At 45.3% G+C, this 72,089-nt stretch overlaps 3 protein-coding genes across 3 annotated transcripts; 1 reads left to right on the forward strand and 2 right to left on the reverse strand.

The window, feature by feature from the left end:
* Window positions 1-22,932: 22,932 nt before the first annotated feature.
* Window positions 22,933-23,901, reverse strand: LOC117885385 (olfactory receptor 11A1-like). Its single transcript, XM_034786697.1, has one exon. It carries the CDS (start codon window positions 23,899-23,901, stop codon window positions 22,933-22,935), a length of 969 nt encoding a protein of 322 aa, XP_034642588.1.
* Window positions 23,902-44,433: 20,532 nt separating this feature from the next.
* On the reverse strand, window positions 44,434-45,204 carry LOC117885386 (olfactory receptor 6-like). The gene has a single exon (XM_034786698.1). It carries the CDS (start codon window positions 45,202-45,204, stop codon window positions 44,434-44,436), a length of 771 nt encoding a protein of 256 aa, XP_034642589.1.
* A 21,252-nt stretch (window positions 45,205-66,456) lies between these two features.
* LOC117885387 (olfactory receptor 6B1-like) lies at window positions 66,457-67,419 on the forward strand. The gene has a single exon (XM_034786699.1). It carries the CDS (start codon window positions 66,457-66,459, stop codon window positions 67,417-67,419), a length of 963 nt encoding a protein of 320 aa, XP_034642590.1.
* Window positions 67,420-72,089: the final 4,670 nt, after the last annotated feature.

Here is a 72,089-nt window from a genome sequence, read left to right on the forward strand (position 1 = left end):
TCTAGTTAAACCCATGGCGAACACAGATCAGGTAAACCAAATGTCCATCACAGAATTCATCCTCCTGGGATTTGGGAATCTTCCTGAACTGCAAACCCACTTTTTCCTGTGGTTTCTAGTGATCTACATTGTGACCATGGCTGGGAACATCCTCATCATTATGCTAGTTGTCACTGATCGACACCTTCACACCCGTATGTACTTCTTCCTGGCGACCTTGTTCTTCTTGGAGACCTGTTACAGCTCCACCATCCTGCCCAGGATGCTGGCCAGTATCCTGACAGGGGACAGAACCATTTCTCACCATGGTTGTATTGTACAGTTTTATTTCTTTGCTTCTCTGGTGGGTTCAGAGTGTTGTCTCTTGTCGATGATGTCTTATGATCGGTATTTAGTGATATGCAAACCGTTGCATTATGCAGGCCATATGAGTGGAAGGTTCTGCTTCTACCTAATGGCAGGGTCTTGGATTCATGGCTTTGTAGCAATTGCTATAATCGTATCCCTAATGTCACAATTAAAATTCGGTGATGAAACTCTCCTGTAGTGACAGCCACTTGATGGAACTTATGATGTTCATATTCTCATCCTTATTTACTCTGCCCCCATTTGTATTAACCCTGGCATCCTATACTTGTATCATCATCACCATTCTGAGAATCCCTTTCAGCACTGGGAGACAAAAAGCTTTTTCCACCTGCTCCTCTCACCTCATGGTGGTTACAATTTTCTATGGGACCCTGATCATTGTGTACCTGTTACCAAGAACCATTACCATAAGAGCCCTGAACAAATTGTTCTCTGTCTTCTACACTGTCCTAACTCCTATTGCCAATCCCTTCATATACAGCCTGAGAAGCAAAGAGGTCAAGGGGGCCCTGAGAAGAGCTATCAGGAAAATGCTTGTATGACAGAGGGCAACCACCTGCAGTCTTGTGGAAAAACTTTATTGAATTAAGAGTAACTTCATTGTATAAAAATGCAATTGTTTACGTGTTGTTGTGGGATTGTATGTGACTTCTTTAGGAGACTTGGTTCATGTAAATCTTGGGAAATGTTAGGAACTTCAAACAGTGTGAAGTTTAAAAATTAAGCCATTTTCCCTATGCAAAAGGAGTTGCTTGAAGATTCGCCTGGTAAGGGGACTTGTTGTCTGGCTGATTACTTATTCACAATCTCTTAAAAGGACTGGATAAAGGATTCACAGATTCATGAGGGTTCTTGTTCTGAGCAAAAGGTGTTATGAACCTGAAACCAAAGGAAAACCTGATTGGATTTGGAATGACTAATCACCTCCCAGAACCCTTGATGTAGGTAAGGTGGACTCTGATAAGCTGGTTAGGATGTGTGTAGGTCCTTTTATTGGTTTAATATGTTTTTTCTGCAATGCTTTCACCTTAAAAACAAATGAGCTTGCTTCAAAAGATTTGTGTGGTAAGTTAACTGTGGTAATTCCACTGTGCCCCATCTCAGAAGAGAAAGCAAAACAGGCCTGCATAGGCAGACTGTCTTGTGCTGGGGATATCACAGTGTAGGCAGGCAGCCAGGTGTGACACTCTGCACCCCATATTCACCATAGTGATATGCTTATGAAATAATTATGATGCATCTTGTAAAAAATATGTCATGTGAGGTGTCAATGGAAAGGTTATGGGTTGCTGAATATGATTATCCTATTTGTAGGTGTGTATCGTCTTTGTATCTGAAGTTATGAATATTGACTATGTACCTGTATTTCAAATGTTCTTGCTCCTGTGCTAACACCCACAAGGTACTTTACATCCAGTCTAGCTAGCACATTGTGAATGGCCTATTCAAGTTGAATGGCCCACAACAAAACCAATGGGCCATGGGAAAATCTTAGCCTCACCTGATAAGCTTTCCTGTGGACACTTCAGCCAAAATATGGGTAATGGCTGCCATGACTCATTGAAGCATGCGAGGGCATGTGACTAAATCATGAAATATTGGACTCCATTTTGGTGCCTGTACTTTTGGAGAAACGGTGCTGGGGGCTTTGTTTGGGATAATGAAGTTCCCCACCACATGGAAGAAGCTATAAAAGTGGAAAGTGACATAATCACAGGGCCTCACTCCCCCTAAAATGCAACACCTGCAAATACCTAAGGAACAAACACTGAACGGGAGAAGGAGATCCCAGGTGGGAAAGAAGAAAGCTTGGAGGACTATTTTTGATATCTAACAGGGTGAGACACTGTTGATTCAAATCCTGTCTAGTTTATAAGGCTTAGATTGCATTCTTCTTTATTTCTTAAGTAATCTGCTTTGATCTCTGTTCTCGTTACTTATAATCACTTAAAATCTATCTTTATATAATTAATAAATTTGGTTTATATTTTTACCTAAAACAGTGCATTTTTCTAGACGTGCTCGGGGAATCTGCTCAGGAACAAAAACGGGTGCACTGTCCTCTCCACTTTGAGGGAGGGGTGGACTGGGTAATAAACTTCTACTGGTCAGGCTTTTGACCTGGCAAGATGGTACAGCTCTGGGGTCCTAGCCTGGGGAGCTGGGGAGAAGTCTTCATGTAACTGCAGCTGTGTAAGGTTTGTGTGAGTGCAAGACCAGTTTGGTCTGCATCTTGTCACAGCAGCACAGTGTAAGAGGGAGTCCAGGCTGGTGAGACAGAAGGCTCACTGGCACCCAAGTTCCAGGTTGCACCCCAGTGTTCTATCACAGCAGGAAATACCCTGGTCAGGAGGGAGAGGGAGAGATGGGTGTCCACCCAAAACGGGCAATGGGTGGGGAACTGGGAGACCTTGCTGAACCTTAGAGGGGGACTGTAGGTGCAGTTGCTCCTTTCCCACAAGAATTCAGAGATTGCAAGATGATGGTGTGCAGGGCAAAATGAAATGGAGCACGCCTCACGTAATCATGAGGGAAGGTCCTAGAAATCCTCTCCCATATTAATCCTTTCTCATCGAGCCATTCTGGACATCCATGGACAGCATGTGTGATTGGGACAGGTCATACCCACCTTCCACTGAAATTAGACTCAGTCCCTCACTCTGAAGTAATTGGGATTTAAACATGCTCAGCATCTCACAGAATTTGGCCTCTCTCTTTCACACAACATTTTCAGACTGTTTCTCTTGATCTGTCTATTTAACAGTCTATGTACTGCTGATTGGAGGTGGTGGACTTGCCATTGTATGGAGGTTTTAAAACAAGATAAGACATCCTTCTAAAAGGCATATTTCAATCTATCTTCTGAGGAGACAAATATATGGATTGTGTATACAGGAGGTTAGATGAGATCAGGCGTTCTCAACATTTCCAAATGACTGTACCCCTTTCAGGAGTCTGATTTGTCTTGAGTACCCCCCAGTTTTACCTCACTTAAAATCTACTTGCTTACAAAATCAGGCATAAAAATACAAAAGTGTCACAGTACACTGTTACTGAAAAATTGCTTACTTTCTCATGTATACCATATAATTTTAAAATAAATCAATTGGAATCGAAATATTGTACTTACATTTCAGTGTGATACTTGAGCCTGTTTTTCACTTGTGAGCCTTATCTGCATCCCAAGCCCTCCCACCCGGAGATGGAGCATGTAACTTAGCTATGCGTGGGGCCCCAGGCAATTGCCCTACTTGCCAACTCCTAATGCCAGCCCTGCATTTGTGACTCCCCTAAATCCATCCTATGATCATCTTTGGGGCTGCAAGGCCCAGGTTGAGAAATACTGATGTAGATGAGTTGAGTACCCCCTGGAAGACCTCTGAGTACTCCCAGGGGTACACATACCCTTGGTTGAGAACCACTGGAGTAGATTATCATAGATTATCAACCCAATGGAACTTCAGTATGTCTCTATGTCTATCTAGAGAGGGGACTTGAAGTGGGATCTTCCACATTCTGGGCTAGGCTACTGGGCTAAAAGTTGGAAGGTAGGCATCACCTTCTCTAGTAGGCTCTTGAAGAGGCCCCAATCTGGCAGATGTGCTCAAAGTGTGTCTATCTCCTGGTTTGTGGTTCCCACTGGACTTCACTGTGAGATAGGCATCCAGGCACCTGCCTGAGGTATCTGTGTACAAGCCCAGAGGCACAAAGTTAGCTGCCTAAAAAGCATTTACAATGAAAATGTAGGTGCTGGATGAGTTTCGGCACCAATAAGCTTAGGCAGCAGCTGAATGTGGCAGTGGCATTTAAACACTGGATTTAGGTGCCTAAGATATAAATTAGACACCTAAGTCACTTTGTGAATATGGCCCTTAGGACCAGATTTTAAAGGTATTTAGGCACCTTGTGGGATTACCAAAAGTACCTAGGTGCCCATTATACGGTATTATATGATTCTCACCCCTCACCCTCTGCTTCCCCAGTGCCCATTATACAGTAGAGCTGCCCCCTGCCCACCCCTCTCTCTCTGCTGCCCCTAGTGCCCATTATACAGTATAGCCACCCCTTCCTCATCCCCACCGTCTGGTGCCCCTAGTGCCCATTGGAGAGGGAATTGAACCTGCATCTCTGGACAACTTCCTTTTCCTCATCTTATTCCTATCACATTTTTTTCAAAATAGTGAGGTTATTCATCCTTCTCAATCCACAAAGGAAAAGGTAAATAGAGAGATATCAGTATCCATGCACCATATTCCCTCATTTATAAATGCAAAGATTTTGTTAACCCTTTTAGTCACAGCCTCATACTGACAGCTCAGGTTCATCTGGTTATTCACCAAGACCCATAAGACCATTTCAGAATCATGGCTTTCCTGGGTCCAGCTCAACCTCCTGTAAGCATGGCCTATATGCTGTAGACCTCATTCATGGCTGTGTTGCTCAGTTTACATGCTGTTACCCCGGTGTAAAACTGGATGAGTACAGAGGAGATTCAGGAGTCAGGACCACTGACTGGTATTTTCAAAGCAGTTTAACAAGGATGATGTTGTGGTGGGGGTGTGCTATAGACCACCGGATCAGAAGGATGAGGTAGATGAGGTTTTCTTTGGACAACCAACTGAAGTTTCCAGATCACAGGCCCTGATTCTAATGGGGGAATTTCAATCACCATGACATCTGCTGGGAGAGCAATACAGCAGTGTACAGACAATCCAGGAAGTTTTTAGAGAATGTTGGGGACAACTTCCTGGTACAAGTGCTGGAGGAACCAACTAGGAGCTTACCTTGACCTGCTCCTCTTGACCTGCTGCTTACAAACAGTGAAGAATTGGTAGGGGAAGGATAAGTGAATAGCAACCTAGGCAGCAGTGACCATGAGATGGTTGAGTTCAGGATCCTGACAAAATCAGTTTAATGGCTTAATGAGGAACTGTTGTATTAATTGGGTTGGAATATTTGGGCCCAAAGAGTCAAAGGTATTAACATGACCCTCTCATTATCCAGTATTTAACATTCCTAAACCCTGGCTTTTAGAGTCATTCTGATCCTCTCTTTCTGGCCCAGTGCCTCCTGAATTTATATACACAGTGGAGCAGCATCAAGAGGAGACACTCAGAGAGATATGCCTCAGAGACTATCCTAGGGCCCTGTAGTTTGGCCATGCATCTAAGAGGTTGGAAACTCCTGTTCAAATCCATTCTCCAAATCAGGTGGCCAGGGAGAGTTGAGATGAGGTCTCCCATGGGCTGGTATAATACTCTTACCACTGGGCTAAACATTATAAAGGTGACCTCCTTTCTCCCCTGCTGTGGAATTAGCCCCGCACTGAAGCCTCTTACCTGATCATGCCCTGCAGGTGAGATAGGCAGCGGAATGCCTCTCTTCACCAGGTTTGCAGATCCTGCTGGAGTTAGGCATGAGATAGGTGTCCTAACACCTGCCTGAGACATCAGGGCACTGTCCGGGAGTGGGAACCTGGGCACCCATGGTGGGATCCATGAAGCGATTCAGGTGTTGCAGCACTGAGTGTTGCAGTGCTGAGAAAATCACAGCAGCAGCACTGCAATTCACAAAGCTGAGTTAGGAACCTGGGGTCCCTGTAGAATGAAAGGAGAAAGAGAGAGGTGCAGAATGAGAATGAGATCCACGAGAGCCAGCACCTTAGGCAGGGAGCTGCATAAAGTAGCCAAGGGGAGAAGCCGATGAGAGGGGTGTGTGTGCGAGGCCCTGCCCCTCTCTTGGATCTAGGTGCTTGTGATCCCTGAACAGGAACCTGCCACCTGGAGTCAGGTGGTTTAGACTTCTAAGCTGCTTCTTGTGGGAATGAGTTTGGCACCTGCCATACTCCACACATAACTGATGGGAAGGGAAGAGGAGATGCCCACCTTATAACTTTTATCTCAGTGGTTGGTGCACTCAGCTGGACTAGGGGAGATCCAACTTCAATTCCCTCCTGTAGTGGGGCGGCTCCCCCAATCCAGCGGAAAAGGGGTTAAAGTCAGCCCTGGGAGAAGGTTGTGGTTGAGAGCTGCTAAGCTGGGCTGATTTGGGGAAGCTGCTACATCTGCGCCACGCCCCAATCAGGCCACAGCTGGCCTGTATAAAAGGCTGTGAGCCAGAGGCCCAAGAGTCTCTCTCCAGGCTGGGAGAGAGCAGGGCCTGGCTGCCTGCAGAAAGGGTACTGGGAGTGAAGCAGGGCTGGGGAAAGGCCAGAGGAGCAGGGAAGCTCTAAGCTGGCAACTCCCCAGGCTGCAGGGCCTGGTCCAAGGCCCATAGAGGTACTGGGAGGCAGAGGAAGGCAGCAGGTCTGAACCCCCTTGCCTGTGATGAGTGGCTTTTACACTGCAGTCTGCCCCAGGAAGTGGGGGCTTGGTGATGACTGGCAGTAGGCCAGATAGAGGCAAGGTGGGGATTAGAGGGTTGGGGGTTTCCCAGAGAGGAGAGACCCTTAGATACTGGTTGGGGTATTGTCAGGGGGCAGCCCCAGGGTAAAGGGGCACTGGGGTTCGTGAGGGACATGGGGCCAGCTACAAGTGGGACACTGGCCTGCAGAGGGTACCCAGGCTGGAAAAGAGTTAATTCCCTGAGATGACCAGCAGGAGGCGCCGCAGGGCTGGGTCCCACACCTTTACACCTCCTCTCTTCCAGAAGTGGAGAAAGGATTTCAACTAAGGCCTCCTGCCTCTTAGGAGAGTGCTCTAAGCACCGGGCTATGGGATATCCCGCAGTCGGCCTTCCTCCAGTTCTATTGAAGTTGTTCCATTGTGGATAAATCATGAAAGTGTCATTGGAACAGGAGGACTGGACCCCAGGTCTTCCACTTCCCAGGAAGTGCCCTAGCCACTAGAATACAGAGTCATTCTGACTCTCAGTCTCTCTCTCTCTCTGGCCCAAGGACTAGTTAAGTATTTATCCACAATGGAATAGTCATTTGGCCAGAGAGAGAGAGAGAGAGATAATGGACCTATTCATATTACTTTACGTTTTTCCAACACAAAAAGTAAAGGCATCACCTGGAAAGCTTTAGGCAGCACCACTGTTGGCTAAATCTCAAAATAATGAGATAGGATAGTGAAATCAATAAGCTTTATTGACCAGGCCGGCACTGCTTGATCATCCACACAGCTCTGATGGAAGTCTCAGGATCTGATTTCTGGATTATGGGATAGCTCTTTAATGGAACTACCCCAGTTCACACCAGCAGAGGATCTGGGCTCTTACAATCTGTGAACCATGCTGGGTAATTTTGCCATCAGTTAATGGTAACATGTTTAATTTTGCCCTGAGCTAGTGGCTCTCATTCCCCACTTCGTAACACCTATTTGTGACCAAATAATTCCTAATTTACACTGGTGGGATTGAAAAGAGAATCAGGCCCATTTACTTCAGTGAAGTTACTTCTGATTTACACCACAGTAGAGGAGAATCAGCCCCACTAACTCTGATGGAGTTACTCGAGATTTACACAAGGCTGAGTGAAAGGAAACTCAGACCCATTGACTTGAATAGCTCAGTGGTTTGAGCACTGGCATGCTAAACCCAGGGTTGTGAGTTCAATCCTTGAGGGGGCCACTTAGGGATCTGGGGCAAAATCAATACTTGGTCCTGCTAGTGAAGGCAGGGGGCTGGACTCGATGACCTTTCAAAGTCCCTTCCAGTTCTAGAAGATGGGATATCTCCATATACAAATAAAATACTCCTGATTGTCATCAGTATCCTGCAGTATTTTACACCCACTTTGCACAAATGTAAATTGATATGATAATTAGCTTCCCAATAGGAGATACTATACTGAGAATGTGACTAGGAATTTGTTGAATGCTGCTAGATGAGATAGAACAGGACATGCAGAGGAAGGACTAAAGGCTGAATGTCGCTTTGCCTTAGCTCTATCTCTTCATGCTCACACACACAACATAAATTACTACATAAAGTAGCAGATGGAAGTTAAACCACTAACTCCACTAAATCCCACCCTAAGTGGTGAAAATGCTAGACCAGTGTGGGACTTCTTGGAACCATGTCTTTGGTTGGTATAAATCTGCACAACTCCATTGATTTCCATGGAGTTACACCGATTTACACCAACTGAGGATCTGGCCTTTGTGTCTCCAATGCCCTTTGTGAGAATGTGTTCTGTAATGTGCACATCTGCAACACTAGGAAATGACTGAGAAACTCCATATCAGTTGACCATAGAATCATAGAATATTAGGGTTGGAAGAGACCTCAGGAGGTCATCTAGTCCAATCCCCTGCTCAAAGCAGGACCAACACCAACTAAATCATTGCAGCTGGAGCTTTGTCAAGCCGGGCCTTAAAAATCTCTAAGGATGGAGATTCCACCATCTCTACAGGTAACCCATTCCAATGCTTCACCTCCCTCCTAGTGAAATAGTGTTTCCTAATATCCAACCTAGACCTCCCCCACTGCAACTTGAGACCATTGCTTCTTGTTCTGTCATATGCCACCACTGAGAACAGCCTAGCTCCATCCTCTTTGGAACCCCCCTTCAGATAGTTGAAGGCTGCTGTCAAATCCCCCCTCACTCTTCTCTTCTGCAGACTAAATAAGCCCAGTTCCCTCAGCCTTACCTCGCAAGTCATGTGCCCCAGCCCCCTAATCATTTTCATTGCCCTCCGCTGGACTCTCTCCAATTTGTCCACATCCCTTCTGTAGTGGGGGGGACCAAAACTGGATGAAAAACTATAGTTTATACACAGGCTATAGACAACTGACCATCCATCATAACAGAATGGTGTGTTTGCTTCACACTAAACTGTGCATGTGTGGTCATGGGAGGGTGGGAATGGGATCAACCACATAAGTGGAAGTCTCCATATCCCATTTCCAGGGTCGTTAGCCAAGCAACATGAGAAATTACAAGGAAACCACATATGCACTGATAAGACAAGAGATTTATCTCTTCATCGTGTCACCCATTATTTTACTCAGATTCCCTTTTACCTCAGGGTGATAGTTGTGTAAGGCAGAGCTAGCAGTTTCTTAGTATCAAGGCTCGACTTGTGTCTCAAGTAGATTAGGCTGCTGTTCCCATAGTATAATGTCACCACCATCAGCTCTGAGGAGCAGAAGGAGAAGGTCTTGCATCTCCCCTCAGCTGATGACATCTTTAGGGTGGTTCAGATGATGTGGACGTAGGATATAGGATGTTAATCGTCTGTATAACATGGGCCATAGAACTTCCCCAAAATGATTGCTAGAGCAGATCTTTTAGAAAAAAATATCCAATTTTGATTTAAAAATCGTTAGTGATAGAGAATCCACCACGAGCCTTGGTAAATTGTTCAAACGGTTAATTACTCTCACCTTTGAAAATGTACTCCTTATTTCCCATTTGAATATGTCTAGCTTCAGCTTCCAGCCATGGGATTGTGTTACATCTTTCTCTGCTAGATTAAAAAGCCCATTATTAAATATTTGCTCCCCATCTAGGTACTTATAAACTGTAATCAAGTCACACCATAACTTTCTCTTTGTTAAAATAAACAGATTAAGATCTTTGGACCTATTACTATAAGGCCTGGTCTACACTACGGGTTTAGGTCGACTTTAGCAGCTTTAAATCGAATTAAGCCTGGACACGTCCACACGACGAAGCCCTTTCTTTCGACTTAAAGGGTCCTTTAAACCGGTTTCTTTACACCACCTTCGACGAGGGGATTAGCGATAAAATCGGCCTTTGCGGGTCGGAATTGGGGTAGTGTGGACGGAATTCGACGTTATTGGCCTCCGGGAGCTATCCCACAGTGCTTCATTGTGACCACTCTGGACAGCACTCTCAACTCAGATGCACTGACCAGGTAGACAGGAAAAGACCCGTGAACGTTTGAATTTCATTTCCTGTTTGCTCAGCGTGGAGAGCACAGGTGACCACGCAGAGCTCATCAGCACAGGTAACCGTGATGGAGTCCCAGGATCGCAAAAGAGCTCCAGCATGGACCGAACGGGAGGTACGGGATCTGCTCGCCATATGGGGAGATGAATCAGTGCTAGCTGAACTCCGTAGCAGTAAAAGAAATGGCAAAGTATTAGAAAAGGTCTCCAAGGCCATGAAGGACCGAGGCCATAACAGGGACACACAGCAGTGCCACGTGAAAATTAAGGAGCTACGGCAAGCCTACCACAAAGCCAGAGAAGCAAACGGAAGGTCCGGGGCAGAGCCGCAAACTTGCCGCTTCTAAGAGGAGCTACATGCCATTCTAGGGTGTGCAGCCACCACTACCCCAACCGTGTGCTATGACTCCGTCAATGGAGAAACACACAGGGAGGACGGTTCGGGGAACGAGGAAGATGAGGATGGAGGTACTGTAGGTAGCTCACAGCAGCAAGGAAGCGGAGAAACCGGTTTCCCCAACAGCCAGGATATGTTTGTGACCCTGGACCTGGAACCAGTAACCCCCGAACTCACCCAAGACCCTCAGGGCACACAGGAGACCTCTGGTGAGTGTACCTTTGTAAATATTTGTAAACATTACACATGGTTTAAAAGCAAGCGTGTTTAATGATTAATTTGCCCTGGCAATCACGGCCAGTACATCTACTGGAAAAGTCTGTTAACGTGTATGGGGATGGAGCGGAAATCCTCCAGGGACATCTCCAGAAAGCTCTCCTTCATGTACTCCAGGCCAGTAGCACGTAGTCTGGAATCATTGCATAACAAAGCATGGCAGCGTATGGTCCCGGTGTTTGCTGGCATGCAGACAATATCCATTCCTTATCTCTCTTTGTTATCCTCAGGAGAGTGATATCATTCATGGTCACCTGGTTGAAATGGGGTGATTTTATTAAGGGGACATTCAGAGGTGCCCGTTCCTGCTCTTCTGAACAGAAATGTTCCCCGCTGTTAACCACGCGGTGGGGGGAGGGGTGAAGTGATCATCCCAGAGAATCGTGTGTGTGTGGGGTGGTTTACTTGGGTTTGTGCCGCATGTTAACTGGGAAACCGCAGCCCCTCCTTTTACATTGAAAACCCATTTTCAATGGCCAACCCAATTCATCCTTGATATGGGAAATGCGCTGCTGTTTGAAACCTTTCCCACATGTTAAGAAGGTTAAAAAAGCCAAAAGACTGTGGCCTACCATGGCTGCCTGCAAGCCGAAATATGTTGCCTGGGGCACTGCGTGAGTGATCTCTCATACCAAACCGGCAGGCAGAGGAAAAATGCGACCTTGTAATGAAAGAGTGTACCCATTGTTCTCTAAAATGTGTCTTTTTTAACCACCTCTCCCTTCTCCTCCACCAGCTGCAAATGTTTCTCCTTCGCAGAGGCTAGTGAACATTAGAAAGAGAAAACGGAGGACGCGGGACGATATGTTCACGGAGCTGCAGATTTCCACCCACGCTGATAGAGCACAGCAGAATGCGTGGAGGCAGTCAATGTCGGACATGAGAAAAGCACAATATGAACGAGAGGAGAGGTGGCTGGCTGAATGGCGGGATGAAAAAAGCAAGTGGCGGGCTGAAGATGATAGGTGGCGTCAGCTTGCAGACAGACGGCAAGAGTCAATGCTCCGTCTGCTGGAGCATCAAACTGATATGCTCGAGCGTATGGTTGAGCTGCAGGAAAGGCAGCAGGAGCAGAGACCGCCGCTACAGCCCCTGTTTAACCAACAGCCCTCCTCCCCAAGTTCCATAGCCTCCTCACCCAGACGCCCAAGAACACAGTGGGGGGGCCTCTGGCCACCCAGTCACTCCACCCCAGATGATCGCCCAAGCATCAGAAGGCTGGCCTTCAATAAGAGTTAAAGTTTTAAAATGCAGTGTGTCCTTTTCCATCCCTCCTCCCCCACCCATCCCAGGCTACCTTGGCAATTATCCCCCTACTTCTGTGAGGAATTAATAAAGAATGCATGAATGTGAAAAAACAATGACTTTATTGCCTCTGCAAGCGGTGCTCGAATTGGGGAGGGGAGGGTGGGGTGGGGTGGTTGGTTTACAGGGAAGTAGAGTGAACCGGGTCGGGGGGGGGGTTTGGAGGGTTCATCAAGGAGAAACAAACAGAAGTTTCACACAGTAGCCTGGCCTGTCACAAAACTCGTTTTCAAAGCTTCTCTGATGCGCATCGCACCCTGCTGTGCTCCTCTAACCGCCCTGGTGTCTAGCTGCGTGTAATCAGCGGCCAGGCGGGTTGCCTCAACCTCCCATCCCACCATAAATGTCTCCCCCTTACTCTCACAGATATTGTGGAGCGCACAGAAAGCAGCAATAACAATGGGGATATTCTTTTCGCTGAGGTCTGAGCGAGTCAGTAAGCTGCGCCAGCGCGCTTTTAAACGTCCAAATGCACATTCCACCACCATTCGGCACTTGCTCAGCCTGTAGTTGAACAGGTCCTGACTACTGTCCAGGCTGCCTGTGTACGGCTTCATGAGCCATGGCATTAAGGGGTAGGCTGGGTCCCCAAGGATCACGATAGGCATTTCAACATCCCCAACGGTTACTGGGAAGAAGGTCCCTTCCTCCAGCTTTCGAAACAGATCAGAGTTCCTGAAGACGCGAGCATCATGTACCTTTCCCGGCCATCCCATGTTGATGTTGGTGAAACGTCCCTTGTGATCCACCAGGGCTTGCAGCAGCATTGAAAAGTACCCCTTGCGGTTTATGTAGTCGGTGGCTTGGTGCTCCGGTGCCAAGATAGGGATATGGGTTCTGTCTATGGCCCCGCCACAGTTTGGGAATCCCATTTCAGCAAAACCATCCACTATTGCCTGCATGTTGCCCAGAGTCACTACCCTTGATATCACCAGGTCTTTCATTGCCCTGGCAACTTGGATCACAGCAGCCCGCACCGTAGATTTGCCCACTCCAAATTTATTCCCGACTGACCGTAGCTGTCTGGCGTTGCAAGCTTCCACAGGGCTATCGCCACTCGCTTCTCAACTGTGAGGGCTGCTCTCATCCTGGTATCCTGGCATTTCAGGGCAGGGGAAAGCAAGTCACAAAGTTCCATGAAAGTGGCCTTACGCATGCGAAAGTTTCGCAGCCACTGGGAATCGTCCCACACCTGCAGCACGATGCGGTCCCACCAGTCTGTGCTTGTTTCCCGGGCCTAGAATCGGCGTTCCATGCCATGAACCTGCCCCAGTGACCCCATGATTTCCACATTACTGGGGCCTGTGCCTTGTGAGAGGTCTATGTCCATGTCAATTTCCTCATCACTCTCTTCGCCGCGCTGCAATCTCCTCCTCGGCTGGTCTGAGTTTCGCCTTGGCATGTCCTGGCTCTGCATATACTCCAGGACAATGCGCGTGGTGTTCATAGTGCTCATAATTGCCACGGTGATCTGAGCGGGCTCCATGATCCCAGTGCTAGCTATGGCGCCTGGTCTGAAAAAAGGCGCGAAACTAGTATCAGGGGAAGGAGGGAGCATGGGAGGGAGATCGGGCCGAGAGACGACATGGCGTACAGGTACAGGGAATTAAAATCAAGAATGGTGGCTGTGCATCAGGGAGAAACACAAACAACTGACACACAGAATGGTCCCCCCAAAGATTAAACTGAAAACCCTGGGTTTAGCAGGCCGTTGATTTGACGGAGGGAGGGGGAAGCAAATGAATACAAAGCAAATCTATTTTTTACATCTTAAGACAACGGTGCAGCATGACTGATAGCCCTTGGCATCTTTCTGGGTGCTTGGCAGCAAATACTGGGCGCTTGGCAGTTAGTGTATTACGATGGCCTTCAGGCCTATTGCACAATCTGCCGCTCAGGGAAGATTCTGCTAATGTGCGATGACCCAACTTGTAATAGGACGGTTACCAGTCGTAATACACCATCTACTGCCAAAAGGCAAGGGGCTGGTGCAATGCAGCCCCATGGCTGCCAGACCCACAGCTGCTAGCACCCAGATCGCCGATGAAGGCTACCAGTCTACTGCACTGTCTACTGCCAAAAGGCAGTTAGCTGCTGCTGCTGTGTAGCAATGCAGTCCCATGTCTGCCGGCACCCAGATGACATATGGTGACGGTGAGCTGAGCGGGCTCCATGCTTGCCGTGGTATGTTGTCTGCACAGGTAACCCAGGTAAAAAGGCGCGAATCTATTGTCTGCCGTTGCCGTGACGGAGGGGGAGGGGCCTGATGACATGTACCCAGAACCTCCCACGACACTGTTTTGCATCATCCGGGCATTGGGATCTCAACCCAGAATTCCAATGCGCGGCGGAGACTGCGGGAACTGTGGGATAGCTGTGGGATAGCTACCCATAGTGCAATGCTCCGGAAGTCGACGCTAGCCTCGGTACTGTGGACGCGGTCCGCCGACTAGAGCACTTAGAGCATTTTATGTGGGGACACACACAATCGGCTGTATACAACCGATTTCTATAAAACCGGCTTCTATAAATTCGAACTAATTTCGTAGTGTAGACATACCCTAAGGCATGTTTTCTAATCCTTTAATCATTGTCATGGCTCTTCTCTGAACCCTCTCCAATTTCTCAACCTCCTTCTTCAGTTGTGGGCACCAGAACTGGACACAGTCTTCCGGCAGCGATTGCACTAGCACCAAATCCGGAGATAAAATAATCTTGCTATTGCTACTCAGGAGTTCCCTGTTTGTGCACTCCAAGATTGCATTAGCTCTTTTGGTCACAGTGTTTGCCCTTTGTTTCATCTAGGTAAAATAAAACAAATTCTGCAATGTATAGTCTAACTTTCAAAGCCATCAACATTTTAAATTCCTGCTGTTTGCCATCTCAATGGTTGAGTCAAAACTCCAGAGGCATTCTGTGTAACATTTTCTAAACTGCCTAAGTTAAATCATTTTGGAAATGTTGCTGTTGTCTGGTATCTGTACGATTGAACGTATCTCACCTTCAGACATCTGAACAGCCCGATATATTACTTTAGCCACAATGTCTGAGATTATCAATGGAGACTAAGGTCATTAAATGCCTCTCCTTTGGCTTTATATGAAAATGCCGGACACACCCCAATTGCTGGGCTCATAACTCATGTATCAATATTGACATTGCAGACTCCAGCAGGTTCCAGAGGAGAGGATTTTATTACAGGGACCTGGGTTTTATTCCTGCCTCATTCTCTCCCTGACTTCCTGGCTGTGCTCTGTTCTCTCCTCTATGAAATAGTTGATGATGATGCCACTTACCATTTTCTTAATGTGATTTGAAATGTATGAAACAAGACCTCTCTAAGTATGCTCATTTTCTCTTGTGCAAAATGGAGATAATAACACTTAGACACTTTAAAAAGTTCTTTAATATCTATAATAATGAGTGCTATATAACTTATTCTGCTATGCAACCATGCATAACTTTGAACACACTCTAGGAAGAGACACCTAACATTCCTCAGTCACATCAATCATTTATATTTCTGCCTCAGTTTCCCCAGAAATAGCCTCAATGGTTTGTTTAACAAAGCACTTCATTTCCCCCCCTTCGTATTACTCTTAAGTCTGTCCTAATGGAAATTACATCGTATGTTCATTTCTCCTCAATGATATGCACCCTTCTTTTTGACAGCTGTACAACACCTAAAATAAACGGCTAAAATTTTCAAAAGTGCCCAAGGCCAGATTTTGGAAACTATCCATGTACCTAAAGCTGCAGATAGGACCCTCAGCACCTTTGAGCATCTGGTCCCAAGATAACATGCTAAAGAAGATAGGAAGGATAGCTAGTTTTAGGAGGTCTCCCAATGTTTTATTGGCTAAGGTTGTTGTTACAGTTTCGGGAATATGTCTTTGTCCAGTTGCTAATTCCATTAATTTTTTATGAATGCTATTTTCTAATTACAGTCATCTTTCTGGATGAGCTCATCTCTTCTGTAGCAGGAAACATGTAACAGATTATGGGGAAGCTATGCCTGGAGTCAGGGTCAGCCCACAACATTTTGGCACCTGAGGCAGGGAGCTCAAATGATGCCCCCATGCTCCCTTGCTTGGGCCAAAACTTTGAAAGGTCTCAATTCTGCCTTCTTCCTGTTCTACTCCTCTCATGGTAGTGCTCTGCTACCTACCCCAATAAAGGAGAACTAACAACTTAAAATGCCTTGTTCAAAAATTTTAAGTAACACTTAACTTTCAAACACCTGAACAGTAAATGTAACTTTTCTTGTCTGCATATTAAACACTGCCATTTTTATCTGTTTGAATAATCAAAGTGGTGCTTTCCGTGCCTTCTTAGTTGCAAAGATTTGAACTGCTTCCTGAAGGTCCACAGTCTGGGCCAGCTCATGCTGTATTGAGATGGTCGCAAGGCCGACCAGCCTCGCCTGTGTCATTGTGGAGTGTAGATACGTTTTTATTAACTTCAGCTTGGAGAAGCTGCGTTCTCCACTGGCAATGGTTACAGGAAGTGTTAGAAGTATGCGCAGAGCAACAAAAGCCTTTGGAAAGAGAGTGGTCATCTTATTAGTGCACATATATTCCAGAACAGCCTTTGGAGTTGATCCTGCTGAAATGTATCTTGAAAGGCCTTTCAGTTCATCACCTAAATCACTCGCATCAATATAGCGCATATCATCATGTGTCAACACTGTCTCTAGTGCCCTGCATTGCTGGTGTAGGTCTTCTTCAGGTATAGTGCTAATCCAAAATATATAGCTGTGTCCCTTTAGCTGCATGAAACGTTCTTCAACTGACTGTATTGCACAATCTAGCACCTGGTTAAAGAATTCAACTTTGAATTGTTATTTGGGGTCTCTTATGGGATTATCCCATACCTCATAATCAAAATGTCTTCTTCTTCGGTGACTATTGCATTCTTGAATGGATGGGAAAATAACTTTAGTGTGAAGTTCCTCTGCCAACTTCTGTGCATTCTTCAGAATGTTTCAAAATCCCTCATCTGACTGGTAAGACTGTAGGTATGACTTTGCTTTGTCCAGATATATTAAGGTCAACACCTTGGAGTCTCTTGCTTACAACATTTATTTCAAACAGTATGTCATGCCACAACACTAAGCCACACGGAAATTTGAAGTTATGTATGTTTCTGGTGATTCCATTTCCTTTTGCCACTGTTCTCCCATGAACAGTTCCTGTCATAGCATTATCCTCCATAATGGCAACTGTGGCATCATCTATCTTCCCAATTTGGTGTTTGATAGGCTTTATCGCCTCCACTCGACTTTCCCATCGTATGGCACTCAGTGGTTTCAGTGTCAGAGAGAACGTTCCCAGATGTTGCTTCAAAATTTGCCATCGACAAGTTGATGCAGAGAAAAATACATAAATGCTTTGAATTACATTAAAAAAATCAGCAGATTCACTAGAAGCTGATGCTGCATCACTGACCACCGAGTTCAATGAATGAGAACTGCAAGGGACAAAAAAAGCTTGAGGGTTTAACTCTCGGATCCATGTCTGCACACCTTTGTTGTTTCCTCTCATGTTGGCACTGTTATCGTAGCTCTGACCTCTCATGTCAGCTATCGCAATTCCTGTATCTTCCAGCTTTTTAAGAAGCACATTTGTCATACCAGCTCCTGTAGTATCATCAATGTCAATAAATTCTAGAAAATGCTCTCTGACAGTCACCATTGCAGGGACATTTTCACTAGGTTCTGTTGTTACAAAATGCACCATTAAAGTCATTTGTTCCATATGGCTGATATCAGGTGTGCAGGCCAGAATAACAGAGTAATATCTTCCTGACTTCAGATCTGCCACAATCTTCTGTTTGACTTTTGTTGCCAGTAACTGTATGATCTCATTTTGAATTGTTTTTCCAAGGTAGTGGTGTGTGTACATTTCGTGGGTGGTGACTTTTCTTAGATGCTCCTGGAGTACAGCATCAAACTCAGCCATCAGCTCCACAATTTTAAGGAAGTTTCCATTGTTTGGCACATACAGCTGATCTGAAGTGCCATGCAGTGCTAGGTTTTGGGTAGCAAGAATTCTCACAATGGCAATGAGCCTTTCAGAACATTTTGCCAGTAAAGAGACTGTGATGCAATCTTCTCTTTATGCTGATCATCTATGGTGGCCTTTAACCTTAGACTCATCTCAAGCTCTTTCCACCTATGGAATGCTCTCTGGTGATTTGCTGCCTTCTCATGGCATGCCAGATTTCTAGCCAGATTTTTCCAGTCCTTTGTTCCTGTAGAACCCAATGTGGCTGGAACATTAGACTGGATGAGTTTGCAACAAAAACAGTATGCAGCATTCTGGGTTTTTGAGTACATAAGCCATGGCCTCATCACTTTGTCACCACTGGGGATTTCACGCCAGTAATGTGTTGGATGGAAACTTCTATTTTCATAGTCTTTGGGGAACATGAAGTTTTTCACTTGCTGTGGCCCATGCAGTACAAGGAAGTCCCTTAGGCTACTGCTTTAGTGGGTCCACAGTCCTGGATCATCTAGACTTAAGGAACTAAACTCAGCAGCAGCTGTTTCTTGTGCCTCCACCACACTCTTCTCTGATCTACAATTTTCTTCAGGAATGTGCATGGTTACATCCATTTGAGATGGAGATATGGATGCTGCAGTAGCTGCCATGTCATCTGCACTCTGACTAACTGGAAGATCAGGCATCTCCTCACCACTCACATCCTCATTGGAGCCGGAAGGCTCACTGTGAACATTTGTGTCTATGTATCTCAGGAGAGCTTCTTTCTGCTTAGATAGAAAAGCTTCCTTTGCTTTCTTTCTTTTTCCGAATGCTGCCCCAGAGTGGCATTTTCTTCTTTCACTCATGACTGCTGTTCTGTGCCAGCTATAGTGGCTCTCAACACTCAATTGAAGGGGACAAATAAGCAGGCTGGTAGCAGGGCCTGAATGAGGGAAGATATCAGCATCTTAAGGGCCTAACTGTCTCCTACTATTTCAGTTGACTGCCTGTTCTCAAGTGGGTTCAGGGAAGCAGCAGGAAACAAGAAGCTCTCTGAGAAGCTGGTGTTAATCAGTCTAGGCTTCTGGGGGTGCTTGAGAGGTACATAAGAGGCTCCTCCTCCTCTCTCTACGTGCAGCTCCTGCTGCTTTCTGTTATTCCCTCTCACCTTTTCTCCTGCTTGCCTGTTATGTCTCTTGTGCCCTTCTTCCTCCAGCACAGCACTCCTCCATCTCTGTTCATCTAGATCAGAGAGAATACATATGCACCAGCAGCAGACACAATTTTCTACACTCTGGGTCCTAGTGGAGCCCTCCCACGGTCTGGCACCTGAGGCGACCGCCTCAGTTCACCTTATGGTAAGGCCAGCCCTGCCTGGAGTGCTGTGACAATGCCATCAAGGGCCATCAACACCAAATGGATCACTGCTGGTGAAACAAGGTGAATGTTGAGAGACCCACATCTAGGAACACTGACCAGTCATCATTTAGCTCCAGGGGGCTCAGCAGCACATGGTTGGCTCCAATGATAACAGTCTACTGTCCATTCAGAGAGAGGAACCGGACCTGGATTCTATGCTTGTATCTAAGTTTTCCCTTTAAATGAAACTTGAAATGGCCCCAGTAAAGAAACTGAGAGGAATATTTAATAATCCAAACACAAACACACACATTTACACTTATTCGGGTATATATTCCCTAGGGCAGAGTAACCTTGTAATTTTTCATTGGGTGTAGGAGCATAATTCAGAGACATTGGGACCATGGAATGCAGTGTCTGGAGCCACCCGGAAGGAAATTAACCCATCTTGGAATTTCAACTTAATCTAGAATGAAGGGGCTCAGGTTTTTGGAATAGCTAATGGATACTAATCAATACCCCCACATCTAATGAAAATAGTTTTATAGCATTGGTTTGACATCACTGAGCTCTAGAAATTTGTCTTATAGGTGAGGGCAATAGGAAATGCCATGCTTGTGGCAACCATACTGGCTCCCATCTCTTCTCTTTGGAGGATCAGTAAGACCTCAGCAGTTTGGTGAATGTAGTAGCCAAATGTAAATATGCACCATTTATGTGCCCAAGCAACTATAGCATCCCATCAATAATTCACATGCAAAGATGTTATTGCTTTAGGTCAATCAGTAAAGGCCTAAGTTTTTTTACAGGTGATTCTGGATGTAATATTTTGTAAAGCTTTAGCTAGCTATCTAGACCCTCCCCCCCATTCACATCTATCTTATATGCTTATGGTTATAAAATTTGCAAATGACATCAAATTGAAAGGGGTTTCAAGCACTTGGAAAGATAGGTTTAGAATTCGAAACAAACTTGACAAAACTGGAGAATTGGTGTGCAATCAACAAGATGAAATTCAGTAAAGATAAGTGTGAAATACTACACTTTGAAAGTAAAAATCAAATGAACACCACCACTAAAATGGGACTAATTGTCCTGGAAGCAGTCCTGCAGCAACTGGAAGTTATAATGGATCCCAAATTGAGTATGAGCCAACAATGTGATGCAGTTGCGGAAAAGGCTAATGTCATTGTGGGGTATATTAACTAGTGTGTCATATGGAAGATGTGATGTTATATGATTAAAATATGACCATGTAGATCATTGTTGCTACCACTGTTATATATTTGCAACAAATCTTGTAAAAATGTGTCATGTAAGATGTCTATGGAAAAGTTATGATTTGCTGAATATGATTATGCTATTTGTATGCATGTATCATTTTTGTATCTGAAGTTATGAATATTAACTGTGTACCTAGCAACAGAGGGTCTTGTGGCACCTTTGAGACTAACAGAAGTACTGGGAGCATAAGCTTTCGTGGGTAAGAACCTCACTTCTTCAGATGCAAGTAATGGAAATCTCCAGAGGCAGGTATATATCAGTGTGGAGATAACGAGGTTAGTTCAATCAGGGAGGGTGAGGTGCTCTGCTAGCAGTTGAGGTGTGAACACCAAGGGAGGAGAAACTGCTTCTGTAGTTGGATAGCCATTCACAGTCTTTGTTTAATCCTGATCTGATGGTGTCAAATTTGCAAATGAACTGGAGCTCAGCAGTTTCTCTTTGGAGTCTGGTCCTGAAGTTCAGGACACACCTCAACTGCTAGCAGAGCATCTCACCCTCCCTGATTGAATTAACCTCGTTATCTCCACACTGATATATACCTGCCTCTGGAGATTTCCATTACTTGCATCTGAAGAAGTGAGGTTCTTACCCACGAAAGCTTATGCTCCCAGTACTTCTGTTAGTCTCAAAGGTGCCACAAGACCCTCTGTTGCTTTTTACAGATTCAGACTAACACGGCTACCCCTCTGATAACTGTGTACCTGTATTTCAAATGTTGGCTCCTGTGGTAACACCAACAAGGTATTTAGCCAGCACATTATGAAGAAAATATTCAAGTTAAATGGCCCATCAAAGAACACTTAACTCAAAATTAACCATGGAAGACACCTATCAACACTTAATGGACTTTGTTGTGAATGTTCTAACTAGAGTATGGGTAATTTCCTCTGCTATGACTAAGCAAAGCAGGCAGAGACATGTGACTTGCACATGAGACTCCAAACCCCATCTTGTTACCTGTAATTTTCCTCTAACTGTGTTATGGGCTTGGTTTGAAACAATGGGTTTCCAATCCCATCCACATGGCAAAAGCTATAAAAGGCCCTGGAAACATCTCCATTTTGCCTCTTTCCTGCTCAAACCTCTGAACTACGAATTTATACTAATGGGAGCATTCTAACCAAAGGACTGAGGACCTTCCAAATCATTTGGGAGCAACCAGAGACTTAACAAGCCAGCAGTTTATTTAATCATTGCTACAAGCCTGATCCAAGAACCTTGCAATTATTGTATGCATTTGATTCCTTTAACCAGTTTTAACTCTCACCTTCTTAAGGATTGGCAGCAGTGTGGTTACTGGGTAAGATCTGAGTTATATATTGACCTGGGTATGTGGCTGGTCCTTTGGGATCTGATTTGGGCAGGGGTAAGCCATCAATGAGAACACTGGGCACACCTGTACAGTTATCATCCCTCTCAGAGTTATTTCAGGTATTAGAACTGCAGTATGCAAATTATCAGGAAATGAAGAGTGCAGATTACTTGTTACCTCTGATGTCACCATGGCCCCATTTAAGTGTGACCTGAACTGCTGACTTGGACATGTGTACACTTTATTCCTAATTTAATGATTAGACACAATTTTCTTAACAATATAGCTTCATTAAAACCTACTGTCTTCAACTGTAGCCTACACACATATTTCAAAAGAGATTTAATGTTACGGAAAGTGTGAAGAGAAAGTTTTATTCCAGTTTTAAGATCACTTGGGACAAACCAAGGAGAGATGACATATGCTAAATTCATTAAAGAGCACGTCTTTAATTCTTTTATACTCAAGAACTAATTAAGATATTTACTTGAAAAGTTATCCACACTGAGAGAATAAAAAATCAAAGTTCAGGGAGGAGATGTGTTATTCTCCAAACAGTAGCATGGGAGGGTGGTAAAGTGCATGTCTCAAGATTTGGCTTTTTGTCCAAAATTTCCCCAAATTCTGGCAGATGGCCAGAGGTAGGCAACACCCATACTCCACCTTTGGATTAAGGGAGTCCTGATCTTGAGAGTCATCAGTTCAATAGGACCATAGAGAGTAGTATGGGCTACACACATGATTCAAGTTTGCAAGATCATATCCCCATGATTGGCCCATTTTATGTATTAGCTAGAAATATCTGATTTCTTGCAAAACACAAAAAATCTAATGACCGTTTTCCTCAAGGCTTCCTTCACTTCCTTGTTTCTCAGGCTGTATATGAGGGGGTTGACCAATGGGGTCAGGACTCCATAGAAAACAGAGAAGACTTTGTTCAAGTCCCTCAGTGCATCAGAGTCTGATAGCAGGTACACAATGACTAGAGTCCCATAGAAAATTGTAACCACGATGAGGTGAGAGGAGCAGGTAGAAAAGGCCTTCTGCCTCCCAGTGGTGGAAGGGATTCTCAGGATAGTGAAGATGATACAAACATAGGATGCCAAGGTCAATAGAAATGGAGGCAGTGTGAATATGGAGCAGAGTATGAAAGCAGTAACATCCAGCATGTGGGTGTCACTGCAGGCCAGTTTTATTACTGGGCTTAAATCACAAAAGAAATGGTCAAGTTCATTGGGGCCACAGAAAGTGAATTGTGACATTAGTAACATTGTTGGCAAAGGAGCCAGAAATCCACTTACCCAAGAGCAAGCAGTCAACTGGAAAGAGAACTGTCCATTCATAAGAGCGGCATAATGTAGTGGTTTGCATATTGCTAAATACCGATCATAAGACATCACTGATAAGAGAAGGCATTCTGTAGCTAACAGAGAACCAAAAATATAGAATTGTGTGATGCAACCACCAAATGAAATGGTTCTGTCTCCAGTCTGGAGACTGGCCAGCATCCTGGGCAGGATGGTGGAGGTGTAGCAGGTCTCCAAGCAGGACAAGTTCCCCAGGAAGAAGTACATGGGGGTGTGAAGGTTCTGATTAGCCACAACTAGTGCTATGATGATGATGTTCCCGGCCATGGTCGCAATGTAGATCACTAGGAAGAGCAGGAAGAGAAGAGTTTGTAGTTGAGGGAGATTCCCAAATCCCAGGAGGACAAATTCTGTGATGATTGTTTGATTGCCCTGGCGTTTGTTTGCCATTGGTTTCATCTAGGGGAAATAAACAAATTCTGCAATTTATAGTCTAACTGCCATTTAAAAACAGTCTTCATTTTACTTCCGGCTTCCCCATGCTGGTTGCCATCCCAACAATAGAGTCAAGACTCCAGATGGTGGAGGTATTCTGGTTAAAATTTTCTAAAGTGTCTGTTAAATCACTTCAACCTTTTATGTTTACACCTCAGTTTCTGAGGACATGGCATCAATAACACAATTGTGTGTTTAACACACATTATTTTTATAGATTTCCTCCCCCTCCTAATATTACCTATATATTTCTCAAATCTCTTCTAAAGGGAATCACACAGTATGTTCATTTCTCTACAAGGATACCCCCCGTTCTTTTTCATAGCCATACATCATCTAGAATTTATGGGTAACATTTTCAAAAATGCCTCAGGGCCAAATTTTGAAAAGTATTCCTGCACCTAAACTTGTGGATAGGCCCTTTGAATATCTTAAACAAGATAGGATTCATAGCTAGACTATGGAGATCTGATAATGCCTCCTTGTCTAAGGTTGCTGTGACAGTTTGGGGGAATATGCCTTTGTCCAGTTGTTAATACCATTTGGTTTTTTGAATGCTATTTCTAATTGCAACTGTTGTTCTGGATGAGATCATCTCTTTTATAGCAGGAAACATGTAATAGGTCCTAAGGAAGCTGGGCCTGGAGAATACTGGCAATGCCAACAAGAGCCATCAACACTGAATGGCTCACCCTGGGTGAAACAATGGGAGAGTTGAGAGAGCCACATCTAGGAACAGTGACCTGTCACCACCCAGTTCCAGGGGGCGCAGCAGCACATGGGGCTCAGTGGCTGGATCCAATCACAAAAGGCCAGCATTCATTAAGAGAGAGGGATTTTTGGTAGTTTTGTTATACTTGCATTTAGCTTTTCCAACTGATTGAAACCTGAAACCACCACAATAAAGAAACCCACAGGTAAATTCAGTAATAATAATAAAATAAATCAATAGACCCCTTACAGAGATTGCTGGTTTCTAACGTCTCTTATAAATCTTCTGTTGATCATTAGAAATTTGCTGCTATAATCACTGTTTTCATGGTTTGAGTTATTTTGAGCCTCAACTTATTTTGGATCCCCATTAGTGCTGCCAAAAATCACTTAGACTTGAAATTTTGTAACAGGATCTAGTGACCTAACCTATGTGGAAATATGGATAGATGCTGTTGACATATTGTACATAACTACAGAGGTGATCTGGGAAATAATTACTGCTCAAACACTTTTCATGATCCTATCTTCCACACAATCAAATACAGAAGTAGAACCCAACATTTCAGTATGCAAATAAGGAACATGAAATTCTTACACACATTCAGGCGTGTATATCATAGTCAGGAGACCCTGCAATTTTCCATGCAGGGGCATGACTCACACAGAACGGGAACGTGTAATTCAGGGGTATGGAGCCATCCAGAAGGAAAGCATCTCAGTTTGGAATTTTTACTTAAAGCAGAATGGAGGGGCTGAGATTTTTGAAATGGCTAAAGGTGTTTCAAGGGGAATTATTCTCCTAATTGCCATAGAAGGAGATTTTCAATAGCAAAAAATTGCAGTTAAGTTGAAAGCTGTTATACTCTACACATACAATACTTGTGGGACTTGTATCAAATTCCCAAAATTGGCTATGACTGATTAGGTTGAAATGAAAATCTCTGTCATAATATTCCAGGATTGTCACTCTTGTGTGTCACTCTGAAGCCTATTAAGCCTGAAAATCAAAACGGTCTCCTACAAACTGTGAAAACATGGACAAATTGCTAAGGATCAGGACAAAAGACTAGAGCGCACACGCAGGGAGAAAATCAGAAAGGTTACAGCATAAATGAGTTACACCTACAAAGGAACATAAAAGGGAAGAAGAAGAGGAATAATCAATATATTAGAAACTTGAAAGGGATGGAGGAAAGTGTAGGTCCCCTAGTCAGCAGGGAAGGAGAGCTAAGAACACAGTACATGAAGAGGGCTGAGAAATCAACACAACAACCCACACAACACCACAACCAGCACACAAAACAACCTTAAACACACACAGACCGTCACTGCAATACATACCCACACAAATTAGCAATAATCTCCCAGCACAACCCAACCCACACACATATCAACATAAACCCCAGCACACACAATAACCCCCAAAATAATTCTGAAGCCTCTGTTGTCTGCTGAGTTTGTGCAAAGTGATGGAAACAGCTACAAGAATGGTCCAGAGCTCCTTTTCTTTAGATTACGAGCATGTTCAACTATTACTGAGATACATCATCTGTCATTCATTTTTTAAGTTCTCAGCCATTTTGGGGCTTTTTAATACACATGACTTTTTAAATATACATTAAACATATGCAACAGCATGGGCTTTCAGCTACTAGTGAAGAGGTAAGCAGATTGCCTTCAGGATAGAAGATTGCACCAACAACTTGGCTGACCAGTCAGGTAAAATTTAGAAGAAGAGGAATCTCATATAAATTTGAAAAGATTAGTTCTAAGTTTTAATAACCTTTGATTAATCGCTATTGGATGGCAACCAAGATTTCACTCTCCTTTCCCCTTCCTGGCCCATCCCTCCCTTATCTTCCCTCCCCTCCTATTACATTACTTTTCTTTTAATTTTTTATCTGTTCTCCAGCCAAAAATCAATAAGAAAGAAAGAAAGAAAGAAAGAAAGAAAACGTGAGTGCATTACAATAATTGAGTTAAAATGAAATGAATATTTAAAACTTTCAGAGAGTGAATTAGGGAACAATTGCCCTCTGACTTACCCCAGCATAAATCAGAAATGACTGCACTGAAATCAATTGAGAGGGACTGTAATAAAACTGGGATAACTGAGAAGAAAATGACACCAGAAAAGAAGTGTCTTCTTCCTCTTCAATTTTTTAATGTCCCAATATGGAATCCTGCCTAACACACATGCACAGATACAAATTGTCACTTTTGCAGCACAATGCCCCATGTGCTGCATTGCAATCAACCTCTATATGCTTTGGTGATCTCATGGGAATTCTGCCCAAAGAGACTCTGTTGTCATATTGCCAGGCAATCTGAGCCAATTTTAGTAACAACTGGTGAAGATGTCAGCCTTCCAGAATGATGCAACATTTTCTGCTACATCCACTACAGGGATGGGATTTGTAAAGAAGGGCTTCAATCTGCGGGTGCTGGAATAGTAGAGGACCAATCACTTGGTCGACAGACTAAGCAGTGTCTGATTGGGAATCCTGAGCCATTGCTTTGCAGAGACTGTGCTGGAGAATGGGGTTATGCTGCTGTAATGTGATGTTGACATGCAGATGCAGTATCAGGATGGAGACGTTGTCAAAGAGCAGCCAGCCTGGTGCACTGTGGTTCTAGGTGACCCTCCATCATCCTCATTTCACACTGGGGAGCAAATCCATTCCTGCTCTATCTCCGATATCTTTGTAGGGCCAGGTCTACACTAATCCCCTAATTCGAACTAAGGTACGCAACTTCAGCTACGTGAATAATGTAGCTGAAGTTCGAAGTACCTTAGTTCAAACTTACCTCGGTCCACACGCGGCAGGCAGGCACCCCCGTCGACTCTGCGGTACTCCTCTCGTCTAGCTGGAGTACCGCAGTCGATGGCGAGCACTTCCGGGTTCGACTTATCGCATCCAGACAAGACGCGATAAGTCAAACCCAGAAGTTCGATCGCTCGCCGCCGAACTACCGGGTAAGTGTAGACCTACCCTAGGTGTTTGACCATCATCACCTTGTACCACTTACTTCTCTTCTTCAACATTTCAGGATCTCCCTCAGTCTTTCCACAGGCAGCAAGGAAGGGAGATGTTTCCTTTCTCTCTTCCTCTTCCAGAATGCTGAGTATCTTCTTTCCTGCTGCATGTCTCAGCCCTTCCTGGGGTGCAAGCCTCCCATCACAACACATGGATAATTCAAACCATGTTGTATACTGTGGCAGGAAGGAAGAACAAGGCCCCTAGGAGTAGTAGTTCTGTTTCCTCACCCACCCCATCCTTTTTCATGTACCACATTTAACAGTGGGGTTTATGCCTCTTACTAGCCAGCCATTGCTCTTCCTCAGTTCTGTGATAGCCTGGAAGGAGTCTCTCTGACACATGGTGTCTGTGACAAGCCTATATTTGTAAGGGGGCTTTTGGCCTCTTTCTGAAACTCAGCATTTTTGTTTGTTTGGGACTCTCCCAATAGCAGCAGAAAGGGGAAGGGCCTGTAATGGACTGTATGTAATGTATGCAGTCTTGCCTAGTGGTTACAGCTGGGCTGAGGTCTGCCCAACAGGTGCGGGAGACTCCGGGCTGGAGTTAGAGCAGGGGTTCTCAAACTTCATTGCACAGCTACCCCCTTCTGACAACAGAGTTGCTACATGACCCCGGGGGCTGAGGGTGGCCACAGCCCAAGCCCGACTGCCCCGGATAGGAGTGAAGCTCAGGATTCAGCTTCAGCCCTGGGTCACAGATAGTCTAATGCTGGCCCTGGCAACCCCATTAAAATGTGGTTACAACCCACTTTGGGGTCCCAACCCACAGTTTGAGAGCCACTGAGTTAGAGGAATCACAAGGTCAGGCCTGTAACCAACAGTCATGGTCAGAGTCAGAGACCAGAAGACAAAGAAAAGTCCAGCATAATAGCAAGCCAAAGCCTGTGTGGTTGCCCAGACAACTTCTTGGGGCAACTTCTGGGTTAAGTAGGGGCATTTGGCCAATCAGAGGGCCACTGGGTACTGTGACTATGGGTCTGGTGGGTGGTACTTCCTTTGGTGCCTATTCTTCACAGCACTCCATGAGTAGGCCTCTATAGGGCCTTCAGTGCACTGTGGTAATATTGACCAACCCAGGCTCTACAGACCTAGGTTCTAGCCACCCCTTCTCCCCAGTCCTTACACACCAGAAAAGTATGAGGATGCTGCAACTGACAGGTACCCAGGGGATCTGGAGAGAGAAAGAGAAAGAACAGCAGGCTAAGTCAGCTGTATGGGCAGGTAGATGATGGAGTCAAGGGTTCATCTTCCCCCTGAGCAGGGTCAGGCAGGAGAGGGAGAATGCAGAAACTGTAGTAAATAGAGTTATCTTAACCTTAGTAGGGGAAACAAAAGTGGATGGGAACCTAGGAGGCAGTGACCATGAGATGGTCAAGTTCAGGATCTTCACACAAAGAAGAAAGGAAAGCAGCAGAATACAGACCCTGAACTTCAGAAAAGCACACTTTGACTCCCTCAGGGAACTGATGGGTAGGATCCCCTGGGAGGATAACATGAGCGCCAAAGGAAAGCTGGCTGTATTTTAAAGAATCCTTATTGAGTTTGCAGGAACAAACCATCCCGACGTGTAGAAAGGATGGTAAATATGGCAGGCAATGACCTTGGCTTAACAGTGAAATCCTTGCTGATTTTAAACACACACAAAAAAAAAAGCTTACAAGAAGTTGCAGATTGGACAAATCACTAGGGAGGAGCATAAAAATATGGCTCAGGCATGCAGGAGTGAAATCAGGAAGGCCAAATCACATTTGGAGTTGCAGCTAGCAAGGTATATTAAGAGTTACAAGAAGGGTTTCTTCAGCAACAAGAAGTCAAGGAAAGTGTGGGTCCTTTACTGAATGAGGGAGGCAACCTAGTGACAGAGGATGTGGAAAAAACTAATGTACTCAATGCTTTTTTTGCCTCTGTCTTCACGAACAAGGTCAGTTCCCAGACTGCTGCACTGGGCAGCACAGCCTGGGGAGGAGGTGACCTGCCCTCTGTGGAGAAAGAAGTGGTTTGGGACTATTTAGAAAAGCTGGATGAGCACAAATCCATCGGGCAAGATGCTCTGCATCCGAGGGTGCTAAAGGAGTTGGCGGATGTGATTGCAGAACCATTGGCCATTATCTTTGAAAACTCATGGCGATTGGGGCAGGTCCTGGATGACTGGAAAAAGGCTAATGTAGTCCCCATCTATAGAAAAGGGAAGAAAGAGGATCCGGGGAACTACAGGCCAGTCAGCCTCACCTCAGTCCCTGGAAAAATCATGGAGCTGGTCCTCAAAGAATCAATTCTGAAGCACTTCGAGGAGATGAAAGTGATCAGGAACAGTCAGTATGGATTCAACAAGGGCAAGTAATGCCTGACTAACCTAATTGCCTTCTATGAGGAGATAACTGGGTCTGTGGATGAGGGGAAAGCAGTGGATATGTTATTCCGTAACTTTAGCAAAGCTTTTGATACAGTCTCCCACAGTATTCTTGCCGGCAAGTTAAAGACATATGGGCTGGATGAATGGACTGTAAGGTGGAGAGAAAGCTGGCTAGATCGTTGGGCTTAACGGGTAGTGATCAATGGCTCCATGTCTAGTTGGCAGTCGGTATCAAGCAGAGTGCCCCAGGGGTCAGTCCTGGGGCTGGTTTTGTTTGACACCTTCATTAATGATTTGGAGGATGGGATGGATTACACCCTCAGCAAGTTTGCAGATGACACTAAACTGGGAGGAGTGGTAGATATGCTGGAGGGTAGGAATAGGATACAGAGGGACTTAGACAAATTAGAGGATTGTGCCAAAAGAAACCTGATGAGGTTCATCAAGGACAAGTGCGGAGTCCTGCACTTAGGATGGAAGAATCCCATGCACTGCTACAGACTAGGGACCGAATGGTCCCTGCAGAAAAGGACCTGGGGGTTACAGTGGACGAGAAGCTGGATATGAGTCAACAGTGTGCCCTTGTTACCAAGAAAGCTAATGGCATTTTGGGCTGTATAAGTAGGGGCATTGCCAGCAGAGTGAGGGACGTGATCATTCCCCTCTATTCGACATTGGTGAGGCCTCATCTGGAGTACTGTGTCCAGTGTTGGACCCCACACTGCAAGAAGGATGTGGAAAAATTGGAAAGAGTCTAGCGGAGGGCAACAAAAATGATTAGGGGGCTGGAACACATGGCTTATGAGGAGAGGCTGAGGGAACTGGGATTGTTTAGTCTGCAGAAGAGAAGAATGAGGGGGGATTTGATAGCTGCTTTCAACTACCTGAAAGGGGGTTCCAAAGAGGATGGATCTAGACTGTTCTCAGTGGTAGCAGATGACAGAACAAGGAGAAATGGTCTGAAGTTGCAGTGGGGGAGGTTTAGGTTGGCTACTACTAGCTGAAATCACAAAAGAGCTAAAGTTACTAAGAGCTGAGATCGTTGAGATCACTGAGGCTGTGTTAACTAATGGGGGAGCCTGAAGCTATATTGTTAAGCGGCTGGCGGAGCAGTTGCGGGGACAGCTGGAGGAGCAGCTAGCAGAGCAGAGCGGAGCCTTGTGGGGGCGGTTGGAGCAGCCCAAGGGACAGTTGGAGCGGAGCTCATAGGTCGGTGAGCAGAGCAGAGCAGCTGGTAGAGCAGAGCAGAGCAGTTTGTGGGACGTCAGGAGCGTCTTACGGGATGGCTGGTGGAGTGGAGTGGCTTGTGGTGAAGGCTGCGGCGGAACCCCACGGAGAGGTGGCCGGTCAGCCTCGGATCACGTAAGGTGCCCTTAACACCCTGCGTGCCCCTCCCTTTGAACTGTGGGGATGCACTGATCAGGGACAGAGACTTTGGGGTTGTTGGACTTTTGGGACTCTGGTGATTCTTGGGTTGCTAGTTTCAAGAACCAACAGGAAAGGACACAGCCCAATTTGCTGGGCTGGGTCTTCACTCATGGTTTGGTCTATGAACTCTAGTTGTGGTGTTTTCCCAATTTAATGCTATGTCGTTTACCTCATGTTATTAAAACATTTTCTGCTACACCGAGGCTCTGTGCTTGCGAGAGGGGAAGTATTGCCTCTTTGAGGTGCCCAGGGGTGTGTGTAAGATTTTCCCAGGTCACTGGATGGGGGCTCGAGCTGGTTTTGTGTCACGCTGTTGGGAGGGGACCCCTATGTACTGAACCCAGCCCTTGCTGCTATCAGCTTGGCCTGGCAGAAGGGTTACATTTTTGGGGGCTCGTCGGGAATAGAACCATGCAGCCCGAATCCCACCAGGATTGATAGGACCCCGAGCGAAGGTAACTGTAAAGGTTGAAGGGACAGAATGTAGAGCAGTGCTTGACACAGGATCCCAAGTGACTATCATATTCCAGTCTTTCTACCAGCAGATGCTTAGGCATCTGCCTATACGGCCCCTGACAGGGCTTCGCCTGTGTGGCCTCAGCATGGATGAATACCCCTATTGTGGTATGTCATAGTACACCTGGAATTCCCAGAAGAGATTGCTGGGGTAAGACAGGAGGTGGATACTGCTGCTTTAATATGCCCTGACCCTAAAGGAGCCTCTGATGTGTCCGTGCTAATAGGGACCAACTCCAGCCTCTTTGAGGTATTTGCAGATTACTGCAGACAGCGAGCAGGAGACCAATATCTGAACACCTTGGTGATACACACACACTGTGCCGCAGCCTACAGAAAAATTGAGGACACAAGAAAAGTGATGTCTGATTTGCCAGTGGGAGCACTGAGGTATGCGGTCCTGGTCCCCTTAGTGGTTCCTGCAATGACAGAAAAGGAAGTGATTGTCATGAGTACCTGCCTAAAAGACGGTAAGGGAACATTAGCAGTGGTAGAGCAGCCGACCGAGGGAGGGCTCCCAGAAGGAGTGCTGGTTTTCAGTGGAGTCATAACCCTACCTACTGAAACCCAGGAAGAGGTGACTATACTGATTGCTAATGAAACACGCCGTGATGTGTTTGTAAAACCAGGGCAGAAGATTGCAGACATCTTTGAGCCTGAAACCATTGTGAGACCCCAGTGTGAAGCTGAAGTTCCAGTGATGGATCCCACAAAGTTTGACTTTGGGGACTCACCATTGTCTGAGGAGTGGAAGGATCGCCTGCGGAAGAAGCCTTGCGAGAGATCCAAGGTATTCTCACTGCATGAGTGGGACGTGGGATGTGCCAAAGGAGTGGAACACCACATCAGGCTACAAGATCCCCGACCCTTCAGGGAGAGATCTAGGAGGATTGCTCTATCTGAGATGGAAGACGTACACCATCATCTTCAAGAGCTGATTGCGAATGGTATCATTACAGAGTCCCGAAGCCCCTACGCATCTCCCATTGTGGTGGTTCATAAGAAGAAAAAATCCGGATGTGTATTGACTATTGCACCCTAAACAGGTGCACTATAATTGACCAATACACCATGCCTCGAGTACAAGATGCCTTGGACTGTTTGCTGGGTAGCCAGTGGTTCTCTGTGTTGGATCTTCGGAGTGGATACTACCAGATCCCTCTGGGAGAAAAAGATAAGGAGAAGACAGCCTTCATCTGCCCGCTAGGGTTCTACCAGTTCGAACGCATGCCCCAAGGGATTTCTGGGGCACCTGCCACATTTCAACATCTTATGGAGAAAGTCGTGGGAGACATGAACTTACTGCAAGTGTTAGTTTACTTGGATGACCTGATTGTGTTTGGAAGAACCTTGGAGGAGCATGAAGAAAGACTTCTTAAAGTTCTTGATAGGTTGGAGGCGTATGGTTTGAAGCTTTCAATTGACAAATGCCAGTTCTGCCGAACCTCAGTGAAGTATGTGGGTCACATCGTGTCCCAGGAGGGTGTGCATACTAATCCCGACAAAATAGAAGCACTCACTACCTGGCCACGTCCAAGTAACTACAGAGAACTCAAGACCTTTCTTGGATTTAGTAGCTACTACCGCAGATTTGTGAAGAACTACGCTACGATTGTAAAACCCCTGAATGATCTTACCAGGGGATACCAGTCCAACAAGAACAAATCTAAGACCAAGAATAAGAGGAGGCCTCCAAAGCCTCCTGTGCAGAGACACTATGCCCCCTTCGAACCATTTGGGCCATGGTGGGATGAGAGATGTGAGAGGGCTTTTCAGGAAATCATTACTCACCTAACTCATGCCCCCGTCCTAGTCTTTGCTGATCCAAGCAAACCATTTATCCTACATACTGATGCCAGTTTGGAGGGTCTGGGAGCAGTAATGTACCAGGAAGTGGAAGGCAAACATAAACCCGTAGCCTTTGCCAGCTGAGGACTGTCTGACAGTGAAACTCGCTATCCCATCCACAAGCTGGAGTTCTTGGCCTTGAAATGGGCCATCACTGAGAAATTTCGAGACTACTTGTATGGTGCTCAGTTCCAGGTGTGGACAGACAACAATCCATTGACTTATGTGTTAACAAGTGCTAAGTTGGATGCTACAGGGCAGAGATGGGTGGCCGCCTTGGCTAGCTATGAGTTCAGCATTCAATACCGATCAGGGAGAAGCAATGAAGATGCAGATGCATTGTCCAGGCGTCCGCAGGCACCTGAAGTTGCTATGATACCCATGGATGGAGTGAGGGCTATTTGCAATGTGAGTCGCCGAGAGCCAGAGGCCCATGAGAGTCTTCATGGATGTGTTGCTGAAGTTTTGGGCCTGCCCCCTGACTACGTGCCTTCTGCTTCCATGAACTATATTGCATTGGACCAATCTCTCTTGGCCGTGCTCAATGCGGCTGACTGGCAAGAAGCCCAGCTGCAAGATATTGACATTAGTGATACACTACTTGCCAAAAGGGAGGGGCGAAGCCCAGCTGCGGTTGTCCCACCTAACCCGGAGGGTAAACTATTATTGAGAGAATGGACCAAACTAAAACTGATCCAGGGAGTGTTACATTGAATGACCACCGACCCTTTACAAAAGCAACGAGCACAACTAGTGCTGCAAAAGAGTACAGAGCCCTGGCCATGCATGATGACTTTGGACATTTAGGGATGGAGAGGACCCTGGAACTTCCTCGTAGTAGATTCTATTGGCCCCGGATGGCTGAAGATGTTTGTAGGAAACATCAGAGTTGCGCTTGATGTGTTCAAAGGAAAACTCTGCCCACGAGGGCTGCATATCTCAAGAACATAACCAGCACCAAACCTTTGGAACTGGTATGCATTGATTTCTTGTCTTTAGAAGTAGACAAGATGAATATTGGGAACATTCTAGTAGTGACTGACCATTACACGCGATATGCGCAGGCATATCCCACACGTGATCAGAGGGCCACCACTGTTGCTCGAGTACTGTGGGAAAAATATTTCTCAGTTTATGGATTCCCAGCCCAGATACACTCGGATCAGGGGCAGGACTTTGAGAGTCACCTTCTGAAGGAGGTGCTGAGGATAGCGGGAATTAAGAAGTCTAGAACAATGCCTTATCACCTGCAAGGTGATCCTCAGCCAGAGAGGTTCATCCAAACCCTATTAGATATGTTGGGGACTTTGTGACCAGAGCAGAAGGCAACCTGGAGCCAACATGTCGCATTTCTGGTGCACGCCTACAACGCCACAAAGAACGATGCTACGGGAGTCACCCCATATCTCTTAATGTTTGGGCGAGAACCAAGATTACCCATAGACCTGTGCTTTGGTGTATCAGAAGATGAAGATAACTATGAAACTCATCAGCAGTATGTATCCCGACTAAGAAAAGCTGCGGGATGCTTATCACTTAGCTACAGCTGCCACTCGGAAGAACGCAGACTGCAACAAACATCGATATGATGCTAGGGTACGTCTGCAAGAACTCCAGCCGGGGGACAGAGTCCTGCTGCGAAATTTGGGTATTGTTGGCAAACACAAGATAGCTGACAGATGGAAGGCAATACCTTACTTGGTGATGGAAAAGCTAGGAGACCTGCCGGTCTACAAAATCAAACCTGAAGATGGTCCAGGGCAGACAAAGACAGTGCATAGAAACCTTTTGCTTCCTGTGGGGGAATTGGTAGGCACCCTGTATGAGATGGGCCACAACAGGACAACCGGGCAGAACGAAGGTGCTGGACCAAAGCTGCCCTCCAACGTGGACAGCCGGCCCCCTGCATTTAAGCTACCCCTATGCAGCGCGTCCGAGAGTGAGTCTGAGGAGGAAGACACAACCATGGTATATCCTGGGATGGAGACAAGATTTCAGTCTTGATCAGCTGAATCAAAAGAGAGCTCCTCCTCTTCCACCCTAAGCCCCATGGCAGAAGTATTTAGGCCCATTCCTGACACCCCTGAGCCACTGGTGGGACCCCTATTTGATGACACACACAGGTTATTGGACAGTGTAGACATACAGGTGGAGGATGTCCTGGGCACCTTGGACCCTCCACTGTTAGAACTAGAAATGCAGGAGCCTATGCGAATAGCCGAGGGACCCTCAAAGGAAATCTCTCCATCCATCGTTCAAGAGGCTGTCCCCCCTACCACGGCAACAGAGATTCTCAATAGATGAGACAAGGTAATAAGACCAGTAAAACGGTTGACTTATGATGCACTTGGGGTGACTAGTGAGGAACCAATATGTTTAGCACATAGGCTTGTGGAAGCTAAAGTGAGGCCCTTTGGAGGGAACCAGTAAGTTGGTATAATAGGGAGTGTGATTTGTCGGGACGACAAATTCTCGGCAGTGGGGAGGATGTAAGCAGAGTCAGGATGAGCTCTACCCTGACATCTGGTGGTGAATTATGGTGAGTGTGGAAAAGAACTCCAGGGGCTGATCTTGTTTGCATAGGCACACCCACTCACCTGGCATGAAACAACAGCAACTGAAAGTGGTTATTTTGGCTGGTGTGGGATCCCCAGTTTCTCTGTTATTGGGGCAGGAAGAATAAAGTTTTGTTACCCTGATTCTGTGAATCAAGGCCAGTGGAACTGTTGTATGCCAGAAGGGCTCACCATTACCTAAGTAGCACTTGCTTGACAAGGGGCATGTTACAAAACCTAGGGAACTGGGAGAGGTTGGGGGTAGGTATTTATACCTGGTGGTGTGGGTGCCTTTTGTGAGCCTGAAATACCAATTGCACCTTCTCCACTGTTGAATGTCAGAGCTAACTTTGATTCCATTAGGAGTCTAGTTACAGACTGCTGAGCTGAATTCACTTTGGGTCAATAGTGCACCAGCACTGGGGTTCCCCTACTACTAGCTGAAATCAGAAAAGAGCTAAAATTACTAAGAGCTGAGATCATTGAGGCTGTGTTAACTAGTGGGGGAGCCTGAAGCTATATTGCTAAGCGGCTGGCGGAGCAGTTGTGGGGACAGCTGGAGGAGCAGCTAGTAGAGCAGAGCCTTGCGGGGGTGGTTGGAGTGGCCCAAGGGATGGTTGGAGCAGAGCTGAGTGGAGCTGAGCGACTCACAGGTCGGTGAGCGAAGCGGAGCAGAGCAGCTGGCAGAGCAGAGCAGTTTGTGGGACGGCAGGAGCGGCTCACGGGATGGCTGGTGGAGTGAAGTGGCTCGTGGTGAAGGCTGCAGCGGAACCCCACAGAGAGGCAGCTGGTCGGCCTCGGATCACATAAGGTAACACCCTGCGTGCCCTCCCTTTGGACTCTGGGGCTGCACTGACCAGGGACAGAGACTTTGGGGGTTGTTGGACTTTTGGGACTTTGTTGATTCTTGGGTTGCTGGACCCAAGAGACTTTGGGGTTGTTGGACTTTTGGGACTCTGGTGATTCTTGGGTTGCTGGTTTCAAGAGGGATAGCTCAGTGGTTTGAGCATTGGCCTGCTAAGCCTAGGGTTGTGAGTTCAATTCTTAAAGGGGCCAGTTAAGAATCTGGGGCAAAAATCTGTTTGGGGGTTGGTCCTCCTTTGAGCAGGGGGTTGGACTAGATGACCTCCTGAGGTCCCTTCCATCCCTGGTATTCTATGAAATATTATATTACTGCTATTTGTTTATGTGGTTTGGAGCTTTCTGGTCTTTACTGATTGTGCTAATCAAAGTGACCAAGGCATTACTTTGCTCTCAGTGTGAGTGTCTCTGCTGTAAACATGTTACTGAACTTGTCAGTTTAAATTCAGTTGTATCTGATTCTGGGACTAGAACCCTGCTATCCCCAGCTTATTCCACTGGTAATAATTGGTGACCAAGAAAAATGAGCAATCATTAAAGAATCACACCATAGCAGCCCTGAGCTAAGGAGCTGGAGCTGCTGAGATGAGCCATGCCCACGGTGAGCCAGAACTGTTCCAAACAATCAGGGTGGTACATGTATAGAGGTGAAGGTTAAAATCTTTTACCCGAGGAGGTATCATCCATAATGAAAGAAATAGGCCCTTTTCCCAGCAGCACGGGCAAAGAGGAAGGGATAAGATTTCTTACAAAAACTATGGAGCAGATTAAATTTGTGATCTAACTAGTGAGGACTGGGAGAGAATTTTGCAGAGGGAGTTGGCTCTGGTGTTTAGCTCCATATTCCTCAGAGCTATAGTGGTCAGAGACAATGGCAGCTCATGAGTTAAGGGGAAATTCGAGTTTTATTTGGGATCGACACAGTAATCTCCATTGCTGTTTTTTTTAAACAAAAATCTAGAGACAGTGTTAGGATATAGATATTCAGGCCTGTCTGCAAAGGCCCATACTTTAAGAATTTAGGTGTATTCTTATCACTAAGCTAGTTATAGAGGTATAAAAGAATGAATCAAAATCACTGTCTGTCTGTGTAAGGGCCTTCTCTTACTGTGACAGTCTGAGGCCTGGTTCTTAGGCTAAGGCATTTGGCTAAGCAGCAGAGGCCAGCCATAAAGTGGGAAGTGTATGGTCACATCCTCACATTCCAAACTTGTCACATTGAAATAAGGTGCTATTGGGCTGTTAGGAATACAATCCTGTCCTGATATTCCTATCACCTCCAGAGAAAGGGAAGAGCTTGGAAGATGTAAAAGGAAACTTAGTTTGATAGCATCCTGTCTGGCAAGAACTCATTTACCATTAGCTGGGATGTGAAATCCTCATTTCTGTATTGTTCTATCACTGTAGTCTCCACTTCCCTATTGTTTGTCTGTATAATCTCTGTCTGGTTCTGTGATTATTTCTGTCTGCTGTATAATTAATTTTGTTGGGTGTAAACCAATTAAGGTGGTGGGATATAATTGGTTAAATAATCATGTTGTATTGTATTGTAATATGTTAGGATTGGTTAGTTAAATTTCAGTAAAATGATTGGCTAAGGTATAGCTAATGTGACAGACCCAGACCAGTGGGGTACAGGAGTCTGGTAGAGGGCAAATATACTGGTCACTGGATGACCAGTTTTCTGTTCCCTGAGTGAGCAGAGCAAGGGCTGCACTAGAGTAATCAGGAACCTGCTAGAACCAGTTAAGGCAGGGAGGCTAATTAGGACACCTGGAGCCAATTAAGAAGAAGCTGCTCGAATCAATTAAGGCAGGCTAATCAGGGCACCTGAGCTTTAAAAAGGAACTCACTTCAGTTTGTGGTGTGAGTGTGAGGAGCTGGGAGCAAGAGGCGCGAGGAGCTGGGAGCAAGAGGCGCAAGGAGCTGAGAGTGAGAGGGTGTGCTGCTGGAGGACTGAGGAGCACAAGCGTTATCAGACACCAGGAGGAAGGTCCTGTCGTGAGACTAAGGAAGGTGTTCGGAGGAGGCCATGGGGAAGTAGCCCAGGGAGTTGTAGCTGTCATACAGTTGTTATGGAGGCACTATAGACAGCTGCAGTGCATAGGGCCCTGGCTGGAACCCGGAGTAGAGGGCGGGCTCAGGTTCCCCGCAATTGACCAGTACTGTGGGTTCTTCCAGAGGGGAAGGTCTTTGGGTTGTTCCCCAACCCACATGGTGAATCTCTGAGGCAAGAAAATCTGCCAATAAGCGCAGGACCCACCAAGATAGAGGAGGAACTTTGTCACACTTGTGTTAGCGGTGGGATCTTGGGGTGCACAGTGTGGTGGAAGAAGGAGGGTGACTTAAAAAAAAAAAAGAGGGTTTATTTTTTTCCCACCACAATGGATGACGTAGTGCGGGCACTGATAGAAGCTACGGCGGCCCTGAAGGAGGCTACCCGTGTCCAGGGAGCCGCCCAACAGGAGGCAGTGCGGCTGCAGCAAGAGACTAATCGCCTGCTGATGGACCAGGCTGCTCAAGACCGAGCTATGTTGCGGGAACTGGTAAACCAGATAAAGTCCCTTACAGAGCTGAATCGCAGCCATGATGGGACGCGGCTCATACGGGCCAGCTATTGGATGCAGAAAATGACACGGGAGGATGATGTAGAGGCATACCTTCTGGCCTTTGAGAGGACAGCCCTACGGGAGGCCTGGCCTCGAGATCAGTGGTCTGGCATCCTTGCCCCATTCCTGTGTGGGGAGGCCCAGAAGGCCTACCATGATCTGCCTGAACAGGTTGCGGCAGACTACCCCCAGCTGAAAGCAGAGATCCTGGCCAGATCTGGGGTAATGACAGCAGTGCGGGCCCAGCAGTATCACGGTTGAAGGTACCAGGAAGACAAAACCCCACGGTCCCAATTGTATGACCTCATCCATCTTGCACGAAAGTGGTTGCAAACAGAGTCCTGGAGTCTGGAAGGGATACTAGCAGTTCTGGTCATCGACCGATACATGAGCAGACTACCACCAGACCTTAGTGCCTAGGTAAGCCAGAACGAACCATCCACCTATTATGAGGTTGTCGCCCTGGTAGAGAGGTGAAGGACAGTGAGGGAGCTGACCCGACCAGTTAAGGAAGAGACACATCGGGTTAAACTACCAGCACCAAGCCCTAAAGTTTGGGTGACTGGGCCACCAGGAGGGCCCAGGTGGAAAAAGAGAGAAGCTGAAGGCCCATCAGAGGCCACAGAGAGTCGGAGCACTGAGGGAGAAGAGGATCGTGATGTTAGACTGCCCAAACCAAGGGACCGGGGAATGCCTAGGGCTCCATACAGATGTTATGCCTGCAGGGAGTGGGGACACATAGCTGCACAGTGTCCCAATGCTGAGGAGCCTATGCAGTGTAACCTGGGGAACTGGGCAGATCCATGCTCCCTAATCCACCTTGTGGGGGTCTCACTAACTCCACATATGTATACCAGACTAGTGAAACTAAATGGGGGAGGGACCATGGCACTGGTTGATTCGGGCAGTGCTGTCACGCTTATCTCAGGGAAGCTCGTGAAGCGTAGTCAGCTGCTGCAGGCTAAACGTACGGGGATAACATGTGTCCATGGGACAGTTAGTTACTACCCCACCATCCCAGTAAAAATCAAGATCCAAGGGAACACTACTGAGATAGCAGCAGGTGTAGTCCCTAAACTCCCATACCCGGTGCTCATAGGGAGGGACTTCCCAGGGTTTGGAAACTTACTCCCAGTAGGGGGATTGGAGAAAGATGGGGACCCTAAAATTGATGAGGCATCCACAGCAGACTGTCAACCCCCAATCTTCTCTGAAATATCCCCAGATTTGTTCTCCACTCCCAGACAGGGTAGAAAGACAAAAAGGGAAAGAACGGCACCTAAGGCCTTGGGAACCCGAATACTGACCCAAAGCCAGAGGGTTGCTCTTGTAGGTAGGCGGACCCACACAGCTGAAAAGGAGGCCATGGAGAGGGAGAAGCACCTGAGTCTGACCCCCACCCTAATGCTTCTGAACCAGTAGAGGGAACAGAGACTGGGCCCCTAGATCTTGGGCAGATTAGCCCAAGGAGAGGAAATTTTGGATGGGACCAGGCAGAAGACCCAAGGTATGACAACATTAGGAAGGAGGTGACTGAAATAGATGGGGTCCCCGTGGAAGGGAAATCTAGGGACCAGGACCCTACTTCATAATGAAGAAGGATCTCTTATACCGGGTTGCACCAGTACAGGGGCAGAAGGTACAGCAGATCTTAGTACCTCAAAAACACCAGAAAGCTGTATTAAGTCTTGCTCATAGTCATCTTTTTGGGGGGCATTTGGGGGTAGAGAAGACCCTGGCACGAGTCCTACGACGGTTCTTCTGGCTGAAGTACATTGAGAAGTGCGGAGGTACTGTGCCCGGAGTGTCAGCTGCACAGTCCCCGTCCCCACTTGAGGGCACCTTTAGTACTCCTTCCCATCATAGAGGTCCCCTTTGAGTGAATAGCCATGGATCTAGTGGGACCCCTGGAGAAGACGGCTCAGGGCCACCAATATATACTTGTTGTTTTGGACTATGCTACTCGCTACCCAGAAGCCGTCTCCCTGTGTAACACTGCCTCTAAAACTATAACCAAAGAGCTGGTGGGGATCTTTGCCCGAATGGGGCTACTGAAGGAGATATTAACCGACCAAGGAACCCCATTATGTCGAAGCTAATGAAGGACCTCTGTACACTGCTCCCTATACATACCCTGAGAACTTCAGTCTACCATCCGCAGACTGATGGGTTGGTAGAAAGGTTTAACCGAACCCTCAAGGCTATGATAAGGAAGGTGGTAAGTCGGGACGGGAAGGATTGGGACACCCTACCACCCTACCTTATGTTCGCTATCTGGGAGGTAACAGAGGCCTCAACTGGGTTTTCCCCCTTCGAGTTATTATACGGGTGTAACCCCTGTGGCATACTAGATATCGCCAAAGAGATCTGGGAAGAGGAACCCAATGAGGGAAAAAATATAATAGAGCATGTAATGCAGATGCGAGACCGGATAGCCCGGGTTACCCCTATTGTACGGGAACATTTGAAGAAGGCACAGGAGGCCCAGCGAACCCATTACAATCGCCAGGCAAAAGTGCGACAGTTCCAACCAGGGGATCGGGTTATGGTGTTGGTACCTACGGCAGAAAGCAAGCTTCTGGCCCAATGGCAGGGGCCCTATGAGGTGGTTGAACCCGTGGGGGAAGTAACCTACAAGGTGCGGCAGCCAGGACACAGAAAACAAGAACAGATTTATCACGTTAACCTTCTGAAACCCTGGCATGCACAAGAGGCATGCACAATGGTCCAAAAAGACCTACCCTAGGAAAACAAGCCTTCCAAACAGGTGAGAGTGTCTCCCGATTGGGTGTCTGGTCACCAGACCAGAAAAATGAGGTGTCTGAGATGATCTTCCGGAACCAAGATGTGTTCTCGACAAAACTGGGTCGAACAACCAAGACATATCACCACATCGTCACGAACCCTGGGGCCAGAGGAACAATGAGGCCCTATCGGGTGCCAGCGGCAAAAAGGGAGGAAATAAAAGCAGAAGTAAAAAAAATGCTGGAGTTGGGGATCATCGAAGAATCCCACAGTCAGTGGTCCAGCCCAATCATGCTGGTGTCCAAACCTGATGACACCACAAGATTTTGCAATGACTTCCGGCAACTAAACGAAGTATCCCAGTTCGACGCGTACCCCATACCTCGCATAGATGAGCTAGTGGACCGTCTGGGTAATGCCCGGTACTTGACTACCCTAGACTTGACAAAGGGGTACTGGCACATTCCTCTTGTGGAAGATGCAAAGGAAAAGAGGGTCTTTTTCAATATATTGTCCTCCCTTTTGGACTACATGGGGCCCCAGCTACCTTCCAGCGCCTCATGGAAAAGCTATTACACCCGCATAACAGTTATGCTGCTGCCTACTTGGATGATGTGGTCATTCATACCCCAGACTGGGAAACCCACCTGGAGAAGGTGGAGGCAGTCCTCGATACCTTCAGGCGAGCTGGCCTTACAGCAAACCCTGCCAAGTGCGTTGTATGGTTTACAGAGGCCAATTATCTTGGCTACATTGTGGAAAAAGGTCTGGTAAAACCCCAAGTGAACAAGTTAGAGGCCATCCAAAATTGGCCCCGACCAAGTCGCAAGAAACAAGTCCGGGCGTTCCTAGGTGTGGTGGGTGTCAAAGTTAGACTCAGGACTCATAGTTTGTCAGACCACTCTGTTTTATTAGCACAGTGCTCTGCTAATACATTCAGATAATGTGAGCCTCCATGCAAGATTCAAACAGTCTTATTTATACAGATAAAAGGGTGCGAATTAAACAAAGGGACAGAGAGAGCAAAATTGTAAAATTTGCATGGAGCACAATATGCATACCCAGCTTCCTTGTTAACTCTTATCGATCTAAGACTAATGCTTCACCAATTGCCCTTAAGTGGCAAGTTAAGCAGTTAATGTCAGCTTTCCTGCCCCCCGTGGCTTGCAGCATTTCTCATTTCTACTTAAAGGTACATACAGCATTCTTTAATTCATTCTATTTCTTTAATATAATTCATTTCACTTTCACATGGGGTATTACCGACGATTTATCCCCCACTTTGCCACAAGGGCAAGCCCCCTGACAGACCTAGTGAAAGCCCGTGGACCTGATCTGGTGAGATGCATTACATTTTAAGATTATGTAAAGTGTCAAGAGTATGTTTTATTCCAGTTTTAAGATTATTAGGGACAAAGAAAGGAGAGATGACCAATGCTAAATTAACTAAAGAGTAAATTTTTAATTCTTTTATTCTCATGAGCTGTTCAAGATGTTTACTTGAAAAGTCGTCCACAGTCAGAGAATAACTAATCAAAGTTCAGGGAGGATACATCTTATGCTTCAGACAATAGCGTGGGAGTGGGGGTGTAGTGCATGACTCAAGATTTGGCTTCTTCTCCTAATTTTTCTCCAAATTCTGTCAGATGGCCAGAGGTAGGCAACACCCATACTCCACCATGGCATCAAGGAAGTCCTGATCCAGAGAGTCATAAGTTCAAAAGGATCATAGAGCTGAATATGGGCTATGCATATGATTTGAGTTTCCAAAATGATATCCCCATGATTGGCCCATTTTTTATATTAGCTAGAAATATCTTATTTCTTGCAAAAGACAAAAAAATCCAAGGCTTTTTTCCTCAAGGCTTCCTTCACCTTCTTGTTTCTCAGGCTGTATATGAGGAGGTTGACCAACTGGGTCAGGACTCCATAGAAAACAGAAAACATTTTGTTCAGGTCCCTCAGTGCATCAGAGTCTGATAGCAGATACACAATGACTAGAGTCCCATAGAAAATTGTCACCACAATGAGGTGAGAGGAGCAGGTGGAAAAGGCCTTCTGTCTCCTAGTGGTGGAAGGAATTTTCAGGATGGTGGTGATGATGGAAACATAAGATACCAATGTCAATAGAAATGGAGGCAGTGTAAGTATGGAGCAGAGTACGAAAGCATACATTTCCAGCATGAAGGTGTCACTGCAGGCCAGTTTTATTATTGGGCTTAAATCACAGAAGAAATGGTCAACTTCACTGGGGCTACAGAATGTTAATTGTGATATTAGTAACATCGTTGGCAAAGGAGCCAGAAATCCACTTACCCAAGAGCAAGCTGTCAACTGGAGGCAGAATCTGCCATTCATAAAGGCTGCATAATGTAATGGCTTGCATATGGCTAAATATCGATCGTAAGACATCACAGATAAGAGAAGGCATTCTGTAGATGCCAGAGAACCAAACATATAGAATTGTGTGATGCAACCACTAAATGAGATGGTTCTGTCTCTAGTCTGGAGACTGGCTAGCACTTTGGGAAGGATGGTGGAGGTGTAGTAGGTCTCCAGGCAGAACAAGTTCCCCAGGAAGAAGTACATGGGGGTGTGAAGGTGCTGATCAGCCACAACTACTGCTATGATGAGGATGTTCCCGGCCATGGTCACAATTTAGATCACCAGAAAGAGCAGGAAGAGAAGGGTTTGCAGTTGAGGGAGATTCCCAAATCCTAGGAGGATGAATTCTGTTATGGTTGTTTGATTCCCCTGGCATTTATTTGCTGCAGGTTTCATCTTGGGGAAATAAAACAAATTTTGCAATTTATAATCTAACTTCCATTTCAAAACAGTCTACATTTTAATTTTGGCTTCCCCCTGCTGGTCACCATCCCAATGGTTGAGTCAAGACTCCAGATGATGGAGGTATTCTGGGTAAAATTTTCAAAAGTTCCTAAGTTCAATCACATTGGAAATGTTCCTATTGTCTGGTATCTGAATGGTTGAACACATCTCGCCTAAGCCTCCTGAACATTCTTGTATATTACTTTAGTGAAAATGTCTGAGATTATGAGTGGAGACTTAGGGAATTAAATGCCACTCTTTTTGATTCCAGAGACTTGGGTTATATACACATACAGAGAACATGAAAAGGTGGGAGTTGCCCTCTCAACTCTCATCTTAATTGCTCATCTTAATTAATTAGCCTCTTAGAGTTGGTAAGGCAACTCCCACCTTTTCATGTTCTCTGTATGTGTATATATATCTCCTTACTATATGTTCCATTCTATGCATCCGATGAAGTGGGCTGTAGCCCATGAAAGCTTATGCTCAAATAAATGTGTTAGTCTCTAAGGTGCCACAAGTACTCCCGTTTTTTGGGGGGTTTAATGATATCCAGTCCTTCACCTTGGGCTTGTCACTTTCTCTCTTTGTGCCCCTGTTCCCTACTCTATGAAATCATTGGTGAGGATGCCACTTACATTTTCTTAATTTGATTTGTAATTTATGAGCTCTCTATATCTGCTCATGTGTAAAATGGAGATAATGATACGTAAGATACTTCACAAAATTCTTTAATATCTATGATAATGTGTGCTATATAACAACTAAGTGTTATCATTCTGTTATGAAACCATGCCTGACATTAATGCATACTAGGAACAGAAATTAAACACGCCTCATGGCCACTTTTTATGTGTGCACCATCATTTTTGTAGATATGGAATCAATAACACAATTGTAGGTTTAATATTATCAACCTATTTCTCAACTCTGTTCTAAAGAGAATCTCATAGTACTTCCATTTCTCTGCAAGAAATGCCCCATTCTTTCTGACAGCCATACAACACTTAGAATTTATGGGTAACATTTTCAAAAATACCTAAAGGCCAGATTTTGAAAAGTATTCATGCACAAAAATCAGCACAAATCTCCCAGCACAACACAACCCACATACAAATCAACACAACCACCAGCACACGCAATAACCCCAAAAGTCACTCAGAACCTTTGATTATTGAGTTTGTGCAAAGTGATGGAAACAGTTACAAGAATGTACCTGAGCTCTTTCAGTTCAGATTGTGAACAAGTTCAATTATTAGTGGGATTCATGTTCTGTTATCATTCAATGTTTAAGTTCTCAGTCATTTTGGGCTTTTTGACACACATGACTTTACAAATTACACCTGTGCAACAGCACGGGGGTTCAGCTACTAGTGAACAGATAATCAGATTGCCGCTGGGGATAGAAGATGGCAACAATTTGGTTGACTGAGCAGTTAAAGGGCAGGTAACGTTTCAAAGAGGGACCTCAGACAAATTTGAAAAGATTAGTTCCACATTTTTAATAACATTTTATTAATTCCTTGTGGATGGAAAATGAGATATTGTTCTTCTTCCCCATTCCTGCCATGTCCCTCCTTTCTCTTCCCTCCCCCTGACCAGTTCTTTACCTTTCTGTTCTTCTGATTTTTTTATCTGTTTTTCAGAAAAAATTCAATAACAAGAAAGAAAGAGAGAAAGAAAGAGGTACACTGAAGATTGAATTACATTAACTGTGTGAACATTTGAAATTAAGTGAAGATTTACGGCTTTTAAAGAGTCTCACTTACCCCAGCATAGATCAGAAATAACTGCACTGAAGTCAATCGAGCTGCACTTTTATAAAACTGGGGTAAGTGAGAAGAGAATGACACCAGAATAGAGATGTCTTCTTCTTCCTCTTCATTTTTTTAATATCCTTATACAGATTCCTGCCTCATGCACCTGCATAAACAAAAGTGTCTCTTTAACATCACGATTCCCCATGTCTAGTGTTGGCGTCACTAGGCATAGCTACCAGGTAACTCAGGGGGATGGAAGGCCATAAGTGCCGATGAAACCCCCTGCTCTGGGTCTAAGTGAGCCACAGTAACTCCATCTTGTGAACCTTAACCTACCCACATGCTAACAGCCTACATGCTGAAGCAGAATATGTAATGGTTAGCTTTTTAGCAGACTGCAGTTTCGCCCACACTAGCAGAAGCAGTAGTGATAACAAGGGGGAAAAGGGGGAGGGAAAGGCCTATTACATAGAGCTCCAAGGATACATGGTAGCTCGTAGCAAGGCTCAAATTGCTCTCTCAGAAGTACAGTATCTGGGATTTCACATAAGGCAGGGAGAGAGGCAGCTCTCAAATGAAAGAAAGGAGGCTATCTGCCAAGTTCCTATACCAAGCAACCATAAACGGCTCACGGCATTTCTGGGCATGGCAGGCTTTTGCAAAATATGGATCCCAAAGTAGGACTGTGGGCTAAACCTTTGTATGAATGTGTTAAGGGAGCAGATCATGACCCCTTTCACTGGTCCCCAGAAGTGGACAGGGCATTTAAAATCTTGAAAAGGAAGTTAATGGAAGCCCCAGCCCTGGGTTTGCCGGATCTCTCTAAGCCATTCCAACTGTATGTGCATGAAAGGAAAGGGGTAGCCCTGGGAGTGCTTATTCAGTTATTAGGCACCTGGAAATGTCCTGTGGCATATTTCTCTAAACAACTGGATCAAGTTGCAAAGGGGTGGCCAGTATGCTTGAGTATGCAGCCACTGCCCTAGTGCTTGGGGAAGCTGAAAAACTGACACTGTGAGGAACTGTGCAAGTGTATATTCCCCATATGGTCCAAGCCCTGCTGGACACTAAGGGTGGTCTCTGACTCACACAGGCTCGGGTTGCTCGGTACCAGGCAAAACTGTTAGAGAACCCTGAAGTTACCCTGCAAACCTGTCCCTCCCTTAATCCAGCTACCCTGCTACCAGAGACAGAAAAGCAGGAACATGACTGTGTGGAAATCATAGATACCCAATTCTCCAGCTGCCCAGATTTAAAAGATCAACCACTCCCAAATGCTGACTTGGAATGGTATACTGTTGGCAGTAGTGCCGTTGTGGATGGGAAAAGGAGGGCAGGTTATGCTATTGTGACCCTTCATGATATCGTGGAAGCTGAGAGTTTACCTGCTGGGACATCTGCCCAACTTGCTGAACTAGTGGCCCTAACTCATGCACTCAAGCTGGCAAAAGACAAACGGGTTAATATCTTTACTGACTCAAAGTATGCTTTTGGGGTATTGCATGCTCATGCTGGTCTGTGGAAGCAAAGAGGGATGCTAATAGCCCAAGGCTCCCTGGTTAAGCATGGGTCTCAAATTCTCTGGCTGTTAGAAGTGGTACAACTCCCCTCAGCAATAGAAGTGGTGCATTGCAGAGCCCATCAAAAGGAAGATCAAGATGTAACCAAGGGCAATGCCAGAGCAGACAGGGAAGCCAAGCGCACTGCTAACCTGAAATCACCAACAGACGAGAATGCCCAAATGCATGCCCTCATCCCATCAGTAGGTGAGCTTGCAGCTCCTCAGTACTCCCATGATGACAGAAACCTGGCTGACAGGCTCAGTCTCCAGGAAAAGGAGGGATGCCTTTATTCCACAGAGGGAAAAATCCTCCTGCCCAAGGGCCTGATCCGACCAGTGTTGCAAAAACTGCATCAAACCACCCACGCAGGCAGATAGGCTCTTACTCAGCTTATGAATAAATATTTTTTAACCTCTGGACTTAAACCCCTAGCATCCCAGGTACAAGCTGAATGTTTAATCTGCCAAAAGAATAACCCTCGACCAGGAGCAGCAGTGTTGCCAGCCACTCTGGAACCTACCCCAGGCCCAGGATTGGTGTGGCAAATAGACTTTACTGAGTTTCCCCGGACCCAAGGGTACAGGTACCTCCTCGTCTTGGTGGACCAATTCAGCGGATGGCCCGAAGCCTTCCCATGTCGTAACAACAGTGCCAAAATGGTGGCTCTTAAGTTTGTCAAGGAGATCATTCCTCACTTTGGACTCCCCCAGTGGATGGAATCTGATAACGGAACACACATCACATCTCAAGTTGTTCAAAAGATATCAAGTGCCTTGCAAATCCCCTGGAAGCTCCACACACCCTGGCGACCACAAGCCAGTGGAGTAGTGGAACGCACAAATCAGACACTCAAGCGACACCTCTCAAAGGTCTGTCAGGAGGCCTCTCTTAGGTGGCCTGATGCTTTGCCCCTTGCCTTACTTCGCATTCGTGCTCTCCCCAAGGGCAGGTTAGGGCTTAGTCCCTTCGAAATTATGTTTGGAAGGGCATGGCCTCTGAACGGTACACTGGTTCTGGCAGGAGAGTGGGAAATGGGGTGTGGTTTCTTGTCTCAGTACATGTGCTCTCTGTCTGCTGTTCTTTCTTCTCTTCACAGGTACACCAAAGATTCACAGCCTCTTCTCCTCACGGTCCACTCCTTGCAGCCAGGCGATTCTGTACTCGTGCGGACCTGGAAGGACGAACCTCTTCAAGAGAAGTGGAAGGGACCCCACACCGTCCTGCTTGTTTCCCACACAGCGGCAAAGGTCAAAGGACACAAGAGCTGGATTCATCACTCTTGACTGAAAGCAGTACCCACTTCTGAACAGTGGACTGTCCAGCCTGTAGAGAAGACTGCCAGTGACGATTTGGGACTTAAGCTGTTATTCAAAAGACAGTAAGGGTAGCTGGGAATGCCTGGTGATCTCTCTAAACAGCCACAGCTCACTCCCCGTGAAAACGCTGAGCATTGGTTCTATCTATTCAGAGAAGGCCGACCTAGCCTATGGTCCTGGTCCTTTTTTTTTTTGATTTGTTTAGTGTCAATAATTCTTATCTTCTGGGCATTTGGGTTGTTGTAATTACAATATGGGTTCAGGTTTAGGGTCTCTCACAACATTCCTTTTTGTCACAGAAGCAATCCTTCTGTTACCTACTGTTTCACCCACATCGCATGCAGGATGGGGAGCCATCCCTGCAGATATGGCTACCAATACCTATGAGGCCCTAAAAGTTGCCTTTGCCCATGAGTTCAATCTCTCCCACTGTTGGATATGTGCCCAGACTCCCCACCATTCGGCTGGCTTGCCCTGGAGAGTAGTTCCCCTAAATTGGTCAGACTTTTGTCAAAGGTGGATGGTTACCAGCAGCAGCACCTCTGACAATTAAAGTTTGCGATCTATCTGTACTGTGGAATCTCCTTATGGCCTACACGATGGCTCTTGGACTTCCCACTATAATAGCACTCGGAAGCCCCAACCCATTCATTTATGCTCTCCACCACTGGTCTCATATGTTTTCAGCAAGCCAGTTCAAGTAATCATACCTGGTTTGCCGGCATTAGTACATGTAGATTTTATATTGGTCCTGGTATAAGTCTCACTGTTGCTGTACTAAATGCCACCGGTTGGCAAACCGGCGCTGCATTTTTGCCCTTTCCCCACAAGCCACCCTATGGGACCTACAAGGTAACAATGGAAAGGCTAGTTAGGGTGAAGCATTCTGGATTTGTGGTAATAGTGCCTACAAATGGCTTCCTCATGGTTGGCATGGTAGCTGTTATAAAGGCTATCTCGCTCCTCCCCTCCGTGTTCTAACCCAGGCTCCTCAGGTCGCCCCAGGTACTATCGGTCCTTGAGAGCTACCATTGAACCCATCAGAGAAGGAGACAGGTTTGGAATGATATTCCTCCCTACTTATGGGGTGGGACGGCTAACCCAACTCTACAGGAGACTTTCTAAATTTCTCACCCTGTTTGCCAATGATACCCTGGCCATAGAAAAAGGCATAAGCTCTGAGCTGTACCAGCTTTGATTGCTGGCTCTGCAAAACTGCCAGGCCCTAGATTATGTGTTAGCCTCACGGGGCTGTGCCCTTATTGGAGAAGAATGTTGTACCTATACCCAGAGTTTTCACAGGATATTAACAAGCACATCTTGTTACCCGAATAGGCCTTGAACCAGTGGAAGGCCCAGGAGGGAGAACTCACTATTTTTGATTCCCTTTGGGGTTGGTTACCTGGACTAGGGGGAGGTATTGTTCGCCTCTTGCTCACAGGTGTTGTGATACGTCTTGTTCTTTTTCTTTTGCTCGCTTGCTGTAAAGTGCTCAGACATAAGATTTGTACCTCCCATTCCTCAGAAGTTCCTTTATACCCTCTCATTAATGATCCCACTTGCATGGAGCTTAATCGTATTTTGTCTTTAGAGTATGAGAAAACTCTGCCAAAGGTTTGTTGAGTGTTCTCCAAGGAGGGAATTGTTGGTGTCACTAGGCATAGCTACCAGGTAACTCGGGGGGATGGAAGGCCATAAGTGCCGATGAAACCCCCCTGCTCTGGGTCTAAGTGAGCCACAGTAACTCCATCTTGTGAACTTTAACCTACCTACATGCTAACCTACCTACATGCCTAAATGCTGAAGCAGAATATGTAACAGTTAGCTTTTTAGCAGACAGCTGCAGTTTCGCTCACACTAGCAGAAGCAGTAGTGATAACGAGGGGGAAAAGGGGGAGGGAAAAGCCTACTACGTAGAGCTTGCAAGGTCGAAGATAAGCATGCGGACAAGAACTTTTCTCACATGCCACAACGTAATGCCTGCTGTAACCGCTGTCAGGAAGGGAGAGGTAGGGGGAGAACAAAGGCTTACACAGAAACAGCTTGGAATATAAAATGGGAAACTTGCTTGTATTTGCTGCGCTTGATTTGAGACATGCTGGTCTCCTAGTGCCTATTCAGAGCTCTTGAATAAATTTGGTTTGCTTCTCCACCCTGGTGTGTCTATTGGTGCGACGCACACCGGGCAACGAACGCTGTTGCCCCCCCTCAGGCCCTCTGGGCCGGCAACACTAGCATTGCAATCACCTTTATATGCTTGGGTGACCATATGAGAATTCTCCCCAAAGGGACTCTGCTGTCACGTTGCCAGGTAACCTGAGCCACCATTAGAAACAATGGGCAAAGTGGCCAGACTTCCAGAAGTATCAAGGTTTTCTGCTACATTCACTGCAAGGATGGGCTTCAATCCACAGGGGCTACAAAAGCTGAGGGGGAGTCGCTTGGTCGTCAGTCTAAGCACAATATGATCCGGGATCCCAAGCCATTTCTTTGCACTGATTGTGCTGAATAATAAATGGAGATATACCTATCTCATAGAGCTGGAAGGGACCTTGAAAGGTCATTAAGTTCAGTCCCTTGCCTTCACTAGCAGGACCAATTTTTTTGCCCCAGATCCCTAAGTGGCCTTCTCAAGGATTGAACTCACAACCCTTGAGAATGGAGTTATGCTGCTGTAATGTTATGTTCACATGCTGGTGCAGCATCAGGATGGAGACATTGTCAAAGAGCAGCCAGCCTGGTGCACTGTGGTTCTAGGTGATCCTCCATCATCCTCATTTCACACTGGGGAGCAGATCCATTCCTGCTTTATCTCTGATATCTCTGTTGGTGTTTGACCATCATCACCTTGTACCACTTACTTCTCTTCTTCAACATTTCAGGATCTCCCTCTGTCTTTGCACAGGCAGCAAGGAAGGGAGATGTTTCCTTTCTCTCTTCCTCCTCCAGAATGCTGAGTATCTTCATTCCCTCTTCATANGACATTGCCCACCAAGGTGATGAGTTACAACACCAGCACTGAGAAGAAAAGGGAGACCTGAACCTCCAAGAATTTAGAGAAAGACATGAAGAGGAACTGTGTCACAACTGAGTGGTTCCCATTAGCAATGTCCCCCTGTTGTTTTCCAGCTACAAAGATAATAAAACCATTAATTCACTGGTTAATCTGGGAGAATCTCTCAATATACACATATATAACCAATGACAAACATTTTCAATAGTGGACACTGATTCTGGGCGCTCCCATTTTTGGACACCCAATGTAAGACCGCTGGTAGTTGATTATCAGTGGGAATAAGACCCCTCAGCTCCTGTTGACTGGAATTAGAAAATCAGGCTCAAGGGGCTAGGTCACAAAGGGATTTAAACCACTTTAGGTACCAGTATCAGGCCCTACTGGGATGCACAACCCCCCCCCCCACTACGATGCCCCCAAACCCTGTAGGCACCTAAACTCACTGGTCACCTAAGTTTTTACAGTAACAGCTCCCTAGGCAGCTGAGTTTCTTCCTCTGAGCACGCATGCTGTTGTCTCGCTCTTGGTGTCCAGACACCTAAGCCCCAGAATAATGCATGATCCTGGGGAAAGGAGGCATTCCTCTGCTTAGCTCACCTGTGAGGCCTGTTTTGGTAAGCATGCTCAGAGCTCGCCTAACTACAGGAAACTGCTCCTTGCAGCCCCAATTTAAGTGCAGAACTCTGAGAGTGGGTGGGGCTTAGGGACACATCCCCTCCTTGGTATCGCCCATTGGCTATCTTAGGCAAGTGGCCATGCAGCACTCTGGCTTTTAGGAATCCCATTCTTAGGTTCCTGTCTCTTTCCACTCATTGCATAGGGACACTGGGCTTTGGGAATCCCGGGGATTGTCTAGGTGCCTAAGGCCCTCTGCAAATCTAGTCCCAGGTGTTCCAAATTGGGTGTCCAAAACCTGAAGCACTTAAAATCAGTGGCTAGTTCTGAGAATATCAGCCTGGATCTCCCTGTCCTGTAACATTAGGGGAGCATTCCTCTATCTAACATAGCTTCTAGCAAGTGACAAGAGGCTTTTTTTCAGGCATAGAACTAGGTTAAATTCAATGGGAATTGGGTAGATAACAACCTTAGATTCTGTTACCTGGGATTTACAGAACCCATAGCAGTGGTAACTTAACTGTTTCACTCCAGGCAGTGTCAGGAATAAATCAATGGGAATACGACAGTTCCATCCAATGAAAGATTAATGCACGTAAGCATGTTCTATATAAAACTGCAGTTTATTAGATTTAAGCACACTGAGACATAAACAATAGGGTTAGGGTATCCCAAATATTTATCTAAAATCTGGAATGGAATTGAGTAATTAACAGCAGGTTCACAATAGCCAGTTGTTCACCCACCAGGGAGAAAAGGTGTCAGGAAAAACACCTCTTAAGCTGGCTTCAGAGCACTGCTCCAAAGTACATTATAACTAAAGATAACTAACTTCTACAAAACAAATAGGTTATAGTGACCCCTGCTAAATCATCACTTTCCCTAACTTTCAATAAACTACTTATCAACAAGCATTCCTAACAATCTTAATCATAATAATACTTCTACAGCAAAGATGCCCAAATTTAAGGCTTCCATTCACTTATTTTCTTTCAGTCTCAATTATTAACTTTTTCTCTCCCCTCCTCCCATTCTGTCTAGCAGAAAGTGCCGGCTAGTTTTGACCTTGCCTCTAAAAGCCTGCTTCCAATTAACCCTATACTATGTGATGTTCTATTTTATTAATACATGGTGCTGAATGCACATAATATGGCTGCAATTAGCTTGATTACATTCTGGGGTACACACACACCTCAAATCCAGGGTAAGAGTTCCTCTGAAAATTCCACCTATATGTTATAATTCTTAGTATTATTCCTTAGAATAATGCCTAGGAGAGAGGAATAACACTAAGGGAGGCTGATGCCCCGCTCTCCCAAATCACGAGCAGTCATTTACACTAGTGCAAGGTGAATGCACAACGATTCCATCTCAATCTTATCCGCTCATTCCACTGGCTGGGGTGTTTGCACATCCAGTTGGAACGCATGTTGCTCACATGTAAATGACTATACAAAGGTGCAAGGCAGTGGAGCCACAGGACCAAAGTGAAGAAATGCACTAACGTGCCTGGGTAAAGAGCAATAATGTAGGGGGAAACAATTACATATAAAAATATTTGAAGATAATCATTTTTTAAAATTTACTAGTAGTTGCGAGCTTAGTGTATTTAGTAACACTGAAGAAACCACACCTAGATGGCTATGAGTATTTAAGTTATGTTATGTCTCTATTGAGACAGGTTCCTTTGCGCATTGAATCCTTGCAACCTAAAAGACTCATAGAAGAGATAATAAAATTATCTGGAGTGGGAGGGGGTTGTGGTTTTGTTTTTCTAACCAAGGTAGAAAATGTATAGTTGGGTTTTCAATAGTGCTAACATTTTGGTGGAAAACATCTGTTTTGGAAAATAGAAACCCCAAATCTGAACATTTTTGGCCAAAAGCATTTCAGTTTTAGCCAAAAATGTTCAGTTTTCCAAAGTTTACAAGAAAAATCTGTTTTCTTGTTTTCAGGGATTTAGTGGTATAACAACAACAACACCTATCTATCTCATAGAACTGGAAGGGACCCCAGAAGGTCATCGAGTCTAGCCCCCTGCCTTCACTAGCAGGACCAAGTACTGATTTTTGCCCCAGATCCTTAAGTGGCCCCCTCAAGGATCAAACTCACAACGCTGGGTTTAGCAGGCCAATGCTCAAACCACTGAGCTCCACAACATCAACAACAAAAATTGATACCCAATTTTTTTACAGAAACAACATTTGCTTTTTTTGTCAAGATTCTCTTAATAAAAAACAAAACAAAACTATTTTCTGATCACCCGCTCTGAACAATTTTGACCTGATTCTGCTCTCACATCATCTAAATCACGAAAGCATCACCTGATATCTGTGTGCCAGATTCTGATCTCAGAAATACCTTTGATGGCAATATGACAATTTCTTGTCACACTTAGGCCTGGTCCCCACTAAGCCCCCACTTCGGACTAAGGTACGCAAATTCAGCTACGTTAATAACGTAGCTGAATTCGAAGTACCTTAGTCCGAACTTACCGCGGGTCCAGACGCGGCAGGAAGGCTCCCCCGTCGATGCCACGCACTCCTCTCGGCGAGCTGGAGTACCGGCGTCGACGGCGAGCACTTCCGGGATCGATCCCAGAACATCGATTGCCTGCCGCCGGACCCTCCGGTAAGTGAAGACGTACCCTTACTCTAGTGTTTCTCCAAGCTACCTCCACAGAAATAAATGGAATTGCTACAGTCAAATTACAATGGTGTAAAATTGGTGCAATTGAAGGTAGAATCCCACATTTGGTACTTAACAAACATGCTTTGGATTTTTAAAGGAGACTGAGGGAGTTACTCATCTAACTCACATTGAATGACAATGATATTTAGGGACCTAAAGTAGAAATGGGGAAATAATAGATTTTTTGGTTTAGCCAAGAAAAAATGGTTATTTTGCTCTCAATCTCTACTACTGAGGTTGTTGCGCTTTGGACAAAAAATTAAATGGACATTGGGCCAAAGGAAGAGAATGACTCTATAGTCCAGTGATCAAGGTACCCATTTGAATCAGTCATAGAGAAGATCTGCATCTCTTACCTCTGGGGCGAGTGTCTTAATCACCAAACTATAGAATCATAGTCATTCTAGCAATGGAGTGTGGACTTGTGCGAGTGGTGAACAAGGGGTGTATGCTACAGTGAGGGACTATATGTGTTTGGGGTTATTGTGAGTGATGGTTGGGTTGTTGTGTGGGTAGTTTCAAAGTCCTCTGGCACACGGTCCAAGTAATCCACCATCTATTCAATCTCCCTCGTACAACCAATGAAACTGTCGCATGCAAATTATCTGGAGAGGAAGGGTGGTGATTGGTTGAGTTACCTCTAATATCAGAATGGTATAGGACTCTGGGCATGGCATAGATACGTGCCTTGTTGGTGCACAGAGTGTAATTTGTAAAGTCAAAATGGCTGAGAACTTAAAAATTGAACAGTAACAGATCGTGAATCTGAGTGATGATTGCCCCTTGTGATATTGTGAACAAAAGGAGCCCTCAACCATGCTTGTAGCTATTTTGATTCAATATAACTTAATTTTGATTGACTCAAACCAAATGTTTTGAACATTTTGCTTTTGATCCATAGGCGGGGAAATTGTTCTGATTTGAAATGAAAACAAATAAGTCAGACTTTCCTGTGGTATGGAAATAGCCAGTTTTAATCACCTTTTCACATTATCATAATACACAGAGATTTTAAAACATAGTCTGAACTAAAATCTCAAAAAATAAATACATAAAATAAACACATTTTTCTAAGATATTGAGGATCAATAAGTCTCCTATAAAATAATCATAAAAGAGAAAATGACACTCATCGAGTGGGAAGAGAGCAGATTTTGGAAATGGTGTATTGCATCTGGAATTTTCAAAATAGTCTATGGGAGGTGCTCAATTCACATTCAAAGAAATTTGGGTGCCTATCCCATTTAATCCCCTTTCAAAGCCCCAGACACCATAATTTATTTACAAACAACTAAGCTGACCTTATGTCAATGGGAGTTAGTCACCAGACCTGCTTAGGTGCTTTTGAAAATCTCAGTAGGTGTCTATGTGCATATTTAGGTACCTAAATACTTGTAATAATCTGGCATTTAGGCACTTTTGAAAAAACTTTCCTTTAGTCGCTCAGTGTCCCAGTTACCCATCTGTGAAATGGGGTTAATAGCACTTCTCTACCTCACAGAATGTTGTGACAATGAATATGGGAAAGGGCTTGTCTTCACTGCAAGAGTTAGCTCGAGATAGTGAACTCAAGTTACTCCACTCAAGTAAGCCTAGCCAGCCTTGGAGTGCTGTGTACACATACCCTCACTGCAGCCAGCCTCGCTCCAGTGAGGGTACATCTACATTGCAGTCTGAGGTGTGACTGCAGCATGGGTTGAGATGTCCACACTAGCACAGCTAAAAATGGTGGTCTGGACAGGGTGGCACGGGCTTCAGTGCAGGCTGGAGAGTCTGGTAGGTACTTGTGTAGCTAGTTAAGCTGCTTCATCTACACTGCTATTGATTGATTGATTGATTTTTAAAAGTTTCTATCAAGGCAACGTTACAATAAAATGTTAACATACTAATGTACATTACATATTTCTATTCAGGGTCAATACAGTGGAGTCACATCTTACACGGGGGTTAGGTTCTAAAGTCAGCACGTAAGGCGAAAATAGCGTATAGTCAAAATTACCCTTGAAAATTCCTTAAATTGCCCATAAAGTACATGGTTTTGTGTATACAACGCTGTACAGTAATATGTATAAATGTATAATGTATACAGTAATGTACAGTATATAATAAAGAGTACATATGCAACATATAATTTTACAGTACTGTATTTTTAATTACGGGGTAATTACAGGGGGTAATTACAGTGGATCATCAGGGCTTGATGTTAATCCAGGAGGCAGAGGTGACGGAGAGCTTGGATGATGGAGACCGAGTTGTAGACAAAGTGGTTGGCTCTGATTCAGCTCGAGAAGTTGATTGCATAGGCTCATCTGCTGCTGGTTGTTTTTCCTTGAAAAACATGGTGATCAGCAACTGTCACTGTTGTCTTTTGAGCTGCTCAAACATTTCTTGATACGGTCTCAAATCATCCATAATACTATGTGTGATTTTGAGGCTTTGTTCCATAGAGGGATCATATTCAGAAATTAAATAATTCAAGTGTTTTGCTGCTTGGAACACTTCAGCAAATTTATAAAGATTCCAACTTGCTGGCTCTTCCTGTTCATCGTCATCATCTTCATCTTCTGTAGAAGATTTTATCAGTTCCTCTAACTCTTCGTTAGTCAATGTTTCTCTATGGCTCTCAATTAATTCTTCAATTTATTCCTCAAGGATGTCGATGAAGCCATCACCACCCACTTGCCTGGCCACCTGAACAATGTGTTTTACTTCTTTGTCAATGGTTGGGAAACCCTTAAAATCACACCTTGATCAAGAGGTTGGAGGATGAAGGTGGTATTGGGGGGGAGAAAGACGACTTCAACGTTGTTATGTACAAATCGGAGTGCTACAGGGTGGCCAGAAGCATTGTCTATGATCAGCAACATTTTAAAGTCAAGTCCTTTCTCCTCGAGGTACAGCTTGACCTCCAGAATGAAACACTTGTGGAAGCAATCCAGAAATAATGCTGCCAGCACCCAAGCCTTTTTATTTGATTGCCAGAACACAGGCAGGAGATTTTTGTTCTTGCCTTTTAGGGCATGGGGATTTGCAGCCCTGTAGAGCAAGCCCGGCTTTATTAAATGCCCAGCCGCATTGCCACAAAACAACACAGTCACACGGTCTTTAGCTGCTTTGAAGCCAGGGGCTTGTCTTTCTGGGTACGTCTTCACTTACCGGAGGGTCCGGCGGCAGGGAATCGATGTTCTGGGATCGATCCCGGAAGTGCTCGCTGTTGACGCCGGTACTCCAGCTCGCCGAGAGGAGTACGCGGCATCGACGGGGGAGCCTTCCTGCTGCGTCTGGACCCGCGGTAAGTTCGGATTAAGGTACTTTGAATTCAGCTACGTTATTAACGTAGCTGAATTTGCATACCTTAGTCCGAAGTGGGGGGTTAGTGGGGACCAGGCCTCTGATTTCAAAATGTAAGTGCGGTTGGGCGTTTTTTTTCAGAAGAGCCCAGTCTTGTTCCAGAAGATAGCCCTTTTCTTTTATGATTTTCTTTAATTGCTTTTGCTGCCTCTTCATTGGCAGATGCAGCTTCACCAGCAGTCTACACGTTTTTCAGGTTGAAGCGGTGCCTAAAACTGTTAAGCCAACCTTGGCTGGCTTTGAATTCCTTCTCATAAGAAGGCTGTCCCTCTTCGGCAGGAAGTTTGAACAGCACGTAGAGGCTAAGAGCCTTTTCTTGCAATGTGTTGCCATCGATAGGCACACGTTTATGGTTCATGTCTTCCAGCCATAAATTTAATGCCTTTTCAGTCTTCACTGAAGTCTTATCACGCACCTGGCTCGTCACCTTAGCAGTTATTAGAGCACTTGATGTCACGGCTTGATGAATTTCTCTCTCTCGAATCTTGATGGCACAGATGCTAGATTCGTTGCAGCCATATTTATGCACCACGTTGGAGACCGACATACCATCTCTCAATAAGTCCAGCACAGCCAGATTTTCCTCCAGCATTGGAACAGATTGCTGTTTCTTCAGTTGAGCACCAGATGAAGTAGTTGGCTTGCATTTAGGGGCCATGTTGTATGAAAAATATGTATCTTTAAACACTAGAATCACACTCAGCATGGCGAGATGCTCACACTATGAGAGGCACGCGGGAACTGAGACAGACTGAGGGAACAGCAGATTCACGTCTCCCATCTCACACACACTCCGGGGCATATGCTCATTGAGTGGAATGGTGGGTGGAATTGCCTGCACTATTTACAGGTATCTTGTTGTTTTTCTTTTTTTTGCCGAGCGCGTATAGTTGAATTCGCATAAGTTAAATACACGTATGATGCGACTCACCTGTACTACACGTTACTTATTCAAAGAACTTGGCTAAAGATTCTGTCTCATTGGCTGAGGAGTCCTCTGCGTACACTGCAAGGGAGACCAAAAATCTTCCTACCTGTCCTCTCATTGCCACTTCTCTGGTGTACATGAAAACTTCTCCATTACAAGGATAGTCGATATTGTGGGGGACATGAGGGTCAGTTTGCACATAGACCAGTCCTTCATGCCCTGGCTGATGCCAATATAGGGTGCTAAAAAGGGGTTTCTTCTCCCCAGTCCTTCAGAGGAATCCAAGTCCCAATCTAGGCCTGAATTTGGCATCAAGATGCATCTATTTTGGAATTGCAGAGTATGTATGATTCATTTGATCTGGCCAGTTGGCTAATCCTGGTGAAAATCAGGTAGCAGGGCTGAGTGAATAGTTTGTTTATTCAGTAGATGCCACCTCCTTTCTGTATGTGAATTGTTCATGAATAAATAGTGAGCTTTTCAATTTTGTTTGCTGTTTCATGTTCTTCTCTGTTGGGTTAAATTGTGCATTTAGAGTTAGACTTTCAAAAAGGCTCTCAATCTAAAAATGAGGCCTTTTATTCAGAAGAGCTCAGATCCCATTTAAACATCAGAATTGGTGACAAAAACTTTCAAAAGTTCTCAGGCTGTTCTCAGACAGTGCTTCTCAGAACTAGTGACCAACCTTTCAGAAGTTCTCAGGGTTAGAAAATGAGTGCTGCAGCAGCAGAGATGCCAACTCATGTAACTTTATCATGCTTCCTTTGGTTTTTGTTGTTTATGGTAAAGCTGCAGCTCCTAGTCATACAACCAGGGAGGTGGGAGACAACCTATTCAATTCCCCTCTCTGTGCAATATAGAGAAGGGTCTTCAACGAGGGTCTCCTCCTGTTACTCATAACTACAGTAACTAGTCTTTGTTTTACAGGCCTAAATAAATGGGGACATAGCTCCTCCATCTTATAAATGATTGGTACACACAAGAATGCTTTTAGTCAAAAATCCTTGTTTTTATTGGGTTTAAGGCACACATTAAAATAATAATAGTCTAGAGCAGGGATCTCAAACACACGGCCCGCGGGGTGAATTTCTGCGGCCCGTGAGCCCCTCACAGCCCCCCCGCCCTCCCCCAGTGTTTACCAGAGTGGTGGCCAGACATGCACCAGGAGCAGGGCAGGCTCCCTGCCTGCCTGCCCTTCCAAGCTCCGGGAAGAGGCTGTAACGTGGGGAAGGGGGAGCGGAGGGGCTGTGTGTTTCTGTTGCTTTAGGCAGCGCCCCCAGCAGCTTCAATTGGCCGGGAGCGGCCAATGGAATCTGCTGGAGGCGGTGCCTCAAGCAACAGAAATGCACAGCCCCTCCACCCCCCCTTCCCCACGTTACAGCCTCTTCCCAGAGCTGGGAAGGGCAGGCAGGCAGGCAGGCAGGGAGCCCGCCCTGCCCCCGGTACGCGCCAGGCCAGATCCTGTCCCCCGAATCCCTCCTACAGCCAAACCCCTGCCCTGAGCCCCCTGCTGAACCCTGCATCCCGACCCCCTGCCATACCCTGAACCCTTCCTGCACCCTGACCCCTGCCCTGAGCCCTCTGCTGCACCCTGTACCCCAACCCCCTGCCCTGAACCCCCTGCCACATCTCGCACTCCTCTTGCACCCCAACCCACTGCCCTGATCCCCCTGCTGCACCCTGCACCCCTCTTGCACCCCAACCCCCTGCCCTGAGCCCCCTGCAGCACCCTGCACCCTGACCCCTTGATGTACCCCTCATCCCTCCTGCACCCCACACCCCAACTCCCTGCCCTGAGCCCCCACCACACCCCACACCCCTCCTGCCCCGCTGGGGGCAGGGAGGGGGCAGAGTTGGGGTGGGGATTTTGCAAAAGGGGTTGGAATGGGGGCAGGGAAGGGGTGGGAAGAGGCAGGGCAGGGGCGGGGCCTCATGGAAGGGGAGGAGTGGGGGCAGGGCCAAGGGCGGCAGGTGAGGGGGGAAGGTGTCAGTAATGCAGCCCTTGGGACAATGTACTAGTCCTCATGTGGCCCTCATGGTCATTTGAGTTTGAGACCCCTGGTCTAGGACACCCCTGATATAATTACACAAAGTCTGCAATGGTGTCAAGTGTTCAGCAGCAGATTTTTGGTGGCCACCCTTCCTCCTCGCTGCTGGGGAGTTGGATGTCAGTCTCCTAGTGCATCAAAGTGCACTCCAAACTTCTCCAAATTGGATACTCTAACTAATCTCTTTATAGGTTGTTCAAAACAAAGCATATAACTCATAGTGACCCCTCATGAGTTAACAATTTTCCTAGCATCAACAAGTAACTTATAATTTTACTTATCAGCAAAGCATCTCTCAGCAATAAACTGACTAGGTGGTATTCTCGCTTCCAGTTAATGGTGGCTGAGTGCACAGAATGGTTGTGGTTATATCAAGTCTGGTTGTCTCATAACACTGAGTAATGGGGTTGGTACCGACCTCTCACAAGCGCCCCCTCTGGTTGGATGTGTACTCAGTCTTTAACCCAGTCCCAGCCCTGCCATTGGGCTGTACTCCCAGGGCTTCCTCCCTGGAGGCAACATTTTGCCCTCTTAATCTGTTTTGGCCCCAATTTTCAGTTGGGCCTCCTGACAGTTCAGTCCCCTTCTGGGGGTTTACTGATGTCCAGTTGTAGGCCCTTCCCCAGTGGCCTATGTGCAGGGGGACACACCTGGGCTTGCCCACTACTCCGGGCTCCAGACTTCACCGCTGCCTTACCCTTAGCCCAGGGATCTTCTAAGCTCAGTCCCAGTAGCCAGCCAGGAGCTCTTCCTTGCTCCCTTGGTCCCTACTAGCACTGGGCCATCTGTTGGGATGCAGTTCCTTCAGCCAGCCACACCATCCATGCTCCTCCAGCTGCAGTGAGGAACTGCAGTGTCTCTGACTTTGTCACTCCTTTAAATAAGGCCCTCCTGGACCCTGATTGGCTACTTCCCCTGCAGCCACTCTAGCCTGTTTGAAGGACCACTCCATTGCTCCTTATCTGGGACAAGTGTGGCAGGACCCTGAGGCCTCTGGACGTAGTCCATCCCATCACACACTGTCACTCAGGTGCATGCCCTAAAGTCACTTTTGCTTTTGTCTGGACCAATTCATATTTAATTATTTATACACAGTAGAACAGCTTCAACAGGAGAGACTGAGAGACATCCACATTGGAATATCAATTTTATATCTTTGCTTTTCTCTTGGAAAATGTTGATTTTTTAAAAATTCTCCTCTGGGATCTGAATGAAAACATTTCAGTTTTTTTTTAAATCAAATTGAAATGTTTTGGGTCAGGACAGTGCAACATTCATCTGCATTTCCCTGAGCTGCTGTGGCACTTCATGGACATTGTAGTTTGGTTGCCTCATGCCTCTATTTTCCCCTTAGGGCAGGGCTTTCTGGCCAGACTACATCTCCCATGATGCACTACAATCTCCCTCTTGCTGACCTGACACGATGCATGATGGGAATCTCCTGACCACAGTTCATCATTGTGTGAAAAGTTTCCATTTTGACTTTTTTCCTTATCTAGTATGAAAAAAAAAGTCCCACAGGATGTAAATTGCACTTTTCAATCAATCCTAAGCCCCAGAAAGCATTTATATAACCCTCAAGCCTTCCCCCCGAGGATAATAAGGGTAAGACACCAGCTATCAATGTGAAGGACTCCCATAATGCCAAGTAGCACAACATGGAAAACATGGTCACCAGAGACATATCAGTCTGGGAGATGGACACCAGCCAGAATGGAGGGGTGTAAGCACTGTATACTTTGTGGGGTTCCATTACTGCATGGATCCCTACATTGCAGGGGTGTTTTTAAATACATTAAAAATGGTGAGGAACTCGAATGTTGCTGTAATGGGGCCATAAATACTTAGGGCAGATAGATAGTTGTGCATTGCAAATTCAATTGACATACGTTAGGTACCGTTTGTGGGGATGTACTGTCCATCTCCCTTTGAAATTAGAGCTTTCACTGCAGTACTAATTTCATTCTTCTTGTCCCATGTAAAAATAACTCTATTTTTTTCCCTTCTCAATAATTAATATTCCCATGAGCAGAATTGTCAAGAGAGATTTCACCTTCTCCCAGAAAGGATAAATAATGAAACAGGAGAGATTATCACTTTTTGGTGCTGCTGGACTCAATACGGAGTGCATCATACAAAGTAGGGCAGGTCAACCAGGGGACATGCAGATGACATTACTTTCAGGAGTGACGCACAAGAAGAGAGATGGACAATGCTGTGTGGAGCCCAGAACCCAGCCCCTGAAATGCTGAGTGAAGCAGTCACGTCAGAGAGTCCAGCTGGTAACAGAACTGCCTTAGAGGTAAAGCAGCTCCTTTGCAATCTTATTGTCATGATCAGAATTGGAGACAGGGAAGACCTGCCTGGTCATCTGGTCCATCATCTCTGCTCCAAGCAGGATTTTATCCCCCAGTGTGGGAACCTACTTCAAAGCACTGTGGGGAGGTTTAGTGAGATAATGTTGGTGAAGTGCTTTGGTAATGACAACTCTGGGATTTTTAAGGAGCAGGGTATTAGTAATTGTTAATTATTAAGATGACTTTATTGTATTTGTCACAGCTTTCTCAAGTGTATCTTTAAATTATTTTAGAGGTGAGTCTTCTATCTCTTTCCTTGGGACATTGTCATTGTTAATAAATGCATCCTCTCCCATCTGAGTAGCTCCACATGCAAGCATCTGTCTAGGATAGAATGTATCCTCCATTTCCTACCTCAATAAGTTTAAGATAAATATCTATTAAACAGATTTTTTTTAACCCAGATATACCCTCTAACTCAGTTTTCTTCATTGTTTTCTCCATATTAAATACCAGTTGTCGACAGATGTCAGCCTCTCTGTCACACAGGATGAACGTTTGATCAATAAAAATATTTTCTGCTTTGGCAGTTGAGATAATAATGTAGGTTTTCACACTTCATTCCTTTTTGAATATTTGGATCACTGGGATGATTCTGTGATTGTCTGAGAGTAATTAATAATTTGCCAGAGGTAATTTTATTTGATTTCTATGTCTTTCCCCGGAAATCCCAAATACTGTAACTGTCTGTCTCTAATAAAGTAGAAAGGTGTTGACTAGACCAGAATAAAATCACATTGTTCTGATTGGGTATGTCAGAAAGTGGGATAGAAAATATATGAATGAAGAGTCATCTATCAACTTAACTACCTACATACTAGCCAAAAAATACTTTCTCTCTCTCCATCTAATCTATCTGTCTATCCATCTGTGGCACCAAGATTTTGATTAGTGATTTTGCTGCTTCATGTTTTATACTGAAAATATAAGGCACTTAAAATCATGATTCACTTTTCACTATCTATCTATATAACCATCATCACAGTGGTGTTTGGGCACCTCATCCAATCTCCTGTGGCATTTGTAAGGTTTTCAGAGATTGACATTCTGTTTAACCTGATGACAAAAAAAAAAAAATCAAAAAAATTTGATGTATCTCCTCAGGCTGCATTCTCCATCCAGTTTTTCTTTCAATACCTCTCCAGGGAGGACATTTAAATGTTACGTTAAATGTATACTGAGATTTTCAAAAGAGCCCACTGGGGCAGGCAACCAAATCCAATTCAATTTGGGCGCCTCCATCACTAAAGCCAGTTTAAAACCTGATATTGAATTAATTGCTCATAATCTGTGAAAATGTGATGATATTTGCCTTAGCTGTCTCCCAAAATACACCAACACTTGTTTGATTTTCCCTAGATAAGTCACATGGCAGGCACAAAATGGAGAAATCAAACATCTGTCACTGAATTCATCCTCCTGGGATTCGGGGATCTCCCTGAGCTGCAAATTCTTCTCTTCCTGCTGTTTCTTGTGATCTACATTGTGACCGTGGCTGGAAACATCCTCATTGTTGCGCTAGTTGTGACTGATCAGCACCTTCACACCCCCATGTACTTCTTCCTGGGGAACTTGTCCTGCCTGGAGACCTGCTACACCTCCACCATCCTGCCCAAGATGCTGGCCAGTTTCCTGACTGGGGACAGAACCATTTCTGTTAGGGGCTGCATTGCACAATTTTATTTCTTTTGTTCTTTGGCAGCTACAGAATGTTACCTCCTAGCAGCGATGTCTTATGATCGGTATTTAGCAATATGTAAACCCCTGCATTATGCACCTGTTATGAACAGTAGGTTTATCCTCCAGCTAGCAGCTGGGTCTTGGATACTGGGATCACTGGCTTGTAGCACAGTAATATATTTGATGTCACAGCTAATTTTCTGTGGTCCCAATGAAATTGACCATTTCTTTTGTGATTTCACCCCAATCATAAAACTCTCCTGCAGCGAAAACCACCTCGTCGTACTCCTGGATTCCATCCTGGCCTGTGTATTCACTCTGCCACCATTTCTGCTAACTGTGATATCATATATTTTTATCATCACCACCATCCTGAGAATCCCTTCAATCACCGGGAGGCAAAAGGCCTTTTCCACCTGCTCCTCCCACCTCATAATTGTTACAATTTTCTATTTGACCCTAATGATTGTTTATATGTTGCCAAAAACCAACCAGCTGCGGGCCTTTCACACAGTGCTCTCTGTTGGCTACACAGTTGTGACCCCCCTGGCCAACCCACTCATCTACAGCCTGAGGAACAAAGAGGTGAAGGAGGCACTGAGGAAAGTGGCGAGTAAATTGGTGCCTTTCACATGCCATCACACAAATTGAGCTAATTGCATTTCACTGGCAGTGAAATGGAGATAATTTGACCTAATTTACTGAGGCAGAGTCCAGGTAGCCTGGAGCTAATGGGCTAACAAGAGAAGTAAAATGAACACAATACGAATGTTCTGACTGTTCAAATTCTTACTCAGGTTTAGGACTGATTCATGTTACTGCTGTGGGGGACCTGTTTGCAGCTTGTGTATACGTCTCTTAACATACCCCTCTCATGAACTTTTTCTTTTCTTTATTCTTCACTCTCATCAACCATTGCACTCCCTTCTTCTCTTGCTCCCTCCTTTCTCCACCACCTTCCCCTGCTCTGTCAGCATCCCTCCATCCCACTCCCTTTCTCTCCCTTCCTTTCTTTTTTTCTCATCCAATTTCTTCCACCCCCAGGTTATTTTCCCTTTCTCCTTCCTCCTTGTCTTGCTCCTGTCCTTAAACCAGGTTGAGGTTAATTGTAGAAATTCATCCTACATTTCTCACTCCACAAACAAGCCTTCAAACAAACCCAGGCTGTTCCCTCCAGCTATGGTTGCTTTAGGAGCCAAACACTCGATGTTCTAAGATGCAAACAGGAAACAAATGGGGTTTTCTAAAAAGGTTATGTGCCCAACTCCGATTGACGTCCATATAAGTTAGGCAGGTAACCTGCTTAGGAACTTTACAAGTCCAGCTAGGCACCTAACTGCACCTTTAGCTGCCCAGACACCTTGAAAGTCTGTTCCTTAGAACCCTCTTCCACACAAGTAGGAGGTAGGTTACGTTCTCCTCCTGGGATAAGTAAATGTGACCTTGGTTCATTTATGAATGGAGCCTTCCTCTGCTTTGAGCTTGTGCAATATGGGTGAAAAGAAGAACAGGAGTACTTGTGGCACCTTAGAGACTAACAAATTTATTAGAGCATAAGCTTTCGTGGACTACAGCATCCGAAGAAGTGGGCTGTAGTCCACGAAAGCTTATGCTCTAATAAATTTGTTAGTCTCTAAGGTGCCACAAGTACTCCTGTTCTTCTTTTTGCGGATACAGACTAACACAGCTGTTACTCTGAAACCTGTCAATATGGGTGAGATATTCAAAAGTGCCCAAGGCTTGGAGTGCACTTCAAAGTTAGGTTGACATAACTATATGCAGGGATGTGAAAAAATACACCTCTGACTGATAGAACCATGCCAACCTAACCTCCAGTGTAGACACAGCTTTGCCTACTGAAAAAATGCTTCCATCAATGTAGCTGACTTTGTTCCGGAACATGGTGTTCCTACATCAATGGAAAACCCCCTTCCATCAGTGTAGGCTGTGTCATTTTAGCTATGCCAACAAAGCTATGCTGGCATAATCTCTGTAGTGTAGACACAGCCTATGTGACTTTCAGTGGGAATTCTACTTCTGGGATGTTCAGATTGTCTTAAGTGTCTTCAAATTCATTGTGTGATTAGGTTTCCTTTTTTTTTTCTTTTGTTCATTTGTTTATGTTTTTTTCGTGCCCTTCAGCATGGCGTATGAGCTTGTCATGAAAAGATACAAGCAACAGTTCATTCAAATTTGTGTCTTAGAGATTAAAAAAATGTGATCTGCATAAATTACCTCCAAGATATCAAGACCTCTTTTGTCACTATCTATTTCATCATTGAAAAAAAGATAAAGGAGGGATATTATGTTTCATGGGCTTCAAATTAAGTTTCAATGTTTAATTTGCATTTTAATGATTGCTTGCCTGCACTGCTGAGACATCCCATATTTCTCTCTGAACTATCTGCTGTGTGTTTTCTCCAGGTTCACATGTATTATGAAAATAATTCACAGAACAATTGTAAATGCCTTTTGCTTTCAGAAAAATAAAAATAAAGAAACTTGATGATCAGGTTAATAAATGGAAGCAATATTAGTATTTTTATTGGTGAGAATGATGATAATGATATGCCTGCAACTGTGTCCAATTCACTAACAATATGTGAGTTCAAAGAGTTAGGAACAGTTTAAAAATACAATTAGAATTAAATGAAATATAGGGAAATACTTGATGCTTTGGGAAGGCAACTAACACAGGGGAAGATAAGAGCTAAGTAATAGTAGTATATATGTATAATAGCACTAGTTAGGATAAGCGACAACGGATTTGGAAGTATAATGGACACTGGGGGACAGCAGAGGGTGATTAATGGGGTAGGATTGGCTATACTGTATAATGGGCACTAAAGGTCCTTAGAGATTCATTTATGAATTTCCAGTTGTGTCTACTATATGGCTGCAAGGTGTAACAACAGAAGAGAAAGTGGCAGATGTTTTCCAAAAGAACCAATAGACAGCAGCATATACTGACTTGATTGGGTCTCAGATGGTTCTGTCTTAAGCTCTGTTGTCCCTTTGACTCCTGCACTCAGCTTGGTTGACAGCTACTCTTCTTTATTTTTCTCCCCTGCCCCCATCTCGAACCTCATACATGTTGCCCCAGTGAACCTGCCAGGAATGTAGGGCTGGAAGGGTCCTCAAGAAGTCATCAAGTTCAGCCCTGCACTGAGGCAGGACCAAGTAACCCTAGACCATCCCTGACAAGTGTTTGTCCAACCTGGTCTTAATAACCTCCAGTGATGGGGATTCCACCACCTCCCTTGGAACCCATTCCAGAGTTTAGCTACCCTGAGAGTTAGAAAGTTTTCCATAATATCAAACCTAAATCTCCCTTGCTGCAGATTAAGCCCATTATTTCTTGTCCTACTTCTTGTGGGCATGGAGAACAATGGATTCCCATCCTCTTTATAACAGCCCTTGACATATTTGAAGATTGTGATCACTTCCCCCCTTAGTCTTCTTATCTCAAAACTAAACATGCCCATTTTTTAAAAACCTTTCCTCAGAGGTCAGATTTACTAGTCCTTTTCTCATTTTTGTTGCTCTCTTCTGGACTCTCTCTAGTGTGTCCGCATCTTTCCTGTGCCCAGAATTGGACTCAGTATTCCAGCTGAGGCCTCACCAGTGACAAGCAGAGTGGGAAAATTTCCTCCTGTGTCTTACATACAATATTCCTGTCAATACCCCCCAGAATGACATTAACTTTTTTCACAACCGCATCACATTCTTGACTCATATGCAATTAATGATCCACTCTAACCCCCATGTCCTTTGCAGCAATGCTACTACCTAGCCAATTATTGCTGGTTTTGTAGTTGCCCATTTGATTTTTCCTTCCAAAGTGAAGTATTTTGCACTAAATTTTATTGAATTTCATCTTGTTGGTATCAGACCAATTCTTCAATTTGTTAAGGTGGTTTTGAATTCTCATCCTGTCCTCCAAATTGCCTGCGACCAATCCCAACCTGGTGTCAACTGCAAGTCTTATATGCATACTTTCCACTCCATTATCCAAATCAATAATGAAAATATTGAATAGTACCAGACCCAGGACTGACCCTTGCAGAAACCCACTAGATACACCCTCCCAGTTTCAAAGGGACCTTTGATAACTATTCTTTAAGTACGGTCTTTCAGTCAGTTGTGCACCAACCTTATAATAATTTTGTTTAGCCCACATTTCCCTATTTTGCTTATGAGAATGTCGTGTGGGACTGTATCAAAAGCCATGCTACAATCAAGATATATCACGTCTACAGCTTTCTCGCTATCCACTAGGGCAGTAACCATGGGTCAGACTAAGGAGCAACTGTCCTGCTGGTGTCACAGTGTATGGAGTGGCTCATGACTCTGAATGCTGACCTCATGGCAGACTGGCAGAAAAACAGGGCAGACACCCCAAGCTGGTAGTATATTGTATAATTAGATTTCACCAAACCAGCAACAAATGTGAACTCCTGGATCACTATAGTGTCCTTACCATGGAGTCACATACTCGTCAGTCTATCTTGCCACCCAGACAAACTGGACTTTGTGATAAAAGTTTATTAAAACCAAAAATCACACCACATTAGGTTGCTCCCAGTCCCAACAGACCAGTAACTTACCCCAGATCTATTAGTATTCCAGATCTCACCCCAAAGACAACCCTGGCAGTAAACTAACTATAGGTTTATTAGCTAAGAAAAGGAAATGAGAAATATTGAGAGGTTAAAACAGGTAAAATATATGCACAGGTGAGTCAGAGGGTGTAATTCCAAATAGTAGCAGTGATGTAATAAACTGCCAGTTTCCCAAAATTCTTTTCAGAGTACCCAGAGCATCTCTGGGGATCTCTGCTTTGAATTGGTTCACTTTCCTGTAAGAGTCCAAACAGTCAGAGAGATGCAGGATCATTCCTTGAATCCATATTTACAGTTTCAGAAAGCAAGCTGACAGTGTCGGTATAAATTATGTTGCTCATGGGGGTGGAATATTCACACCCCTTAGCGACATAGGGTTTACCAACATAGGCTGTAGTGTAGACATTGCCTAAAAGAGCTCTTCTTACTTAGCCTACCAAAATGAAGGCTGAGTGTGCTCTCTACAAATACATCAGAGAGGTAAATGCCATGGAGGGAGAAGAACAATGTTGTCATAAGAACATAAGAATGTCCATATTGGGTCAGACCAATGGTCCATCGAGTCCAGTATCCTGTCTTCCAACAGTGGCCAATGCCAGGTGCTTCAGAGGGAATTAACACAATAGGTGATCATCAAGTGATCCATCCCCTGTGGCCCATTCCCAGTTTCTGGTAAACAGAGGCTAGGGACACTCATGG

This window comes from Trachemys scripta, chromosome 12 (assembly GCF_013100865.1).
Source record: "Trachemys scripta elegans isolate TJP31775 chromosome 12, CAS_Tse_1.0, whole genome shotgun sequence".
In the NCBI taxonomy this organism is placed as follows: domain Eukaryota; kingdom Metazoa; phylum Chordata; order Testudines; family Emydidae; genus Trachemys; species Trachemys scripta.

Coding starts and splice junctions, on each gene's coding strand:
- LOC117885385 (XM_034786697.1), bottom strand. CDS start 23,901: ATGGCAAACAAACGCCAGGGCAATCAAACAATCATCACAGAATTTGTC.
- LOC117885386 (XM_034786698.1), bottom strand. CDS start 45,204: ATGTACTTCTTCCTGGGGAACTTGTTCTGCCTGGAGACCTACTACACC.
- LOC117885387 (XM_034786699.1), top strand. CDS start 66,457: ATGGCAGGCACAAAATGGAGAAATCAAACATCTGTCACTGAATTCATC.